Genomic DNA, 72,089 nt, shown 5'->3' on the forward strand with positions numbered 1-72,089 from the left:
AACCCACAGTATCTTTAAGCAGTGTCTATATATATTGCCATGTCATCAAGGCACTGGCTGAAGAAATTGTAGCTCCAACCCTTGGTTTCTTCATGGGAACCCATAAATAACTTTTTTACTCCTCTCTTCTCCCCTCGAAACATGGGTCTCGAGGTGTCATCGCTCGTTGGAGATCGAGCCAAGATCGGATCTTGCATGAGAAACCGTTTCTATCAATTTTCTCATCTCTCCTTATTAACTATCTTGCCATGTCAGTTTTTTGCTTATGTGGTAGGCAATTTAGTGCTATGGAAACATTTAGGATTGGGACTACCCTAATACCAGTCTCAGTGAAAAGTGTCATCGTACAATTACCAAAACTGAAAACTTGATAATTGTGCCGAAGGTTTTCATCCCATGAACCTCATCCCCTCTCTCCTTATAAATAACTCTGTCATATCAGCATATAAAATGTGGCATGATATTTAATGTTCATGACATTTTTATGATACTTCCGTTGGGATTGGCCTCGCAAGACCGACCTCTTCTTCGATAATAGGAATTGCAGAACAACAATTTTAGTTGCAATGAGCTTTATATATGTTAAATATCTTGTGTTAGGCCAGATCAAATCCTCGTATATTGGAAAATGCAAAACCAACATGTACCTGTTATTCACACGCATGGATTATATAAACCCTCATCTTAATTATTTCAGCGGACTCCCTAGTATATATAAATCGGACGCAGATACATGCGGTGATAATGCACGTTGCACGTGTGCTGTATGCACAAGGGCACGTGGAAAATTCACTCAGCGCCATGGTGTAATAATCTTCTCGTGCATTGCCCTGGTTACATCTAATGTCGCTGGTTTACGTCGTGGGATAAATGAAAACACTACTAGAAAACAGTCTTCAGCACTGGCTGAGAAGGGCCTAAGGTACCGGTTTCCCAACCGGTGCCCCGCAACCGAGACCATTGGCTTGGGTCTAAAACACCGGGTATTTAACCCGGTGCCTTAGGCACCCATTGGTACCGGTTGGAAAGTCCAACCGGTACCAAAGAGGCTACCACGCTGACGCAAGGTGGCAGCTCCTTTGGTACCGATTGGTCTTTCCTACCGGTACCAATGACCTTTTTTTTCCCAAATCCAGTATTGTTTGTTATATTTATTGTTGTTTATTCTTTTATAATTGCTAAGCGCACTCAAACTCTACAGTACTATACATTCATTGGTCGTTCGTGTTTGTTTTCAGAGAATATTTGAAACTAACTAAAAATGAAATACGAGCATATAATTAAGCTAATTAGATGAACTAATATATTTACAAATTTACAAACATCAAGGCATAACGTTTAAACATATTTACAAATGTACAAGTCATGTTTGTAGTCCAACTACTGGTCCCCTCAGGAGGTCGATGGAAGTCCTCTATGGATGTGACCGTCGTGGTAGAACTCGACTCTAGGATCCAAGATCTCGTTCAAAATGAATCCGGCGAGCTGCTCGCACACAGCGTTGATCCGATCAGTAGAGTAACATTCATCCCCCATTTGAGACATCTATCATTTAGGAAAAAAGGATTAACATCATGTGTGTTAGTACAATTATGAAAATATACTAGTGAACGGTTTGGACGTACTCTCGTGTCTTCATCAGTAGCCTTCCCGCATGTAGTCATGATGTGCAAGTAGTCGCATACGTAGTACCCGCACCAATCAGTTCCTTGTTGTTGTCTCGCGCACTTAAGGAGAAACAAATAAATTACTCAATTTAGAACAATTTGGGATTATATACTTAACTAGACAAATCTTTATGAATTAACATACCGGATAATCCATGTTAACGTTCAGTTCGGGCCTCCATTGACCACGTCCTTTGTTATTTTTCACAAATTTTTTCCAAACCCTGCGCTCAAAGTTAAGTTTGATATTCAGGAATTGTTATTAACAGAAAAAAGATTTGATTGTACAAACTGAACTTACCTGTTCAAGGGGTCTAGGATATGTTGGATTGCGGACTTTGGATTTCTCATTGAGTCAAAGACTATAAGATTGCCGGTCTCTACGGAAAGTATGAGTAAATTCCAATGATAACTGTAGATATAGATATGATATATACATACATGCATTAGACGACTTAGTATTTATTTAGTAATATAACAGAGGATTGAGTCGACCAAGGCTTACCCAAAGTTGTATGGTATGAATATATAAGATTTGTAATTTTGCCTAGTCAATGAATCGTACATGTTTTGGCACGTTTCCTTGTAATTTTCGTTGAGTACTTTCTGGTTGACTAGCAAAGGAGACATGAAGCCAATCTGATGGTGTCATCCATGTTTTTGGTTGACTAGCAAAGGAGACATGAAGCCAATCTGATGGTGTCATCCATGTTTTCGGCTTCTTTGGGTCTCCTGTCTAAACGATACAATAGAAATTTTATAATGCACACATATAATTATGTTTTTGTTAACAAAAAGTATTAATGTAGAGGTAAGTGATACTTACAAAACCCAAATGGTGATGATAGAGGCGTCGAGGGCTTATTGATGGTAAATGTGATATAAATTTTTGAAGTACACCCAGAAGTCGTCCTCCCCGCGGAAGAAATCATGGTCACGATACTTGACTCCAAATATTTTCCCTTCTTCATTCGACATTCGCAGGTACCATCTATGCAAATTGAACATCTGCGTGCCTAGACTTTTCTCTTCTTCCTCAGTGACAAAAGGTTTTCCATGCTGGAATGGAGTAAGAACAGGAGCGACAGGGATTTCCGACTCCACTTGCCCCGTTGCCTTCTCTAGCGTTAATCCAATTTTAGAAACAAATATCGCGGCATGTAGGTCCGCCTGGAGTTGTACGTCCGTCGGGTGTAGGAGTGGCAACCCTGGCACCCGGAGGGGCTCGAGTTCTTTTTGTTGTGTGCCAAGCTGAGGAATGGTCTTGCCATATTTTTTCTTCAGATTTCTCACATTGTGTGCCTTTGACAGAGTACGATCATAGTCCGAGGGTAAGCTTTTCGGTTTTGGTGGGTTGTCTAGGTTTGCGAGAAGCTTTTTCCCTAGTTCTAGAGGTACCTTTTCCCTCGGCGGGGGGACTTTAGGCTTCAATTGTTCTTTTATATATCGAGTAGTCTCCTCTTCCAACTCCTCAGCGGTTTTCTCGTAGGTTAATTTTCTTTCGACCGTTTTCTGCTTCTTCTTTGAGGGTCCAGCCACTGGAAGGGATGCTGTCTTTTTCTTTCCTTTTTCTGGTGCAGGAGGAGTTGGAGTACTCGTGGCCCTTTGCGCCGGCAGAGACGGTGGTGAAGGAGGTGGTTGTGGGGACGGCGGTGAGGGAGGCCGCGGAGACGGGCGATCGGTCTGCACGGGAGCCGTTGTGCTTGCAGTAAGTTTGATGTCAGCCTTGCGCCATAGAACGACCCCGTGCAGTGCGTCTCCCAATGTCTTCTCTCCATCCCCTCCAACGAAGTCGAGCTCAAGATCCTCATTGTTTCCAACTATCTGCTCGACAGTGACGGAGGTGTAGCCAGGGGGTATCGGCCTTCCATGAATTGTAGTAGAAGGATTCAGGGGCAGGGCTGACCCGTATGCGACATGAATGGATATATTTCTTGCTCGCACATAAAGCTCACACAGTGTCGGCATGGTGACATCATCCACTGGATACCTCTGGTCATCTACCGTCGTTGGCTCAATCTGGGGTTGTTGTTCCGCTTGTACGTCGGGAGCCGCCGTGGATGTACAGCTGCTGCATTGCTGAGAGGCCGGGCTTATCACAACATCCGGGTGCGACCCAGCAGTGCCCCTTTGGCTCAGAGCTAGCTGCACTGCCTCATTGACCCTGGCGTCCATCTGAGATTCCAAGGACGCAACCCTCCTGTTCATCTCTTCTTATATGGCACGAAATTTCTCTTCCTGTTCGGCTTTGCTCTTTCAGTGAATCTTGTAAGAGGAATCTTCGGCACAACCAACTTTCCATGGGACCACGCCGATGCCGCGGGCTCGTCCACGGTGTTTCGAATTCTTTCATGCCCTTGTCAGCTCATCATTCTCTTTTTGAGGCTGGAATGTTCCTTGTTGGGTCTCATCTATTGCAGCGACTAGATCGCGGGACACTTCTTGCATATGCTCGGGCACGACCAAACTTCCATCCAACTGGTTTAGTGTCACGCCATTAGCAAATAACCATCACTTGGATCTATCCGGCCAATCCCAAGTCGTCGGCCTGATGGCTTTATCCATAAGGTCCTGCTCCATCTTCTGCCATTTTTTAACTGACTTCTTGTACCCGGCAGCCCCAAGGTGGTGGCTGTACTTCTTATTTGCTGCATTCACCTTGGCCTGTTCGGATTTTTCTTGGGCTTCCTCTGATAGTTTGTATTGTTTGAACTCCTCCCAGTATGGTTTAACCTGAGGAAGATCGTCCCAGTTCGGCTCCTTATCCTTCTTGATGTAATTGATGTACAACTTCTTCTTGAAAGTTGCAAAGGCAAGGGCCATCTTTTTCAAGGCACATTTCTTCACAAGTTCTTGGTCAACTCCTTCAGGAAGAGTGAACATATCCTTGAGTTCTGCCCATAGCATTTCCTTCTGATGTGCAGGCACGGCGTGTTGCTGTTCTTCGGGTTTGCTCGTTTTCCATAGTCTTGTGGTGATCGGAATTCTTGCCCAAACAATAACCCCACATTGGTTGACAAATTTTGTGCTAGCAGCCGCTGGAGCACTTGGACAGCCCTCTGCGTCCACTTCTGTCACGACCTGTCTTCCCTCCATTTTCTTGGTTGGCCGGCGTCTCCCTTTTGACTGGCTCAACGAAGTCGATGCGGAGGTCGACTAAATTACAGAAAAGATATGTTAATCACAAAACTAATCTACCGAAGTCACCATGCATATAGTTTTAAGATTCGTACTGGAACATGCTGCTGTTGATTGGGCGGCGGTGCAAAGTCATCATCTTCTTCATCGGCATCTCCAGACATATTCAGGAACGAATCAGTTGTCCGAGCATCTTCTTCAGCGATTGGCTGGGTGGTGTTGGCCCTCGTATCTTCGTTTATTGCGTCCAACATGTATTGCTTGGCGACCTCGTCATCACCGAAGGGGTCCATCCTTAACTGAAACCGTAAAAATGTGTTAGAGTATGTGTCCATCCTTAAATGAAGTAGGAGAATTCAATTCTTTGAACGAATATGCGTGTTTGAGAGAGAGAGAGTGTGTGTATGTTAGAGGGACAGAGAAAGAGAGAGAGAGAGAGAGTTAGTGAGTGTGTGTGTGTGGGTGTGTGTGTCTGTGTGTTTATGTGTTAGTGGGATAGAGAAAGAGAGAGAGAGAGTTAGTGTGTGTGTGTGAGTTAGTGTGTGAGTGTGTGTGTGTGTCAAGGGTCGAGGGTCGATACTTTATATAAATGTGTTAGAGTGTGTTAGGGTGTGTTTGTGTGTGTGTTAGAGTGTGTGTGTGTGTGTGTGTCTGTGTGTGTGTTAGTGTGAGTGTGTGTGTGTGTGTCGAGGGTCGATACTTTATACAATTGTGTTAGAGTGTGAGTGTGTGTGTGTGTGTTAGAGTGTATTAGATAGTGTGTGTATGTGTGTGTGTGTGTTAGTGGGAGTGTGTGTGTGTGTCGTGGAACGGGGTCGAGGAACGGGGTTGAGGGTTGAGGGTCGAGGTTGAGAGTCGAGGGACGGGGTTGAGAGTCGGGGTTGAGGGTCGAGGTCGAGAGTCGAGGGACGGCGAATGAATGAGTGAGTTAGAGAGCGAATACGAACGGGTTCGATCTCGAGAATTAATTTAAATCAATCTAAATTACAAATGCAATACTGAAAGCATCTAGGCCCCTAATTCGAGTTTTGGTAATTAATGACAACGGTTTGTGGATTAACGATTTCTTTTGAGATAATGAGTATAGGTTGATCCATGGATGAAAGAGATTTGATTGTGAACGTATGGAGTTTTGGAGATGATGAGCAAAGCTCGAGCTCAAGGCAAAGGTATAAAATAGGGCTTTTGTATTTTACCGGTCACAAGGCGTTTAGTGGATGAAAAGTGACCGGATTTGTTGGATAGATAGCCGTACTATCAAGAGGGGTTGTGTACTCATGCTTGACGGGTCTTTAGTGCCATTTTGCTCAAAATGTCTAGTTGCATGCATGAGGGCTAACGGCGTTTTGAAAAGATTTGAAAAAGACTAAATTTGAGAGCTGACTGAGTAACGGCGGACAGTCCGCACCAGAGGGGCGGACAGTCCGCGCCCGTTCCAGAGAGCTCGCAGAGGCTCTGGTGGGCTGGCGGACAGTCCGACCCAGGTGGGCGGACGGTCCGCCACTGTATTTCAAATTTGTACCAGAAAGGGTGTCTGTCTGGTGTGGGCTTCAAAGTTGAACGGCGGACAGTCCGGCCATGGGGCGCGGACGGTCCGCCGGCTAATCTCAGTTTTGTACCATAGAGGTTGTTTCTCTGGTTTGGGCTGAAAAGTTAACTGCGGACGGTCCGCTCCTGAGGCGCGGACGATCCGCAGGCTAATCTCAAAGTTGTTCCAGAGACGATGTTAGTCTCTGGTGGTGTGGAACTCTTAACTGCGGACGGTCCTCCCATGGGGTGCGGACGGTCCGCCAGGGCTTAACGGCTAGTTCTGACATGCATTAAATGCACTCTGACTCACTGGCTTATAACGGCGGACAGTCCGGTTTTTGAAACGCGGACGGTCCGCGACTTCGTAGAAAAGAGTGTAACGACTAGTTTTTGAAGGGGTGTCTATATATACCCAATGCCCGGCCATTGGGTGGCTCTCTTGGCCATTTGGATAGCATTCTTGACATATTAGAGCTAAGGCATCCAGAGATTGCATTCTTGAGAGTGTGAGAGCTTCCTAGTGCATTGCATCAAGAGTTTGAGCTTTGTGGCATTAGGAAAACTTCAAGCAAGCGTCATCAACTTGTTACTCTTGGGAGTTGCCGCTCCCTAGACGGCTTGGAGAAGAGGATTTCGTGGAGCACCTCCAAGGAGATTGTTGAGGAGCCCCGAATTCGGTTGTTAGAGGTCTTGTGCTCACCTCACCGGAGTGGTGAAGAGCAACTCTAGTGGAATCGAGGTGTGGAGCGGTTCCTTGTTTCAAGCCGGTTCAAGATCCAGAGGTTCTTGATAGAGGAGCGGTTGATTCTTGGAATCCACCTCAACGTGGATTAGGGGTGACCGACAAGTCATCGACTCCACGGGGTATATTCTTGTGTCAAGCTTGGTTACTTCTCTTGCTCACTTTTATTCTTGTCTTTACTTTGAGCAATTTACTATACTAGAGCTTGTTTTGTGTCTTGTCACCCTAGGTTGCAAACCCATCTAGAGATAGTAATAGCATGACATAGGGCTTTCCTTTGTTAGAATTAAATTTCTCTAGTGTTATTGGTTTTAGTTTTTAAACCGCCTATTCACCCCCCCTCTAGTCGGTGTTCTTGATCCAATTTGTTAGTGTTATTTGTTAGTAATAGCATGACATCTTTACGGGATTTAGACATGAGGATGTATATCTTGTGGATTTTGCTACTAAAGAGGCAAACTTGTCCAATTGCTTATTCACTCAATCATCCTTGGGTTGGTTATGGCATAGAAGGCTTGGTCATGTTGGCATGAAGCAACTCAACCTACTTTTGAAGCATGATTTAGTAGTTGGTTTGAAGAATGTGAAGTTCGATAAAGATAAGCTTTGTAGTGCATGTCAAGCCGGAAAGCAAGTTGCAAATACTCATCCCACTAAGAGCGTCATGTCAACCGAGAGACCATTGGAATTATTGTATATGGATTTATTTGGTCCTACAACATATAGAAGTATTGGTGGAAATTGCTATTGTCTTGTGGTAGTAGATGATTACTCAAGATATACATGGGTTTTCTTTCTTCATGACAAGGCCGATACATATGACACATTCAAGAAATTCTTTACAAGGGCCGAAAATGAATTCGAGCTCAAAGTGAAGAAAGTGAGGAGTGACAATGGAAGTGAGTTTAGAAACACAAGAGTTGAGGAATGGTATGATGAGAAAAGAATCAAGCATGAATTCTCAACCAAGTACACTCCGGAACAAAATGGTCTTGTTGAGAGGAAAAATAGAACCTTGATTGATATGGCAAGATCAATGCTCTCCGAGTATAATGTTTCGGATAGCTTTTGGGCCGAAGCAATCAACACGGCTTGTCATGCCTCAAATAGATTGTATTGCCATAGATTTCATAACAAGACCCCGTATGAGTTGCTCATTGGAAGGAAGCCAAATATATCATATTTTAGAGTGTTTGGTTGCAAATGCTATATTCTCAAGAAGGGAACTCGGTTATCAAAGTTTCAAAGCAAATGTGATGAGGGTTTTCTTCTTGGATATTCATCTAGTAGCAAGGCTTATCGGGTCTACAACAAAACACATGGCATTGTTGAAGAAGCATATGATGTTGAGTTTGATGAAACCAATGGATCTCACAATGAACAAGAAAATCTTGATGATGTGAGAAGTGATGGTTTGAGAAATGCAATGAAAAATATGTCAATTGGTGATGTTAGACCAAGAGAAGAAGATGAAGATGAAGATGGTCCTTCTATCTCTATTAGAGTTAATCCTTCAACCTCTATCTCAAATGATCAAGCACAACAAATTGTACAAGATTCAAGTAATGATGACTCTCAAGTACAAGATCAAGTTGGTTCATCTAGTGCACCTTCTTCATCAACTCAAGAACCCATTGTTCCTCAAAGAATTCATCATGTTCTTGCAAAGGATCATCCGGTGGATCAAATCATGGGTGATATTAGTAAGGGTGTCCAAACTCGATCTCGCATTGCTTCGTTTTGTGAACATTATTCGTTTGTATCTTTTCTTGAACCTAACCGTGTAGATGAAGCATTTAGAGATCCGGATTGGGTGAATGCTATGCATGAAGAATTAAATAATTTCACCCGGAATCAAGTTTGGAATTTAGTTGAGAGGCCCAAGAATTATAAAGTAATTGGCACTAAATGGGTTTTTAGAAACAAGCAAAATGAAGATGGAATGGTTGTGAGAAACAAGGCAAGATTGGTAGCTCAAGGCTTCACTCAAGTCGAAGGTTTGGATTTCGGTGAAACTTTCGCTCCCGTTGCTAGATTAGAAGCTATTAGAATTTTATTAGCTTATGCTTGCTCTCACAACATTAAACTTTTTCAAATGGATGTGAAAAGTGCTTTCTTGAATGGCAAGATTAGTGAACTTGTTTTTGTTGAGCAACCTCCCGGTTTTGAAGATCCAAGAAGCCAAATCATGTGTACAAGCTCTCTAAAGCTCTTTATGGTCTTAAGCAAGCTCCACGAGCTTGGTATGAAAGATTGAGGGACTTTCTAATCTCTAAGGGCTTCAAAATTGGTAAGGTTGACACCACTTTGTTCACTAAAGATATTGGTAAAGATTTGTTTGTTTGTCAAATTTATGTTGATGATATTATCTTTGGTTCAACTAACCCAAGTTTTTGTGAGGAATTTGGTGAAATGATGTCTAGGGAATTTGAAATGTCCATGATTGGTGAATTGAGTTTCCTTCTTGGACTTCAAATCAAGCAACTCAAGGAAGGCACCTTTGTGTGTCAATCAAAATATGTGAAGGATATCTTGAAGAAATTTGGTATGGAAGATGCAAAACCAATCAAGACTCCTATGGCCACCAATGGGCATCTCGACCTAGATGAGGGAGGTAACCCGGTTGACCAAAAGCTTTACCGTTTTATGATTGGTAGTTTGCTTTATTTGACCGCATCTAGGCCCGACATCATGTTTAGTGTTTGCATGTGTGCACGATTTCAAGCCGCACCTAGAGAATGTCATTTGACCGCCGTCAAAAGGATCTTGAGATACTTGAAATATTCTCCTAATATTGGTTTGTGGTATCCCAAGGGTGCTCATTTTGATTTGGTTGGATTCTCGGATTCGGATTATGCGGGGTGCAAGGTTGATAGGAAAAGCACCTCCGGTGGTTGTCAATTTCTTGGAAGATCTCTTGTATCATGGTCATCAAAGAAGCAAAATTCCGTGGCTCTTTCAACCGCCGAAGCGGAATATATTTCGGCCGGAAGTTGTTGTGCACAATTGTTATGGATGAAGCAAACTCTTCTTGACTATGGTGTGAAATTTGATGAAATTCTCTTGTTGTGTGATAATGAAAGTGTCGTGAAGATTGCCTCTAATCCGATTCAACATTCAAGAACCAAGCATATTGATATCCGCCATCATTTTCTTAGAGATCATGTGAACAAGGGTGATATCAAGATTGATGGTATTGGCACGGATGATCAATTAGCCGATATATTTACCAAGCCTTTGGATGAATCTCAGTTTTGCAAGTTGAGAAATGAGTTAAATATCATTGACTTCTCAAATGTGGCTTGAAAACTAGCACATGTGGCATATGGTTCTTTCATGCACTAGTTGTTTCTTTTTTCTGAATTTTTGAGGTATTTTTGAGCCATTTATGAGTTTTCATGATTCTACTCGATTTATTTTTGAATTCTTGTTGAAACTTGCTCATATGAGTCTTTTGAAGGTTTTCATGCAATATTTGAGATTTTTGGATTTTTATATGAGCAATGATCCCAAATTGAGGTTGGAATTGAGAAAGTTGGCACAATTCTGGACAGTCTGAAATTTGGTACTGCGGACAGTCCGCGGGTAAGGGGCGGACAGTCCGCCGTTCATTAGACTTGTCCACCAGAGGCTCTGCAAAGAAGTTCTCAACCTCAGAAATACATTGCGGACAGTCCGCCAAAGGACCGCGGACGGTCCGCTTGTGCTGGGCAGAATTTACCAGAGGCTGTTTCAGTCGGTTGGCAGTGTAAAAAATTCAAAGGCGGATGGTCCGCTAGGATATCGCGGACAGTCCGCGACTGGACAGAAAGGTGGGGTCGGCCAGACTTGACTTATATTGGATGTCCCTCTCACTCCCCCCACCAAACCGCACACATATTCCAAAAGGCTCTCTCTTTCTCTCTCAAGCACGTGGGGGAGACGACAAGGTCAAGCCTTTTTGGAGTGGTTCCCGGACGGTCCGAGAACATCCCCGGACTCTTCTCAAGATTGTGCATCATGTCCTCTCGGTATTTCGATGAATCCCTAACTCTTGTTCTTGGATTTCTTTATTGGAAAGAGTTAGGGTTAGATGCTCCGATCTATTTTTGGACTATGGATTCTTGAAAATACTTGGGGGATCTTATTCCTAGTGTTGAGGAGATGCTTTAGTTATAATTTGGTTGGTGGATTTGAATCGAAACTCAAAATATGGGTGAATCAAAGATGAGGGCGATTTTGTGTTCCTGCGCAGAACAGATGGGTCGCGGACAGTCCGCCTGCTGGATGCGGACGGTCCGCCATGGTAGTTCATGAACCGCGGACGGTCCGCGTTCAGAAGTGCGGACGGTCCGCTAGTATCAGATTTTTCAGATAAAAGCTGAATTGAGTTATATCATTATGGATTGATCCTATTGCTTTAGTAATTGTTCTTATGGTTAAATCTTGAACTCAGGCCACCCCGGAAGATCATCAAGGCCACAGCTTCTAAAATCAAGAAGGCAATGACTTCTAAAAGACAAAAAGACAGTGATGACTCGGATGATGTGGACTATGCTCCAAATGTCAGTGAGATGGCTGCTGCATCTTCAGTGGGAGATGTTGGTGATGAGTCTTCAGAGGAAGATACTGAGGGGGTTGATAATGATGTTACAGATTTGATGGGGCTGGATCTACGTAGTCGACAGTGGACTGCAGAAAGCTATGCAAATGTAAGAGCAGTGGATCAGTGCAGCTTGCCTCGTGACACCAACATTCTCTTCTTCAAAACCGAGGTACAAAAAGATGTTTACTTTGGTCATCTAATTAAGAAAAATGTATTCAAACATCAGACCATTGACCTAGGCTATATGAGACAACAACAAGTCATGACTGATCTAGTAGATAGATTTCAGCAAATGGGGTTAGCAAATTTTTTGCAGCATAGGTGTGATTGGAATGAAACTGTGATACGCCAGTTCTATGCCACTCTAGAGATCAACATGGTTGAGGAAACATTTAGGTGGACAACTGGCAAAAGAACCTATGGTGCTACATTTGCACAATTTGCTGAGGCAAATCAATTGGATTATCATTTCATCAATAGTGAGCAAAGTATGAATGTTGTGTTAGAAAACCCACTAGATGAGAATGACTACCCCATGTTCTATGAGCCTGCACATCTTGGAATTGCTAGAAGCTTTGGGGGCGCTCAGGGTCTGAGGCATCATCCTGCAGTGATCAATAAGATTGTTAGAGTCACATTCATGCCTAAGAGTGGCAACAAGGACAAGATTAGAGGGCACTATTGGAATGTGATATCTCATATCATGAATGGAAATAGAATAAATGTCATTGCTCTTATCATGGATCATCTTGCAGATTTGAGGCTTAACATGGAGATGAACTTGTATTTTGCTCCATACATTATGTCCATCATCAAGGTTAAGACTAGCTTCAGAGGGTTATGTGAAAGCAAGCACAGTCCTTTCAGGCCATTCAAGAATGACAATGCTTTTCTTTTGAGGCCTCTGACTCCTTTCCCTGGAGATGATATGGATGCTGAAGCACAGGGGCAAGATGATAGTGATGATGATGCTCATATGGGAGCAGCTGCAGCTCAGCATGCCATGCCACCACCGCATCCTCCAGTACAGCAGCAGTGGGCTCCTCCAGCTGGCTACTTTGACACATATTTTGCATCCATGCAGGAGAGCATGTCCTCTCAGATTGCGGGGTTGGCTAGTCAGATGCAGTATCAAATGAACCTTAACTTTCAGAACATGCAGCAGCAGATGCTCCAGCCCATGATGGCTGAGATGCAGGGGTTTCATGAGAGTTTACACTCAGATATAGCAGCTCTTGACTCACGTTTTGAGGATTTGCCCTCTTCTGAGCAGTTTGAGCAGCTTGAGCAGAGACAGGAGCAGCTAGAGCAGCGCTTTGATGCCTTCAGCACAGCTTTCACTGGATTCACTGATCACTTCTACTCGGTATTTCCGGCTCCAGTGCCGCCTCCAGAGTTCTACCCGCACCAGCCGTTTTACCCACCGCCACCTCCTCCACCGCCGATGGTTTGACTTTCTTGGCAATTGATGCCAAAGGGGGAGAAAGTGCTTTGGAGTGCTTGGATCTAGGGGGAGCTCATGGACTTCTCATGAAGATCATTCGCTTTCGGCTTCCGCTTGCCACTCATGCTTATTTGTGTTGAACTATTGCTTTACTTATTTATGGTTGATCGGTTTGAGACTTATGTTTGGATTTGAACTTTTGGCTTGTAATGTGTGATGAACTATGATAGTTTGTGCTACTCTTATCTTTTATGTTCATCTTGTGGTTGTGAGGTTGTGCTAACCATGCTAAAATTTCATATCATATATATCTTGTATCTTGTATGCCTCGATTTCCACTTGTAGGGAAAACTCCGTCAAAAGTTTCAAATATATATATGTGTACTTGGTATTCATGAAAATTTATATGCACATATTAAGGGGGAGTTCTCTCTACTCATCGAACTTGGTGAATTTATTCATACCATATTCTGAAATTTTCAAGAAAATGAGTAAGTTCTTCCAAACTTCAATTCCAAGTCCACCTTATGCCTAGTGTATAAAGTTGACTTGAAAACTTTTATCACTCCAAAATTAGTGTTGTCATCAATTACCAAAAAGGGGGAGATTTAAAGCATCTAGGCCCCTAATTCGAGTTTTGGTAATTAATGACAACGGTTTGTGGATTAACGATTTCTTTTGAGATAATGAGTATAGGTTGATCCATGGATGAAAGAGATTTGATTGTGAACGTATGGAGTTTTGGAGATGATGAGCAAAGCTCGAGCTCAAGGCAAAGGTATAAAATAGGGCTTTTGTATTTTACCGGTCACAAGGCGTTTAGTGGATGAAAAGTGACCGGATTTGTTGGATAGATAGCCGTACTATCAAGAGGGGTTGTGTACTCATGCTTGACGGGTCTTTAGTGCCATTTTGCTCAAAATGTCTAGTTGCATGCATGAGGGCTAACGGCGTTTTGAAAAGATTTGAAAAAGACTAAGTTTGAGAGCTGACTGAGTAACGGCGGACAGTCCGCGCCCGTTCCAGAGAGCTCGCAGAGGCTCTGGTGGGCTGGCGGACAGTCCGGCCCAGGTGGGCGGACGGTCCGCCACTGTATTTCAAATTTGTACCAGAAAGGGTGTCTGTCTGGTGTGGGCTTCAAAGTTGAACAGCTGACAGTCCAGCCATGGGGCGCGGACGGTCCGCCGGCTAATCTCAGTTTTGTACTAGAGAGGTTGTTTCTCTGGTTTGGGCTGAAAAGTTAACTGCGGACGGTCCGCTCCTGAGGCGCGGACGGTCCGCAGGCTAATCTCAAAGTTGTTCCAGAGACGATGTTAGTCTCTGGTGGTGTGGAACTCTTAACTGCGGACGGTCCGCCCCTGGGGTGCGGACGGTCCGCCAGGGCTTAACGGCTAGTTCTGACATGCATTAAATGCACTCTGACTCACTGGTTTATAACGGCGGACAGTCCGGTTTTTGAAACGCGGACGGTCCGCGACTTCGCAGAAAAGAGTGTAACGGCTAGTTTTTGAAGGGGTGTCTATATATACCCAATGCCCGGCCATTGGGTGGCTCTCTTGGCCATTTGGATAGCATTCTTGACACATTAGAGCTAAGGCGTCCCTCTCTCACACACACTTGCTTAGAGATTGCATTCTTGAGAGTGTGAGAGCTTCCTAGTGCATTGCATCAAGAGTTTGAGCTTTGTGGCATTAGGGAAACTTCAAGCAAGCGTCATCAACTTGTTACTCTTGGGAGTTGCCGCTCCCTAGACGGCTTGGAGAAGAGGATTTCGTGGAGCACCTCCAAGGAGATTGTTGAGGAGCCCCGAATTCGGTTGTTAGAGGTCTTGTGCTCACCTCACCGGAGTGGTGAAGAGCAACTCTAGTGGAATCGAGATGTGGAGCGGTTCCTTGTTTCAAGCCGGCTCAAGATCAAGAGGTTCTTGATAGAGGAGCGGTTGATTCTTGGAATCCACCTCAACGTGGATTAGGGGTGACCGGCAAGTCATCGACACCACGGGGTATATTCTTGTGTCAAGCTTGGTTACTTCTCTTGCTCACTTTTATTCTTATCTTTACTTTGAGCAATTTACTTTACTAGAGCTTGTTTTGTGTCTTGTCACCCTAGGTTGCAAACCCATCTAGAGATAGTAATAGCATGACATAGGGCTTTCCTTTGTTACTAATTAAATTTCTCTAGTGTTATTGGTTTTAGTTTTTAAACCGCCTATTCATCCCCCCTCTAGTCGGTGTTCTTGATCCTACAAATACATGTAATCAAGAATTGTACATAAAATTATTACTCATCATGGTTACTCGTCATCGTCATTACTCATTGTCATCGTCATTACTCGTCGTCGTCATTACATTATACAGTGAAATACATGTCGTCGTCGTCTAACCATTAAATACATGATTAAATAAAATCTTTGAATGACACAATTATACACAACATAAGACATAATAATAGAAATTCTCTCTCTAAATTCTCTTCATTTCCTTCTATATATATGAAATAACTAAATTCTAGATAATATCAAATAATGGCAAAAAAATAATGACTACATTCTCTCTAACTAAATTCTCTCCATTTCCATCTCTAACTAAATTCTCTAACTAATGTATATAAATAAATTAACATGCGATACAAGTACATCTAAATTACACATGTAAAGAAAAGTAATAAATTACACATCTAAATACTATATACATATATACATATATAATACAAACTAATTATATAGAAATTATTTAAATCCTATCTAATTATACATTATATAGTATATACATATACATAACAAACTAATTATACTAATTATACATGAAACTAATATAGATAAATTATATACTATCTAGTTATCACTAAACAATTAAATTTTAAACTAAATAAAACTATACTATCAAGTAATCACTAAAACAAATAAATTTTAAACTAAATAAAACTAAACTATCTACTTAACAATAAAACTAATTGTTTTACCTAAATTATACTCAATTCTATACATTCTTTTTTATTATACTAAATTATTCACTACGTAATTAAATAGTAGAAATAGAAATAAAAAACAAGAAAATTACACATTATATATAATAATTAATAAAAAAATGAAAAAGCAAGAGGAGGCGGCGGCGCCATTGTTGCTTACGTCGATGGGGAGGTCGGCGGCGCCACTGGTGGAGGGGGAGCAGCTCGGCGCGGCGCGGTGGAGGAGGCGAGTCGGCGTGCAGCGTCGAGGAGGGCTGGCGACGGCGATCGAGGACGGCTCGACCACCGGAGAGGTCGAGGAGGTCGACGACGACGACGAGGTTGGCGCGTGGAGGTCGCCGGAGTCGACGTCCACGACGACCAGGTTGGCGCGGGCTAGTGCGCGCGGAGGAGGGCCACCGGCGCGGGCGGACGCCGCCGGTGGAACGCAGAGAAGAAGCGGCGGCGGCGGCGGCACGACGATGCGAGGGCGCGCGGCAGCGGTCGACTGGAGGAGGCGATGAGCAGTGGAGAATTGGGAGGAAGACGCAGAGGAGACGGATTTATATCCCAGGCCAAAGGTACCAGGTAAAAAACACAACCGGTACCTATGTAATCCTTAGGTACCGGTTGTTGACCCACCCGGTACCCTTGGCAAGCCTAAGGTACCGGTTCTTGGCACACCCGGTGCCTTAGGCCCCAACGGGCGGGAAATGAAAATGACCTATGGTACCGGGTGGACTTCTAGAACCGGTACCTTAGGCCTTTTGAAGTTAACTTTTCTGTCTACTTTGACCGGATTTGAATGGAATTCTTCAGTATCTCAATGGTAACGCGATGTAATTTGGGCTCCGCGGCCACAGTTCGACTCCCGCGCGATGCCCCACTTTTTTTTTACCCAAATAGGCTGCTAAGGTACTGGTTGGAAAATCCAACCGGTACCAATGGTTCTCTTTTCTTTTCGTCTTTCTTTTTCTCTTATAACTGCCTAACAAATCATTTAGGTGCATAACTAATTATTTTAATTGCATAATAAATCATAATAAATCAAATAATTGCATAATAAATCATTTAAATGCACGATAATTTTAATTACTACATAATAAATCATTTAGGTGAATAACTAATTATTTTAATTGCATAATAAATCAAATAATTACATAATAAATCATTTAAATGCACAATAATTCTAATTACTACATGATAAATCATTTATGCGCATAACTAATTATTTTAATTGCATAATAAATCATAATAAATCAAATAATTGCATAATAAATCATTTAATTGCCCAATAAATCAATTCATTGCATAAGAAATCTGATAATGTTCACAAAAAATATTACAAGACATAATCATTCAACTAAGGGAATATTAACGATGGTTTACTTTACAATCGTCCCTTCATTATGATCATGACGTGCGTATGGAGCCTCCTCTTCGGATAAAAGAATACTTGTGTCAACCTCCACTGCGAACGGAGTCATATCTTCAATCTTATTGTATTCTTCTTCATCTGTGACATCGTCGACTCCCACAATTTTCCTTTTTCCTGCCAGAACAATATGGCACTTTGGCTCATCTCCGGCACCTACAAAACTTGATTTATTCTTGGACTTGTCCTTTCTCGGTTTGCTAGACATGTCCTGCACATAGAAAACTTGAGTGACATCTTTACCTAGGACGAATGGTTCATCTCGATAGCCAAGCTCTATGAGGTCTACCGTTGTCATTCCGTACGTGTCGATATCGACACCTTTTCCTGTGAGTTTCACCCATTCACAACGAAATAGAGGTATCTTCAACGGCCCATAGTCGAGTTCCCAGATCTCTTCAATGTAACCAAAATATGAGTTCGTTTGGCCACTAGAGTCGGTGGCATCTATACGGACACCACTATTTTGATTGGTGCTCTTGTTATCTTGGGCTCTTGTATAAAATGTGTAACCATTAATTTCATATCCTTGGTACATCAGGATTGAATTTGTCGGACCCCTGGCCAGCCAAGCTAGCTGCTCATGAATTTGATCGTTGGCCATGACTTCCTTCTGCAACCAGGTGGCGAATGTATCGTTATGATGTTTTGTAATCCATGTCTCAGACTTCAAAGGGTATATGCTTCGCACAATTTGCATGTGCTCCTCCATGTATGGAGCCATCAAGGCTGATTGTTGCAGAACTGTGAGATGTGCTTTGCTCAACGTGACATGATCTGTGGCATTTACTTATTTTCTTCCAAGTGTGCCCTTTCCAATCAGCCACCCCTCATAACGTGATACTGGAATCCCAATTGGACAGAGTTCTTCCACATAGTCAACACAAAACTCAATGACCTCCTCTGTGACGTAACCCTTCGCAATGCTTCCTTCTGGACGAGCCCGATTACGAATGCATTTCTTTAGGACTGCAAAGTATCGTTCAAAAGGGAACATATTATGAAGGAAAACAGGATCGAGAATACCAATCTCTTTGACCAGGTGAACTAGAAGATGTGTCATAATATTGAAGAATGATGGAGGAAATATCATTTCAAGACTGACTAAACTTCAGACAACATCCTCTTGTAGTCTGCTTAAACTCGATGGATCGATTGACTTCTGAGAAATTATGTTGAGAAAGGCGCATAGCTTTATAATTGTTGCTCGAACATTAGCTGGTAGAATACCTCTAAGTGCAACTGGAATCAATTGCGTCATCAACACATGACAGTCATGGGACTTTACGTGTGCGAATTTCTTCTCTTTCAAGTTCAGTAGCCTCTTTATATTCGAAGAGTAGTCTGATGGGACCTTGATACTGTTCAAACAGTCGAACATACTTTGCTTCTCTTCCTTACTAAGAGTGTAGCACGCAAGACCTAGATAATGACGTCCTTTATCTTTTTTTTTTTGGATGTAGGGTGGCCCGTTGTTTCATATGTTGAAGATCTTGCCGCGCTTCCAATGTATCCTTTGGCTTACCGTAGACACCAAGAAAGTCTAGAAGGTTCACACAAAGATTTTTTGTTAGGTGCATCACATCAATTGCGTGGCGGACGTCTAAGACTTCCCAATAAGGTAACTCCCAAAAAATACTCTTCTTCTTCCACATAGGTGCACGTCCGTCATCACTCTGCACTGATCTGCTGCCGGGTCCTTTTCCAAATACTACTTTTATATCTTTGACCATTTCAAACACCATTTTCCCACAACGGTGCCTAGGCTTGGTACGATGATCTGCCTTTCCATCGTAGTGAGCATGCCTCCTCCTTAATGGGTGCTTGATCGGAAGAAATCGACGATGACCCATATACACGATCTTCCTACAGTGCTTGAGGTACGTGTTGTCGGTTTCCTCTAAACAATAGGTGCATGCCCTATAACCTTTATTGGATTGTCCGGAGAGGTTACTTAGTGCTGGCCAATCATTGGTGGTTACGAAAAGCAATGCACGAATGTTAAAATGATCCTCTGCGTGCGCATCCCACATATGAACACCCTCCTCTTTCCACAACAATAGAAGATCCTCAATCAGTGGTTTCAGATACACATCTAAATCGTTACCGGGTTGCTTCGGGCCGGGGATAAGCAATGGCATCATAATGAATTTCCGCTTCATACACAACTAGAGAGGAAGGTTGTATATACAGAGTGTCATAGGCCAGGTACTATAGCCACTGCTCTGCTCACCGAAAGGATTCATGCCATCCGTACTTAAGCCGAACCTTATATTCCTCGCATCATTTGCAAATGTTGGAAATGTTCTGTCCACTTTTCTCCACTGCGACCCATCAGCGGGGTGTCTCAACATATTGCCTTGCTTACGTTCTTCTTTGTGCCATCGCATCAATTTAGCATTCATTTTGTTCATGAACAAACGTTTCAGACGTGGTATTAGAGGGAAATACCACATCACCTTGGCAGGCACCCTCTTCTTGACACGCATCCCCTCAACGTCGCCTAGATCATCTCGAGGGATCTTATACCGGCATGCGTTGCATATAGGGCATGAATCCAAATTTTCATACTCACCTCGATATAGGATGCAGTCATTAGGACAAGCATGTATCTTCTGTGCCTCTAATCCTAAAGGACAAACAACTTTTTTGCCTTGTATGTTGTCGCCGGCAAGGTGTTACCCTCAGGGAGTAAGTTTTTTATAAGTTTCAGCAACTCCTCGAATCCCTTGTCAGACAAACCATTTGATGCCTTCCATTACAATAATTCCAATGTCGTACCCAACTTCTTTTGGTCTTGTTTGCGATCAGGGTACAACAATGTTCTGTAGTCCTCCAACATACGTTTCAGATCTCTCGATTCCTTTTCTGTTTCGCAACCTTCCTCAATTTCGCGCAGCATCTGACCAAGATCATCTTCTACAACGTATCCTTCAGTATCTTCTTCAGGCCCACCCATTGCAGTGTCATTGAAAAAGACATTATAATTGGCTGCAAAGTCAGGAATCCTGTCCTCTTCTTCTACATTATTATCCAGCATAATTCCTCTTTCGCCATGCTTGGTCCAAACATAGTAGTTCGGCATGAAACCACTATTGAACAAGTGACTGTGGATGGTTCTTGATGATGAGTAATCTTTCTCATTCTTATAGAATTTGCATGGACAACGAACGAAACCGCCATACTTGTGTTTCTCGGCCGCTTCTATGAATTCATGCACGCCATCAATGAACCCCTTTGAACGCCGGTCGGCCATGTAGATCCATTGCCGACTCATCTGGGTCCACAATACATTTATATACATCATTGTAGTATACAAATAGTTCATTCATATTACCAATTTATAACTAATATTGAATACGCTATTAATAAAACTGAACTACAAAATTATAACGATGCATATGGCTTTCTGACTGCATGACTGTAAAAACTTTTTTTCTCTATATGGAACTTTATATTTTTGTACAAAAAACGACGCATGTGGCCTTCTGGCCTAGCTGAGCTGCGGGTCTCGAATTGGCGCAGCATGCATCTCGAATGTGGAATCTTGTAAAGTTTTAGAATTTTGAAGGGAACTAAATAAAGCACCCTTGCATATGTAATTGATAATATTTTCATACAAAATTTTAATTCAAATATATAATTGATAATGCATATAACTATAATAAATAGATACTATTCACTTATCAAATAAATTGATAAAACATATAAATACAATAATTTGATAGTATTCACATATCAAATAAATTGATAATGCATATAACTACAATAAAATGCTACAACTAAAAATAATTATCTCATGTATAAACTAAATTAAGTGATAACTGCTTCTAAAAACCAACTGCTAAGTTATGGAGAAAAATAACTAATCTTTTTTGAAAAAAAATAAAAATTCGCCTCCCCTCCCCTCACTCAGCTGCCATGAACAGTGAGTTCACGGCAACTTGGAGGGGGGAGGGGTTGGGGTATTTATAGGCGTGGCTCAAAGACACCGGTTGGTGCTCAACAACCGGTGCCAAACAATAGGCATAGGCACCAGTTGAAATTACCAACCGGTGCCTTTGTTGTGGGCACGTGGCGGCACCGAGTCATGGCAAAACCCAGTGCTATTGTCCGCCCTTTAGGCACCGGTTGGTGCCACCAACCGGTATCTATTCCTCCTTGTTCTTTTGGTACCGGTTGGTGGCACTAACCGGTGCTTATACTGGAGTTTTGGTACCGGGTAATACTTTAACCCGGTACCAAACCCCTTATCTTTGAGTACCAATGTCAGCTGGTACCTTTGGCCAGGACCTTTGGTCTGTTTTCTAGTAGTGAAACTAGATGGAATGCATCGTACAAATAATTAGTGAAAACGGGCATATCTATATCTATATAGGCGTATTGTGTGTGTGAACCTATTGCAACGTGTGTATGTTCGTGCAGGCAACATCGATCCAGCTCACATCCCACCATCTTGGACGGTGTGGCTGCTGAGCAACCCAATCATATATTGGTATGGTAAGTAGAAAAGGTATCACTACCTGTCTAGCCTCCCATGACATTTGTAGGTGCTAGTTGCTACTTTCTCCGTTTAAATTGTAAGTTATTTTAGTAAATCTAGTTTTGTTATGTAAGATATAATAATGATTATTTAGATATATATAGCAAAAGTCACATATATGGATTTGCCAAATAATCTATAACTTTTACTATGATCGGAGATATCTTGCATCCATGTGAAAAAAAAGGAAGCTGCGACAAAGTTTTGCAGCTAGCTAAACCTGAATCGCACATACACCTTGTTTCCATGGGAAAGGAACTTTATTTATATACGTTTCATAGACTGATCCGAAGAACATATGTAGATCCCAGCTTATCATGAATTTCAGCCAAGAGATTCAAAGGTGCAACCAAAATTTCAAGAAAATACAAATAATAAACATATAAAAAATGGGAATAATTTCAACCATACCACCACTTAATGTGCACTTTTTTTCTATACCATCAGTATGTGTGTCACGACACCTTGATGGTATAGATGAAAAGTTATGGTAATGCACGGATGCAAATTCTTGAAAAAAAATATAGGAAAGGGCTCTATTTGCCCCCAAAAAATAGCCCAATTAGATAGAAACATATAAGATGGGAAAGAAAAAACATTTCAAAATTTGTAAAGAATACCGCCCATACAATTTCGGTACTTCGATCCCATTTCTCCGAACTGAACTGTGTCCTCGCGTTCGTGCGTGCGTGCCTGATGCATCAATTCTGGCGGTGCGTGATGAATCATGTCCGGCATCACCACGGATCAGCTCATGCACTCACCGGCACCGGCGTCGGCGCGGCCGGCGACTTGCAGCGGCGGGCCGCCGGCGACGCCGTAGACGGCCGCGAGCGCCCTGAGGAGCTCGAGCCTGGTCCGGAGCCGCGCGATGTAGTCGGCGGTGCGGGCGAGCAGGGCCCCCGCGGGCGCCTCCTCCGCGCCGGGCACCAGCCGCCGCAGCTCCCGCACCTTCCGCCGCAGCGCCGCGCCGGCCGCGCGCGACGACGGCCGCCGCCACTCGCGCTGCCCCGCGGGCGCCTCCGCCGCCTGATCTCCTCCATCACGCGCGCTCCGCCGCCGCGCCAGCTAGTTGCTAGCTAGCTAGCGGTAGCCAAGCGCTCCTTGTTCACGTACGTGGCCCGGCCGGAATAAATAGAGCCATCACGCACGCACCCACCAGGCCGAACCGGCGAGGCCGCCATCGCAACTCGGCGTGGCGCGGCGGGGGCGGCATGTGAGGGGAGGGCGCTTTCGCCGCGGACGTGGAGGGAAAAGGCGGCCGGGGAAAGGCGCCCGCCACCGAGGACAAAAGCGCGGGCGCGGGCGGGGCGGGCCATGGAAGGAGGGACGGACGGCGAGCGGTGGTTCGGCGGTGTGGGGTCGTGGCGGCGGGCCCCGGGCGTGGACGCCACGCCTCGTCCTGTTGCCGTCGCCCCGCACGTGCCCGACAGCTGGTCGCTTCCAGAGTGATCGCTGCGCTCGCCAGGGCGGGTCGCGACCAAGGTTTTAAATCTCCCGCTATAGCTTCCGCTATAGCCCGCTATAGCTATTTGAGGCATGGTACCGCTATTTGAACTCATGTGTAATTTAACCGCTATAGCCCGCTATAACTTCATTTAGCCCGCTATTAGATATTTTTTGAGTCCAGCCGCTAAACTCCTTAGCCCGCTATTTAAAACCATGGTCGCGACGTCGCGCGGCGGCACAGGCCGTGAGGATAGGGAGGGACGCGGTCGCCGGCTCGCCGGTGCGTGCCGCGACCGGCAGATTATCGAGGCTTGGAGCGTAGCGCCGTGGCCAATGGATAACAGCTGCCACGCCCACTAGCAGCCAGGATCTTCTGTGGTCGTGTAAGGGCCTGTTTGTTTCCGTGAACTCAAAACGCGCTGCCGCGTTAAGCAGTAGCGGCTCCGAGGCCGCGTTGGCGATTTTCCGTCGCCCAGTTCAAAGCCCCGCGATTTGTGTTGGCGGCGACTCCCGAACGCGCGTCCGTCGCGATGCGTTTGGCGGGTGTTTTCTGCTTTTACTGCTGAAATGCGACGCCAACGTGGTCCCAAACAGGGCCTAAGGGCATGTACAATAATTGGCTTATTGCCAAGCAAATGCTGAGAGCTTCCATCCGCACGCCGGCGTCTCACGGTCCAGCTGGTTGTGGTAGGCCCCACTGTCATTTAATGGGCTGCACGGCTCAGCAGCGAGGGGCAGCGAATGGGGAGACGAGGAAGCGGTTATGGCAGCCCCATGAGTACATATTCGATTCCCTTTCATCGGCGGTTCGCGAGCCGTCCGCTAAGGGAATATCTTTCCCTCCCTCTCTCCTCCACCTCAGCTTCTGGGCTGACGAGGCAAATGAATCGCCCACCATAATACTTGCTCTGATGTGGAGGAGAGAAAAGAGGAGAAATTGGCTCTCATGCAAGCACCAAGCTGGATACGGAAGCGTATGCATGTGGTGGACCATACATTAAATAAATGTGAGGAGAGCTTGGCCCAACACTTGATTGCAGGGATTGAACACGCATGTTTTTTTTTCAGGGAAAGGAAAGAAGGAAAGTTACACATGACAGCAGGGCCGCAAGCAGCTTCGAAGATTACTTGTAGGCCTACCGACCCATATTTGAAAAAATATGTCTAGGGTAAAGAGAGGAGACCCGACCGACCCATCGAGGACTATACAATATTTGATGGTACAACACATTTATAGAAAAATCTCCTTCTATATCAATGAAATAGGCACAATCTCATGCCCGTTCATTCAAAAAAAACATTTATAGAAAAATGTGTATCACCGCATAGCTAAACATCAAATTAGTAAATTCATCTAACTATAGCTTGATATCATATTTGTTTGGTAGATTATTAAATATTGTTTTTTTTTATAAAAATCGATCATATTTAAAATATTAATTTAGAATGAAACTAAAATGTCGTACATTTTGGAACATAGGGAATAATATTGAACAAGGATGAAAATATTAGGAGTAAACTGCGGAGTGGGGAAAGCAGCGTGACTGTTGGGCCCGGCGTGGGCCCGCTGTTTTTTTTTTTGAGGGGAAGGGGAAGGGTGGGTTCGCCGCGCGGGCTCGCCGCCGCCTTCGACCGCCCGCGCAGCGTCGCCGTCGACGCCGCCGACAACGTCTACGTCGCGGACCGCGCCCGCGTCGCCGGCCACCTCCACGGCGTCGTCCGCAAGGTCGCGCCCGACGGTGAGTGGCCGGGTCCGCCCGCCCCCCTCCGCGCTTCGTTCGGTTCTTCCGGTAGGGTTTAGGGTTCGGTGGATGTGATCCGGGAAGTGTTTACTAGTTGGTGTCCGGGTCCTTTTGTGACTGATGCGGTGCATTTATGTTACGTTTGCAATGGTATACCGTATACGCCTCTCGCTTTCGAGGTGATGCTGCCTGCTTGGGATTTCTTGTGCATTTATTATGCTAAGCAATTGGATTCTATATGAAAGGGATATAGTGGTAGGTTATACTATACTTCCTCCTTTCTCATAATTTCTTGCTACAAATTTCTATTGGTAGGTCACACTACTACGATTGCCGGAGGACTGTCATCAGGGTCTGGTCGCAGGGATGGACCGGCACAGAATGCTACCTTCTCAACAGAATTTGAGCTCGTTTATGTCCCCAAAATATGTGCATTGTTAGTTGCTGACAGAGGGAACCGATTGGTTAGACAAATCAATCTGAAGCCAGAAGACTGTGCACATGACACACATTCAGGTAAATGCTAAATGGACCTTCAACATGTTTTAACATTTACCCTTACATAGGCACTGCTGCACCGTAAACCCTTATATTTTAGTACCGTTGATTACTTTTGCAATTGCCACTAGTTATATCAGCAAAATCTATCTGTTGTAGTGCTACTGTCTTTCAATTACAAATAAGCGTGTGGTTATCTGTGCACAAAGGTTTCTAAAATGTAGTGGCTGTGGCTGTGGCTGTTGCCATACCTTGTTTTGCTAGCAGTGTCTCATCCTCTTATACATTCATGCTTTCTTCAGTATTTTTCTCTACAATGCCACCATGAATCGAGGCTTGGAGCTTTGTCTAGCTTACCTGTGCCATACCTCAGCTTTAATCTGTACTCCGCCACTGCTAAAATGTGCTTATTCTTCCAGTGTATATAAGCATCTTTCTTGATTATTTGTGCTCTGTCTCAGCCCTCAAGTGGACATGCATCAGTATCAGGGTTTTTCATCCATCATTTGTATTTATAATTTGTTGGAAATGCTTCCACATTTAACTTAAAATAACAGATTGAATGTTTTGCGTGATTCAAATTTAATAATGTGGTTCGTCCTCAACACCCCTTGTTTCTGATTTCAAAACTTATTTTCCCCTGCACTCTGTTAGCAATGCCCTGACACTGTTTTAGTTTCAACAGCGATATGATATTCTGTGATCCCTGATCTGCTTTTGTTGGTGAAGATTATAAATATATACCACTAACCACTCCACTAAATGGCCTCTGTAGTTACTGCTCCAGTGATCTTGCTAATGATTTCTTCTTAAAGCTGTGCCAATATCACGATATTGATGTTCATCTTGTGATTTTGTAGGCTTGGGTACTACATCGGTGTCAGTCATTGCCATATTCTGTGCACTACTCGGTTCAGTAATTGGGTTTTTAGTTCGTCACTTTTACCCCATCAATGTGAGTATGTTTCTGCTTCCATTCTTACTTCAGCCTTGATAATACATGCAGAAATTAATACAGTTCAATCTGAAACATGTAGGCAGGAAATCTCCATCAACCACTTTTTCAGCAGGATGCAGAAGCAATACCGGAGAACCCAGAGGAAGGCAACTCTGATCAGCTTCTGCGACATCAAAAGCGCAGTTGCTAGCTCCATGGCCTACACCCTCCTGCTTAAACTGGTCAAAGTTAGTCGTGGCTATCTTGCCATGGCGTTCCCTAGTGTTAGGTTACAGCAAGAAGTTCCCCGTAAGCTTTATCGTCCTGAGCTACGCCGTACTAGCACTTCCCCTAACATTGGTCTTTGCAACAAAGCTCCTCTGGCTCCTCCTGAGCAACAGGGGGATCTGATAAGCTTTGCTGGAGATGATGATAAGGAGGATAGTAGTAATGCCAATAGTCAGGGGGCTAAGAAGCCATCCTTTGACTACGACTTGATGGGGCTTGTCTACACCCCACAGGTCAGCACTAATAAGATAGATCACATGATCGAGGCCAACCTGTCAGGCTTTTCAGGTCATGAGGAACGTTGTAGCTTAACTGTTAGTAGTAGTTACAGTATAAGCAGGAGGAGGGTGCATGGAGATAAATAAGGTTCTCTGAGCCTAAGATTGCCCGTCTTTGAGCATTCAGGAGGAAGACGATTACCTGTGTAACCGTGTTCTGCCTGCTGCTCCTGCGTTGACTAGATAAATTTATACTGCTCCAGCACCAGTGTTTGCCTTGTAAATAAGTAAAACAAGTGCGTACCAAGTGTTAGTAACTTCGTATATAAAGTGGTTGTGGCATGTAATGTGTCCTGGGTATTGTAGGTACGTGTGATGAACTGATATGCCTTCAACTGTTATTCTGGTGTAACAGCATCCAGTAATGTGTGCAGTTGTTTTTCATGATCCGGTAGCTGGCCGGTCAGAAAGAGTGTTGAAGCAACCATGAATGTTGAACGATGTGATCTCGTCTACGAACCAGATTTCTTGCAGCCACCTAAGTACCTAGTAACATCAATTGGTGCCACTTTTCGACGAGGAATACATGACCTGACATTCTTGGCGAGTTAGTAATGGGTTCGGTTTTTGTAGACTTTGTAGGGTTGTGAAAAAGACACCGCTCTACAAAGAGTCCATTTGGTTGCCTGTATTAGGCCTAACCATATAAATGACTGCGATAACATAGGGTCCATTTGGTTGCCTGTATTAGGCCTAACCAGGCTCCAGCAGTGCAGCCTCGCTCTGTTTGGTTGCCTGTATAGGACACTTAGCCAGGCTCTGGCAACGCAGGAAAGGCCCCTTAGCCTGGCTTATCTAGTACGCTCGATTACTCACAGTGCAGCTGCAATTTCTGAGCGACGGCAAGGTGGGTCACCGGAGAAGAAAACTGAATTTTTCTTCGATTACTCACGGGTACGATGGGGATTTGAGTCGAGAATGGATGGGTGAGCTAGAGCAAGATTTGGCACACCCGATTCGGGGCTTAGCTCTGCCGGGGAGGCTGCGAGTTGGTCTGGCGTGACTGGCAAGGGGGTAGGGGTGGCAATGGAGCTCGTTCATCTCTTTCCTTCTTCATTTGGACTGGGCGAGCGAGGAGAGGATGAGGTTGCTTGAGAGAGAAGGGGCAGCGGCGGTGCGGGTCCGGGCGGAGGCGGCGGCAAGCAGCTAATTGTGGAGCTCGATTTGGCCCCCGCGCCCCTGCAATGTCGATGTGCCAGAGCAGGAAGAAGGAGAGAAGAAGGAAGATTGAGAGGAGAAACGAGAGATGGTAATCTCACCACATCTCTGATGCAAGGTCTCTGTACCAAATTTGTACAATCAACCAAACAAACGCTAGACTATGCAGACTATCTTTATTCATCCAACCAAACACTGAGGGCTTGCATTAGTTAAGCCTGGTGAAGTCAGGCCTGGCTTATTTTTCTAGTCAGGCTAAGACAGACCAACCAACCAAACGGACCCATAAAGGACTGTCTTGGAAGGTTAGCTTCATACTTAGGAGGGGTTGGAGGGAAAAATCTTGCGGACATGAGCTTGCAACTTGCTTAAACGATCAAAGCATCCTGGTATGTGGAGATTGATAGCCTATACGCCTGTTGGGCAGTTGTAATCGTATTTCCGAGTAATAAATAGAGCTCCTTTTATTCGAGAAAACTAGAAAAGGAAGGTCGTGGATAGAAATAACAGATCTTAGGGCTAGGGTGCTACTTCCTAAATGGTGAGCAAGCACAAGAGTCAGGGATCTACCTGAACCTTCAAACTGCCGACATACACAGCATCAGTCTCGTTCGAAAAACCATGTTTGAGTTGCACGAGTAGTGCATCATCATCCAATGAGAAGGACAACTGTCCAGCTTCATCTCTTGTACAGTTCAGTGGAAGAAAGTTGGCAACAATTATTTTCCTTTCAGTAGAAGATGCCGAACCAACTGAATCACCATCACTTCTCGTATCCCAATCAGGATCATATATAAAGCCAGGAGAAGTTACAACACGAGGAAGAGACTTAAAAGGTTGCCGAAAGTCAAATCCATCTCCAGAGGTCATGTCTAACAGATTTATAGAAAAATCTTCTTCTATATCAATGAAATAGGCACAATCTCGTACCCGTTCGTTCAAAAAAAACATTTATAGAAAAATGTGTATCACCACATAGCTAAACATCAAATTAGTAAATTCATCTAACTATAGCTTGATAGCATATTTGTTTGGTAGATTATTAAATATTGTATTTTTATAAAAATTGATCATATTTAAAATATTAATTTAGAATGAAACTAAAATGTCGTACATTTTGGAACATAGGGAATAATATTGAACAAGGATGAAAATATTAGGAGTAAACCTTTTTGCATGTTGGCCTGTTGAACCTAGGAAAAGATGACGAGTCCTTTCCTCCTTTGATGCTAGGGGAAATATCTCCTTCACTAGCAGTCGAGGTCATTTATATTACTTTCTTGAAGAACCCAAGATTTGAATCAACATATTTGAAAATTAGACTTGTCGGTGACTGCATCTCTGTAGGTATGTTCTGTGATAAGTATATTTTCATGGTACTTTTAAACTTTCGACAGTTAAAATTGTGTACCTGGCCGCCCTTGTTGAAGATGGCAAACGTGCATAAAAATTAGTGCATGTACAACACGGGAAAAGATTGCTTTATCATCCTCTACAAGAAATGTACCACAAGTCCACAAGTGGCCGAGCATATCGCATAAATTTCACACTGATCATTGATACGGTGTCTCCCATTCGCTAGGGCAGATATTATTAACTGAATCATTTTAGACAACGCAGAAAAAGGACTCCGGAAAAGAACAAGTTGGGCAAGCCACACCATGCCAGGTCTAGGCGTATCCATGTAACCTCACATGCACATGGATTGGGACATGAACCAAAAGCTCCTACTACCCATTCTGTCAAATTCCTCTAAGAATTTGCTGGGTTCACCCCACCTCTCTCATCGTGATGAATGGACAGTCAACCAAGCTCATGCTAGCTAATATAATGTTGTTTGTATGGAGGAACAGGTTAACACTGTTTTTAGAATACATGAATGAATCAAAGTATTTTCACCAAAATTATCCGTGTGATTTTTTAAGTCTAGGACATTTTGAGTGATTACGATACGTTCTTATACTTTGCATGAAAATAATAAAATAGAATAGAATAGGTAAACATGTCGATATGAAATGTAACGATCAGGACCATTCAGCTGCCATTGGTCCAGAAAATCATAAAAGGCAGTAATTGAATAAATACCGGCTGCAATAATACTGGCTAGCTACACGTCTAGAGGTGCAAATTGGTGACCCTTAGGTGCACCTTGAACCCTCTTTAGTTCAAAATTTTGTATTACTCCCTCCTTCCACGTTTATAAGGCATACTAGAACATGGCACGGTCTTCCAAATAACACTTTGACCATTCATTTCTCAAATGTTATATCATTTATGGTTATAAACTTATAATCATGGTAAAGCATATTTGATGATGAATCTAACCATATAAAGTTAACATTATAAAAATAAAAAATTAATTGTCAAATTATTGGTCAAAGATAGAAAAGTTTGAATCTTGATATGCGTGTACGCCTTATAAACAGGGAAGGAGGGAGTAATTTTCCAAAATTAGATCTAATTTTGAAAAATTAATACAAAATTTTAAACTAAAGAGGATTGGAGGTGCACCTAAGGATCACTAATTGACGCCTCTATACACGTCGATTGTTAGCGTCCGATTCTTCAGTGAAGCTGCTATAGTATAATTCTCCGTCTGTTCTCCCTCGGTTCAAAATTAGAAGTAGTTTTAGTTTTTTTTCCTAAGTCAAACATTTTTATCAAGTTTTTGGGAAAAAAGGCATAGAATATATGTTGATAGTGTTTTTATTTGGTGTTTAGATGTTAATGTATTTTCTATAAATAAACTTGATCAAAATTGTATAAGTTTGACTTAATGCGAATCTAAAACGCCGTATAATATGAAACGGACTATCACACTATCTATAGACGACCAAGTACCAAATTATCGAACCAGACACCCTGTATTCCCGTGCAACGCAAAAGGCATCACGTACCACGAAAGTAAAGGCACCACGAGCCAAAACCCAGCACACGAGGTGGGGCTAACCTACCTAGCTAACACTGCAAAAATAAGCTAGGGATCGAGGAGAGGCCAGGCACGGCGTGGCGCCATGGGTGGCCTCTTGCTAATTGCTTGCTGCTGCCGTGCCATTCTTAGCTGTGGTGCACGACGAGAGGAGGCTGGTGTCACAACAGCTTATGGGCCTGAGGCCGTTATCTATTGTACCAGGCCTGCGAGCCAATTTGGGCCTATGTGCCATGTAATGCTGGCCCCAAGGCCAACCTATTAAGCACCTAGATGAACACGTGAAGGGGATATCGAGAAGAAAACAGTAAACCTAAACTCTTCTTCCTCCTTCCTCTCTGGGACGGTGCCGCCGTTCTCGCTGCCGCGCGTGACGCCGGCGATCTATCCCTCAGTTATCGTCACATTTGGTACCAGAGCCTACTCTCCACCGCGGCGACTCGATCCATCTTGTCCTGCCGGAGCAGTTGACCCTGGAGATATCCACCACCACCACCACCACCACACAGCCAGCCAATTCCCCTTCGCCGCCGCCACCACCCAAACCTTGACTCCGCGGCAAGAAACCACCCACCCTCACAGCACAGATGGCCACCGCCGAGGAGAAGCTAGATCTACTCCTATTGGAAGTTAAGGCGCTCCAAGCCGGCCAGCTGAAGCTCGTCAACACCGTGGACGCCATCAACACATGGAGCGTCGACGCCGACAAAATTGCTGCCCAATTAAGCGATTCTGTCAAGGATCTCACATCGCGCATGGAGGCGTTGGAGGCAGCCACAGCCCCGCCTCAGGCCCCGTCGCGCGAGGAAGGGGGGCGGGCCAACGGCCACCGCGTCGCACATGTTCACCAGGGTGCCGATGGGAAGTCCTACCTTCTCCATCACACCCTGGTCAAGGGTGAGTCCTCCAACCTTCATCAGCATACTGTTGTGTTGGATCCACCTGAGTCCAGTTATAAGCATCCTAGTTCCCATTACAACCATCACAAAGAGTATAAACTGCCTAGGCTAGATTTTCCTAGATTTAAGGGTGATAATCCTAAGATCTGGAAGGAGAATTGTGAGAAGTACTTTTCTATGTACTCAGTACCTGTCCACTTATGGGTGCCCTTTGCCACCTTGAATTTTTCTGATAATGCTGCTCTTTGGCTTCAAACCTATGAAACCCAGTATGGTGTTAGTAGTTGGCCTGATTTATGTGTAGCAGTCGACCAGAAGTATGGGAGAGATTTATACCAAAATTACATGAGAGATCTGTTAGCCATTCGACAAACTAGTTCTGTCCTGGAATATGCTGAGCGATTTGAGCAGGCTAAACATAGAGTCCTAGTTCATAACTCTAGCATTGATGATGTGTTTTTTGTACAAAAATTTTTGGATGGATTGAGATATAACATTGGTAATGCAATCACATTACATAAACCAAGAACAGTTGATGCCGCCTTGTCATTGGCCCTCATGCAGGAGGAATTATTGGAAGCCTCTACAAAGAGGTATCATCCCAAGTCATCACGAGATATGGTGAAATTCAGTTCAAGACCTTCAACTGCAGGCTCTGCGGGTGTTCTGGGATCAGCACCATCAGAAATTGTCACAACAACCCCATCTGTCACACCAACCAAACCAAAGTGGGATGACAAATTGGCTACTCTACGTTCTCAGCGCCGAGCTCAAGGGCTGTGCATGAAGTGCGGAGGCAAATGGGGCCGCAATCATAAGTGCCCAGATCAGATTCCTCTGCACATAATGGAGGAAGTCTTAGCTGCAATGAACATAGAAGAAATGGGTACTGATGAATTGGAACCAGCAGACAGCTCTAGTGATGAGGAGATCTTGTCCTTATCTTGGTCTGCACAAGAAGGAATTCAAGGGAATAAAACAATCAGACTGCAAGGATTGATCAAGAATCAAGAAGTGTTAATGCTGGTGGACTCAGGAAGTTCCAGCACATTCATCAGTGCAAATGCAGTGCACAAGCTGCAATTCAAGCAAGATGACACAATTGAGGTACAAGTTACTGTGGCTGATGGCACACAAATTCCAAGCAACAAGCTGGTCAGAGATATTACATGGTGGACTCAGGGCCACACATTCTCCACCACTGCAAGGGTGCTTGAATTGAAAGGTTATGACATGGTGCTTGGCATGGATTGGTTGGAACAATACAGTCCAATGTGGATTCATTGGAAGATAAAGAAGATGAGGTTTAATCATCTGGGCAAGAGGATTACACTCACTGGTGTAAAGGACTGTGTCTCTAAATGCACCAAACTTAATATCAAGAAATTGAAAGGACTGCTAAGAAAAGGAGGTGTTGCTCAGCTAGTACAGTTGTCTTCCATTCAGACCAGCCAACCTACATCTCAGGAAATTCCACCTGAAATTGAAGGTCTATTGCAAGAACATGGGGATTTATTCAAAGAACCAACAACTCTGCCACCAAGCAGAGCCCAGGATCATCAAATCACCCTACTTCCTGGTGTGCAGCCAGTCAATGTGAAACCCTACAAATACTCACCCACACAAAAGGATGAGATTGAGAGACAGGTCAAGGAGATGTTACTCAATGGAGTGATACAACCAAGTACCAGCCCATATGCTTCACCTGTACTCCTGGTCAAAAAGAAAGATGGGTCATGGAGATTCTGCATAGATTACAGAAATCTTAATTCCATCACAGTGAAGAACAAATATCCCTTGCCCATAGTGGATGAGCTCTTGGATGAACTAAAAGGAGCTAAATGGTTTACTAAATTGGATATGAGGTCAGGCTACCATCAGGTCAGGATGTTGTCTACAGATGAGCATAAGACTGCATTTAAAACACACCATGGCCACTGGGAATTCAAAGTTATGCCATTTGGGTTGACTAATGCCCCAGCCACCTTCCAGCAAATAATGAACACAATTTTTGCACCAATGTTGAGAAAATTTGTGCTAGTGTTTGTAGATGACATCTTGGTCTACAGCACCAGCTTAAAGGAACATATTCAACACCTGCAGCAAGTATTCCACATACTGCATGAGCACCAGTTTTTGCTGAAACATTCTAAGTGTTCCTTTGCCAAACAGTCTTTGGAATATCTGGGTCACATAATTAGTGCTGAAGGAGTTTCAACTGATCCAACCAAAATTCAAGCTGTTCAAGATTGGCCAGTGCCCACTGACCTGAAACAATTGAGAGGCTTCCTTGGATTATCTGGGTATTACAGGAAGTTCATCAAGAACTATGGTATCATCAGCAGACCATTGACAGATTTGCTTAAGAAGAACACTGTATTCTTGTGGACTCCCACACATCAAAAGTCATTTGATACTCTGAAGACTGCTCTGACATCAGCCCCAGTGTTGGCCCTACCAGACTTTTCCAAACCCTTTACAATTGAGACTGATGCTTCAGCAACAGGGATGGGAGTGGTGCTCATGCAAAATAGCCACCCAGTGGCATACCTCAGCAAGGCATTGGGAGTCAAAACACAGGCACTGTCTACTTATGAGAAGGAGTGCTTAGCCCTCATAATGGCTGTCACAAAGTGGAAGCAGTATTTGCAGCACCAAGAATTCACTATCATAACTGACCAGCGCAGTTTGATTCATTTGGGAGAACAGAAAATACATCAAAGCATGCAACAAAAAGCCTTCATCAAATTATTAGGCCTCCAATACAAGCTGGTGTACAAAAGGGCCTCGACAATAAGGCAGCGGATGCATTATCAAGACAACCAACTTCTGAAAACCTCTTTGCCACTTCTGTTAGTACTCCTAAATGGTTGGAAATCATTGTAGAAGGTTATCAGCAAGACCCACAAGCTCAGCAACTTCTCACTGAGTTGAGTGTGGTGACTCCTAATGACAATGGCTATGCATTAGTGGATGGTATCATTAAGCACAAGGGCAGGATTTGGCTGGGCAATCACAAAGAAGCACATCAAGCTGTGCTATTGGCATTGCATGCAAGTGGTCTAGGTGGACACAATGGCATTACAGCAACCTATCACAAGGTGAAAGCTCTGTTTTCTTGGCCCAACATGAAAAATGACATACAAGAGTACATCTCCAAATGCCAGGTATGCAGTCAAGCCAAAACTGAGCACTGTCGCCTTCCTGGTCTCCTGAATCCCCTACCTGTACCGTCTCAGGCTTGGCATACTATCAGCTTAGATTTCATAGAAGGTTTACCCAAATCAAAAACCTATGACACCATCTTAGTGATAGTTGATAAATTCTCCAAATATGGGCACTTCATACCCTTGTCACACCCATACACTGCTCTATCTGTGGCACAATTGTTTCTCAACCACATTTACAAACTGCACGGGTTACCTACCATGATCATATCTGATAGAGATAGAATATTCACTAGCACACTATGGAAGGAACTGTTTCGCCTTACAGACACAACTCTAAACATGAGCTCCTCCTATCACCCTCAAACCGATGGGCAAACTGAGCGATTGAACCAGTGCTTAGAAACTTATTTGAGGTGCCTAGTCCAATCTTGTCCTACAAAATGGTCTCAGTGGGTCTCCTTAGCTGAATATTGGTATAATACTACTTACCATTCAGCTTTGGGTAAAACACCATTTGAGGTGCTATATGGATATCCACCACGGCATTTTGGCATTGTTCCTACAGATGCTTCTACCATAACCGATCTCCAAGAGTGGCTCAATGAAAGATCAGCTATGACACAAGCCATCCAACAACACCTGTTGCGTGCTCAACAACGCATGAAATTGCAAGCTGACAAGCACAGAATGGAAAGGGAATTCAATGTTGGTGATTGGGTTTATCTCAAACTTCAACCATATATACAGCAGTCTGTTCATCGCCGTTCCAATTACAAGCTCAATTTCATATACTTCGGCCCATACCTCATCCTTCAGCGTGTGGGTAAAGTCGCTTATAAGCTCCAGTTACCAGCCACCTCCCAGATACATTATGTTGTGCATGTGTCTCAGTTAAAGAAGGCATTGGCACCTGGAACTACTGTCTCCACGGATGATCAGTTACACCATCTTGCCATGGATATCACTACATCAGAACCTCAGGTACTTGACACCTGCCTTAAAAAGATTGGTGCTTCTGTTGTTCCTCACGCTCTTGTGCAGTGGAAGGATTGGCCTACACATTGGGCTCGCTGGGAAAATATATCTCACCTCAAGGAGTGGTTGCCATCGTCTGCCACTTGATCATTTGCGGCAACTCGAGGACAAGTTGCAACTTAAGAAGGGGGGAATGTCACAATAGCTTATGGGCCTGAGGCCGTTATCTATTGTACGAGGCCTGTGAGCTAATTTGGGCCTATGTGCCATGTAATGCTGGGCCCAAGGCCAACCTATTAAGCACCTAGATGAACACGTGAAGGGGATATCGAGAAGATAACAGTAAACCTAAACTCTTCTTCCTCCTTCCTCTCTGGGACGGCGCCGCCGTTCTCGCTGCCGCGCGTGACGCCGGCGATCTATCCCTCCGTTATCGTCACAGCTGGGGGACCATGCATTTTCCTTTTCCCGGCGGCGAGATCGACGCCGACGGACGACGTGTCCGCGCGGCACGGGTTGGGAGCGCACACGTACGTACACGCAGAGGCCGCGGCCGTTGGAGTTGGAAACGGGACGGGACGGGACACATGCGAGCACATGCCCCGTCGGCAGGCCGTAGTGGCTCGAGCTTCAGGAGCGAGCTTACCCTTCACTCTCCCTGTTCCAATCATGCATGTGTCAACTGTGCCTCGAGCTAGCGCCCATGCATGTATGTGTCAGTGTCTGGCTCGACTGGCTCCCGGGATTGCAAAGCCTTCAGCCCTTCACAGTGACATTCCAAGTTCCAACGACGTTGCTAGCTTAGCTAGCTAACTGTGACCATTTTGTGTAGGCGTAAGCTAATGCAATCTAATTCGTCGTTCTGGGGGTGATTTTGCATTACTAGATGTGCCATTATCATGTACAATGTTCTGTTTCTTATTTCAAAAGAAAAACAATGTTCTGTTTTGTGTTACTTCGTATGACATGCATATGTATGATACTCCTATTTTCAAATATGTGGTGTTGAAGACAACCAAGCTAATTAGTTTCAAATAGGGAAGATTGTAGAATGGTAAAATTATATTCCTAACTGAACGACTAGTAAACACTTCTCCTTTGCCACCGTGATACTATTCGTCAATCCTGGTATTTAACCCCTTCTCTTCTTCAAGGCTGATAGTGCAATAGCTAATTTATCTATATAGCTATTGCACTATCAGACTTAAAGAAGAGAAGGGGTTAAATACCAGCATTGACGAATAGTACTTCCCCCATTCAATTACTAATAGGCACTGACATGGTTAAGTAGTCTTGGTAATTGATGCTAAAGATGAGAGGAGATATTCCTCCGCTCCCATCTTAAGCCACGTTTGAACATAGGGAGAGCAAAAAAAAAAAAAATCACCATCTACTCAGATGCTTGATGCCTGCGGGTGGAAGAGGAGGCCAGATAAGGTGGCAAGCAATTGATTGATACGGTCTCATTGCTTCTGGAGTCCAAAGTAGCATGAAAATCAAGAAGTATACTCTGCTCTAATATGCGGATGGAGAAGCAATAGTAGACTTCACTTTTAATTCCTTCAAGTCATTTGCGTACTCTTTTCTCTATTTTTTTTTTCAGATTATGTGCTGAGAATTTTATAAAAATATAACTGCATGAAGAGGCTGGAGACATTTCCTTTTCCTAAAAAAAACTCTATATTTGCATGGTTGCAGTGTCCTCATTAATTCGATCTACCATATCTTGTTCACAAACTCACATGAATTGCGCTACCTTAATAGGGCCTCCAGCCCAGTTTAGCTATCTCATGGGCCATGCATATTCTAATCTCGGCGGCTCGGCCCCGTGCACAAGTAGGCGTCTTTTTCTTTTTTATATTTAAAAAAAATAAAAATTTCAAAAATATATGCCCGTTTTGAAAAATTTCGAAAATGGCCCCCGGTCGCCCGCCCTAGGGGCGACAGGGGTCCTGTCGCCCAAGCAACGAGCGACAGGACCTTAATGTAATTTTTTTTGAATTTGCAAAGAGTTCCCTGGCCGGGGGTGTGTGGAGGGAGGGGGTCCTGTCGCCCCCCAACGAGCGACAAGGGCCTGTCGCCCCCCCAGGCGACAGGGGTCTCCCACCCTATATAAGCCCTGACCTCTATGCCTCCATTCCCTTCTCATTTGAGCCCAAAAATTGCACCAAAAATTCAGAAAAAAGAGAGGGGTGAGGAGAAGAAAAGCGGCGAAGCTTTGCCGAATTACGCACTTGTGATCTACCGGTAACTTCCGTATGAATCCATTGATATTGTATAATAATTTAATTTAATTAGCGGATTAGCTGAATTAGATTTGGTGCTTTAGAACACTCGTTTAGTATTACAATTTCAGTACTATTACAGACTTGTTTTTAAATTAATTATGAATTAAAATAGAATTATGACAGTACCTTATTGATATTGCAGCATAAGGCAATGGCTGCCTCCAATTGTGGAGGATTTTCATGGACCGAAGAAAAATCTAGTATAATACCTGATATCATGACCCATCTTGTTATCAGTAAGAAGTTGGATCCGTTAGCGGATGGTACGATAGAGATAGTGTTGTCCAAAGTAGTAGAGTTTAAAGATTTCACATTATTTCGAGGTATTACAACGCAAGATGTAAAGGGACACCTGCTAGAACGTCGGAAGATATACATGAGAGTATGTGAACTAGCGAATCATCCTAATATCATTGGATTCTTACAAAGTTCTTGTAAGATATGGATGCGGCCAGAGGTGTATGAGATGCACGTTAAGGTAACTCTCATTCAGTTCTAATCCCGTCCATCATTTGGAATCCATATTTATGAAACAGTAACATTGTTGTTTAATTATATGCTAGGATTACCCCGAGGACACGGAGTTGATTAACAAATCGATACCAAATTTCCGTAAATTGGTATGTATCTTCGGTGGACTTATGCCGCAAACTAGACGAAGGAGGTGGATAAGATCTTCGGGTGATAGTTGCGCAAGAACAGATGACCGGCCCCCCGTGTCGCCCGTGGGTTGGGCCCCCCAGTCGCCCGAGGGGGGGGGGGGGGGGGGGCGACAGGCCCCCCCTTGCCCCCACGCTTCCCCGGCCAGGGACCTCTTTGCAAATTAGAAAAAAAATTGCATTAAGGTCCTGTCGCCCCTGGGGCGGGCGACCGTGGTATATTTTCGAAATTTTTCGAAACGGACATATATTTTTGAAATTTTGATTTTTTTTAAATATAAAAAAGAGAAAACGGCTCCTAAAGGAAACCCGGCCCGCTGAGATTTCCTACCCAACGTCATGGGTTTCATGACTGTCACGAGGCCTTCTAGGCCCATCGTGCAAAGGCTGGAAGCTCGCATGAAAAATTAACTTACTCGCTCCGTCCCAAAATAAATACGCTCTAAAATTTAAAATTATCCAAAAAAATAAGTGCACATTTATGAATAGAACAACCTAACTCGAATTATCTTTTTCTAATTTCTCTCCTTCCAAAAGTGCCTTCGAAGTGTAATCTCTCACTAGTATTGATCTCCACTTCCAAATTCTAGAAGTGTCTTTATTTTAGAACGGAGGGAGTATTCTTTACCTCTATCTCTAAAAGAAGCTAATGTCCTGTCCTGATGAGAATCTAAGAAAGCTAAGGGTAAGGCCGGCATGCATGCGTGTTTATGTTTACCAAGATGCCATCACCAAGATAAAAAGGGTGGTTCATGCCATTTCCCAAAGCCCAAAAGGCATGCGATTGCAAACAAAAAGTCAGCAAGCCTATCCTATCTCCTCACTTTTTTTCCCGACGTGATCTAGGCAAGCTTATCCAGAAAGAGACCGTGTTGACTTTGACGTTGCCGTCGACTCCAGAGTCCACCGGTAAATGGCAGTGCAAGCAATGCACAACTCCTACCGTCGGGCGAGTCCTGTTGTTGCTGTTGTGTTAGGTTAGCTCCAGTTTGAAGCAGGTTTGGAGGCTTCTGCGCTGCTGTTCTGGAGCCGTCCATTTCAGCAGCCGATTTTGGAGGGCCATCAAAAGCCGAGCCTTGACTTCTTTTGTGCTTGTGAACATGCGAATTTTTAGTAAAAGAATGAAATAATAATAATTTGCTTAGTCCTTTATTTTTGAGAAACTTTGATTTGCTTGTTCTAAACGTCACACATGCGAGAGAGAGCATCTAGAACCAGAGATACACGGTAGCAATGGAAAGCGCACCCATGCCAGATGCCATGCAGCTTGCTTGTGCTTGAAGGAGCATCTCGGCTACACTGAAAGCGAAATGAGATCGAGCACAGATCGTTTGCTCATCACACCATCATCGTTCCGGATCAAAAAGCAAGGCGGGAAACTCCAGCCTAGTTAGCTACGAAAACTACTCTTACCTTATCCTAACCCTAGCACGTACCCCCGGCCCGTCCCCGTGTGCGCGCGTGCCAGTGTCAGCGTGCGTGCCACATCACATGACGGCCATGCCGATGCCGTCGTCCCCCTCCATCCATCTGTCCGTCAGGCCGCATTCTTTTTGAAGGCTGCAGCCTGCAGGCAGGACCGAGCAAGCACGCACGCACCAGAATTCAGACCCACCGCACGCCTCCACCAGCTCACGCACCTACGGAATGGGCACGGGCAGCACCCGAGCTGCGGCACATCACATCCGTCTCCGGTGGAAAGGGTGCCCTCCGATCCAGAAGACCAGAACTGCACGACTGGATCGATGACGAATTGACGACGATGGCCGGCCAGTGGCCAGCGGCCACTGGCCGGCCGGCACTCCGGCAGGCCGTTGCCCTTGGCCACCTGCGCGCGCGTGCCCCGGCTGCCCGGCCGTCCTCGTCCGGCGGCAGCGTGGGCGATGGGCAGATCGAGGAATCAATTCAATGCGCGGTGCCGGTGCAGGCTCCGGCCATGCGCTCATGTGGCCGTTCTCAGAGGGACGCCGCGGCCCGTGGGGCGGGACGGGACGACAGGCATTCGCTGTCGTCGCCTCGCCTCTGAACGCATCGGTCCGCGCACGCAGCTGCCGTCAGGTCGCAGCGCTCGAGTCAACACAGTCATGCTAGCTATAGCTGCTATACCGTACCGGACAGCTGCTGCTACGAGCCTAGCGCCGGCCTGGCTGGCGCCATACTGTGTCACGTGCGCGTCATGTACGTGTATGCAGTGGCACGAGGAACCGGGAGCTAGCTGCTAGAGTTGACTGGACTCTGGCGCTAGCTGCCGGATGCCGCCGGTGCATGGGCGCGTGCGGCGCGGCGGGGCTGTCAGTACGAAGAACGTGCCCGTGGCATGGAGCGTTTGCCGGGCTTGCTGCCTTGCCGGCGGCGCAGTACCGTGCCTCGCTCTCGTCCCGTGCGTCGCCGGCCGGCATGGAGCGTTTGCCGGGCTTGCCGCCTTGCCGGCGGCGCAGTACCGTGCCTCGCTCTCGTCCCGTGCGTCGCCGGCCGGCGGCGGCCGCATTGCTCCGTCGGTTACCCGATTCGATTTACGTACGTTTTCCGGTGTTGCCGAGACGGGAGGGTTTGGCTGCTCCTCCGCGGGCCGATCGCGGGCGGGCGATGTATCTGGTGTGCCCGGCTCGAGGTCGACGAGAATGGCGATATACCGGACTCGAAGAACCCATTTGTCGATCGATTAGAATTCATAGATACATTTTTATCTCCGTGAATTGCTAGTACTATTAGACTTATGATGAAACGTGTGCCGTGCTCCTCTTATTGTGCATCGTACAAAATCGGGAGTCTCAGTTTTACCATTGAATTTGGCGTTATATCAAAATCACAAGAGGGACGTCAAATGAAAATGTTTTCAAATATGAATCTAGTATAATAAAATTGTATCCGAATATTTAGGGCAAGCACTACATAGTTCCACCTTCCGCTCCGCTTAGTTTTTTTTATGACAAGGATTAGAGAGGTGGAGGACAATAATATGGTTTACACATCTCGTAAGCTAAAATAAAGAGTTATAAGGCTGCCCGCACTGGCACCTGTAAGTGTTACTGAAGGAGCCGATAGCGGACAGGGTTGCTGCAGCGGCGTCCGCTAAAGCTCCCTGTACCATAGCGGGGTACAGTGTGGACGCCCGGTTACGCCAAATGAAGCGGACTTCCCGGACGCCCGCTACGCCGCGCGGTGGCCCCACCTCGCGTACGGTAGCAACCGCTCCTCGCGACCACCTCGCCTCCGGTGCTAGGCGTCCTCGCCGTCGCGTCATCACAGATTGCGTCCTCGCCCTCGCAGCTCCGGCGGGGGAAGAGGCCGCTCAATCCGCCGCCGGCGCCCTGCGCGTGCCGCTCCGCTTCCGCCTTCCCGCTCCGTCGCGTCTCCTGCGCCGCTGCAGCCTGCCCGGCGAGCCTCCGCCTCGCCCTCCTGCCCCGCCGTGCGCCGTCTCTGGTTCGTCGTCCAGCCCCCCGCCGGTGTCTAGCAGCTCGACGCGGCAGGCCAGCGAGGGGCGGGCTAAGGGGTGGCACCGCGGGGCGACCTCAGGGGCAAGCTCGATGCGGAGATCAGGGGCGGCACTGCCATGAAGAGGGAGGGGCGGAGCTCTGCCCATGGCTCGGAGTTCGCCTTACCAGAATCCGACGTAGAGAAGGGCGTGGAGGCGGTGGCCGCCGCGGCCTGGAGGCGCACGAGGTGCGGCCTGGAGGCGGCGAGGGATAGGGAGGGAGAAGGGGGGCCAGATCTGGTGGTTGCGCCTCTCGAGCTTGGCCCGTCACCGTGGGGGAGCATGGCCCATCGCCGTCGCCGCTCAAGCTTGGCCCGTCACCGCCGAGCTCGAGGCGCCCGCCATGGCCCCGCGCCTTCCCCTGCGTGCACCGCCGGGGGTTCGCCGCGACCGCCGCCCCGCGCCTTCCCCTGCTGTGCGCCGCGGGGGCTCGCCGCGAGGGGCGAGGCCCTTGATCCGCCGCGCCGCTAGGGCGGGGCCCTTGCTCCTCGGCGATCCGCGCGCGGGGCACCTTCACACGCCACAGGTCCGCCGTCCGCCCCGCGCAGTCCTGCCGCCGCCGCGCACGGCTCCGTTCCGCGGCTGCGCAACTCGCCGGTGCCGCTGCTACCCGCCGCGGCCACCACGCTTCTGCTCGCCGGTGGAGAAGGCCGCGCCGCCATGGCCCGAGCTCGAGGCTACCGGATCTAGCCGGCCCCGCCCATCTCCTAGGCTCGGCGGAGCTCGAGCTTGCCGGCCGGAGGGAGCCCGCCGCTCGCCCGACGCCGACCTCGCTGCCTCGCCGCGCGCACCGAGGTGAGGGAGGGAGCTCGCTGCCTCGCCGCCGCCGCCGACGAAGTGGCGCAAGAGGAGGGCGGTGCGGTGGGAAAGGATGGGCCGCCGCGCCGGGGTCGTGGTCGTGCTGCCTCCGAGCTCGGCCGCAGCGCCTTCGAGCTTACCGGCCGGATCGATGCTGCGGACGGGCGGCGCAGCGAGGGATCCGGCCCTCGGGTCCTCTGCGCCGGCCTCCGCCCAGGAGCTGGCGCCGCCCCGCCGCCCGCCGCTGTCGGGCGATGCCTGGGAAGAGAGAAGGGAGAGAGAGAGGGTGGGGTGGTGGGTGTAAAAAGTTAAATAGTGTATGACATATGGGTCCCGTATGGTGGTAGTTGGTATAGAGGAGAGATATAGATGATGCATGGGTACGGAGAAACTGAATGTAGAGAAATCAATTTTGATGACCAGACAGGAATATTTCTTTTAGAGGAATGAAATAGAGTACCACGAGTGCAGACAGCCTAAGATCTCTTTCCCACTATTATGGCCGTGTTTGGATTACCTCGTGAAATTTTTTCACAAAAAGACGAATGCATGCATGAAGTACTAAACGAAGATTATTTGCGAAACTCTTTCACGGATGAGTGTAACTTTTTGAGACGGATCTAATAAGCCAAATTCCATCATGATTGTCTACAGTGATGCTACAGTAGCAGCGCCTAATCATCCTCTAATCATCCATATGCTTCGGCAATTGGATCTATTATGTATGCAATTATAAGTACCCGTCCAGATGTTTCTTATGCTCTAAGCGTTACAAGCAGATACCAGTCTAATCCGGGTGAGAGTCACCGGACAGCTGTGAAGAACATTCTTAAGTACTTAAGAAGAACTAAGAATTAAGGATGGCAACGGGTACAAAATACCCGCAAATCCGCGGATATCCGACCCGCTGGGCGCGGATTCGGGTCGTGTTTTTTGCCCGCGGGTACGGGCACGGGTACGACTTTAAACCCGACGGGTATTCTATAATGGGTTTAGAAATTTGATATCCGAACCCGAAAACCCGCAAACCCACTGACATGTGGACCCTAATACTCTTGTATATATAACAGATCTCTAGGGTTCACTCATTTCCTCCCGACCTCTCCACTCCTACCCCTCTCGGCCGCCACCCCCAGTCGGCCGTCGGCCAGTCCCCCTCGGCCCCTTCGTGGGACCCCGAGTCCCCTCCCATGGGCCGCCGCTCATCCTCCCCCAGGCACCCGCGCCGGCGGCAGCTGACGGCCGTGCCCAGTCCCCGCGCCGGCGGTGTCCCGGCCCCCACGCCTGTGGCGACCGACGGCCGCACCCAGGACCCACGACGGCGGCGCTCGAGGGCTGCGCAACTCCCGCGCCCAGGCCACTCTCCGACAGTCCGGCGGCGCTCGCAGCCAGCGCCGGTGTCTTCGTCCTGCAAGTCTTGCTCCTGCGCGCGGGCATATGGGTAATCCGCGGGCATACGGGTATCCGCGGGTAGCGGGTACGGGTGTCGTTTTCTACCCGTTGCGGATTGCGGGCACGGGCGCGGATACGGATTTTAGCATGCTGGTACGGGTTTATAAAGTTACTATCCGCACGGATTTTACCCGTTGCCATCTATACTAAGAATGTCTTTTTGGTCTATGGAGGTGAGGAAGAGCTCGTTGTAACGGGTTACACCGACGCTAGCTTCCAAACTGACAAAGATGATTCAAAGTCCCAATCAGGTTACGTGTTCAAAATAAATGGTGGTGTTGTTAGCTGGAAGAGTTCCATGCAGGAGACGGTGGCCGATTCTACAACAGAAGCCGAGTATATCGCAGCTTCGGAAGCTACGAAGGAAGGTGTTTGGATAAGGAAGTTCCTTATTGAGCTTGGTGTGTTCCCTAATGCCTCTAGCCCGCTGGATCTCTACGGTGACAATAGTGGAGCCATTGCGCAAGCCAAAGAGCCAAGGAATCACCAGAAGAGTAAACACGTTATGCGGCGATTTCATCTCATTCGAGAGTTCATCGATCGGGGTGAGATCAAGATATGCAAAATACACACGGACATGAACATTTCAGATCCGTTGCAAAACCCTTTCCACAGCCCAAGCATGAGAGGCACACAAGAGCAATGGGTATTAGATACATTCTGGATTGACTCTAGTGCAAGTGGGAGACTGTTGGAAATATACCCTAGAGACAATCATATTTCCTTGTATTCATGGTTAATAAAGTGTTCCTTGAATATTCATGGATGACAACTTGCATTGATTAATGCTTATGTGAAGTATTTGTGAAACTCTTTACTTGTATGAATATTCTAAAGTGTTCCTAGTCGGAGTTCATGTGAGGACACACATGAATATTAGACTAGCACATGTATTAGTTGATTGACTACGTTTCACAAGTCATGGACATGGTGATGTCAAACTAATACTGTGGGCTCATGTGAGACATGAGATTGAACTGACCCAACACGAGATGTTGACTTCTCATAACACAATATGTACGCTGTGTCCTAAGACCTGAGATCGTCGTATGTACTCAAGATGTGAACCGACTTACTTAGGAGCCATCAAATGCTGCACAGTAATAGGGTAGTTATAAAGGTGGCTTTCGGGTCTGTCAAGAAGCATGCTATGAGACATAGTCGGTCAATATGGGATTTGCCCCTCTCTATAAGAGAGAGATATCTCTGGGCCCCTCGAGTGATTTGGATCAGGAAATGCATGGCCATGCTGGGGTTAAGAGTTAAACAAGGATTCCGAATCATAGGATCGAGAAAGAGTGGTCGGCTTTAAGCTAGACCAAATATCGTGAGGCAAAGGGAACAATATGTATATAATATTGTGGCGGCTCGTCTGATATGATCTTTATGTGTGTATAGGAGTTGACATGTCTTGCTAGAGGCCACTGTCTACTATTGGGCCGAGTAAGAGTACTCGGGTCATATCTATTCGCATGTGAGCCCCATAGGGTCACACACTTAAGGGAAAGAAGCCTGATAAGGATGAGATCCGAATTAGACTGGGCTTAAGTGCACTAATGGGCCTTTTAGGCCCAAAAGGGGGCGCCCAAGGTGGGGCCTAAGACAGCTCACCTAAGGGGCTATATAAATAGAGGGGGGCGCCTAAAACCCTAACCCTGCTACAATAGCCGCCCCCTTTTCTGGCCGCCCCTCCTGTGCGCCAAGCCCTAGGTCGCCCTCGCGGACCTAGCAGTCCGGATTGCGATGCTTCTTCCCGTATGTGTGGACTTCGTGGAGGTGCTGCGCTTGCTGCACAAGGACGAACCATTCGTGAGGTGGTTCACGCAACTGCACTGCCGGCTTCCATCTGCACTACACCGACGCGCTACAGAAGTTTTGCAACCGCGCGTCTAGTGTTAATCCCGTGATCTATAACTGCAGTAATCCTGATTTATGCGGTAGAAAATTTTTGTTTTTGCTACCCCATATTCCTACAGTGGTATTAGAGCCAGTGTTGTCTCGTTATAGATTCGGATATGTGCATATGGAGATATGCGTAGTTTCAGATCGATCTATGACCCAGTTTCGTAAACTAGCTGCGAAGGTTGTGCAACGACATACTCCTACCGGTCGTTTTTCCGCCATCGGAGTTAAGTGATGCACATAAACCCGGTAGCTGCGGTTGGAGATCAATGTGATTGGTTGAATCGAAACTTTGAGCATAAGCCAGATGCATGAGATACATAGGGCAGTAGATTGGATCTACTGCGAATTCCGTTTTGTTGCAAAAGCGTGTTTTACAGTAAAATAGTCATAACTTTTGCATACGAACTCGAATTTAGGCGAACTTTATATCGATTTGTATCTACAGAAAAAGTTAGACTTGGTTCAGAACAGAAGTTCTGTTTCCGCAAAATTTAGATTTGCGAAATTCGTCCCAGAAGATAGAGTTTTCGGTGTTTTAAGTTCAGACGTCGGAATCGCATAACTCTGTTTTGCAGGTTTTGTGATCGGTATGGCCTCTATGTGTATGTGATGCATGTGTGTAATTGTTTCATGACTTGCATGTCGTGATTATGACAATTTGGCCGGAGCCATATGAATTCTTGCATTTGATGTAATGGCCTGCGTGCCAACCTGTGATGATCCAAGTCGTGAATGTAATTTTATTTACTAGCTATTAGGTGTAATAGCAAGTTCTAGTTCTTGGAGTTTTCATCACATGAAGGATGGTGCACATGTACATGGAGATGGAGATCAACATGGTGAATAAGTTCCATGAAGATGGAGATCTACATGGCGAACAAGTTCTATGGAGATGGAGATCACCAGAAGAACAAGGGTCATACTGATTCACAATTATGTGCTTGCCGTTCTTGACGTTTTACTACTACGTGCGTCATAGTAGAAGTAGAACGATCCCTTACAAACTTCGAGCTATCATGCCTTACCAACTAAACCTTGCACTGTCACATATCTTGTACGATTGGTAGTGGGTCTATGAAATTAGGGCACCACTGGTTTTCTTTGACTAGACAGGCTGTATCGGATACATGTACGCATAAAGGGTTAGTTAGCTTGACAAGGTCATCTTAACGGTTAAGGACCTGCTATCGCCATAAATTAACAGGATTAATTTATGGGCCGAAAGCAAGATGGGCTTAAAGCAGAAGATTGAAGAAGGCTTGTAAATCGGCTCCTGCGTGAGCATTTGGGCCACATGGGCCATGTATCTTTAGATTTAGTTTAAGATTAGAGATAGAGTCCGATCGGGACAAGATTAGTTTAGATTGTTTCCCAAGTCTTCGGACTATAAATATTTACCCTATGTTATTCATGAAAAAAGGGGAATGTCATCACGTCTCGCAAACAACAATCTCGGCGCATCGCCACCCCTAATCCTAGGGTTTCATCCAAGTAAGCGCCATGCTGCCCTGATCGCTTCTCGCGATCAGGGCAGCGTTGTTCTTGCTTTTACCTTAGTATTACTCATACTGAAGTGTTTTTTTATGGCGAGTAGTACTAGTTATCTTGATTTTCGTAGCATGACTTTTAGTAGATCTGTTGTGCTTTGTTGCTTATCATCTACGAATATCATGTTGTCTTTACGCGATCATGTCATCATCTTATACTAGCTCTTGTTGCATAGAGTTAGCTGCGTAAAGGCAACACCCTGCTTCTTTTATGTCTAGTAGATCTAATCTGTTATGGTTTGCTCTTATCTCTAAGAGTTGGCATGATATCTGTTAGATTAGGCCTTGCAAACGGGTTGGATGATCCGGTGGTGTACTAGATGCTTTATCTTAGCCTTAATAGGGATTGTTCCCGGAATCGGCTCTTGCTAGTTCTTAGGCCTCTGTTTTAGGTTCTGGTTTAGTTATCTGTTACGTTCATTAGGCCCAGTCACGTGTAGGATGTTCCGATCTAGCAGTGAAGCTTTTACCATCGTGGATTAGATTAATTAGATTTAATTGAAGCAGCTTTACAGCTATTTGCTTTGTTTATCAATATCCGGATAGATGCAGATCCAATCTGACACCGGGACTCGATCGGCTCTTTAAAGCCGATGCAAGAGTCATTCCGGGGAGCCGACCATGGCTCGGACTTATGTTTCCACGTGTTTGTGTATGCAGGCAAATCGTTGCAAGCATGTTCGCACCTTCCTGATCGGGTATAGATCAGGTGGCACGCCCTGTGTCTTCACAAGCCGCGGCGTGTGCTAGAATTGCGGGCCGTCGACGAGGGAGCAGTGCCTGCCAGCGCCCCGGCAACCTCCCGGCTCTTCGTGTTGCCTGTCGCTGCTCGCCGGTTGGTTTCGGCCGACAACACATTCTGGCACGCCCAGTGGGACCCTCATCAACAACAATGCCCGCCGCAGGGATGACAGGAGCTCAGGACCAAGCATCGGTTCTGCCGGTCACCAAACCTATCACGTATGAAGAATTGACTCTGGAACACAAGCAAAAATACGATGAGGCCAAAGCTCAGTTCGAAGCCGATCTCATCGTCTCTTTTGAGAGAACTCGCAACCATGGCATCAAGTGGATGGGGTTCTCACTAGAAGGCGCTCTCGACCACATTGATCTGTCTGTGCCGTCGGAGGAGCGTACCAGGGCCCTATGCCAGGAGATGAACTATATGGTGGCTCACACGCTCCATTGGCACTCAGAAAGCCTGGTGAACGAGCTTGAGCGCGTGGCACATCGCGTTGTCCAGGAGGTAATCAAGAACTAGTATTCCCCATCGGGACCAACTCTGGGGAGTCACAGGGGGGAAGCTGCATTGCAAACCAAGCCGCCAGTGTCCTACTCGCTCGCGGCAGCAATACAGCAGAATTCGCCGATCTACGTCGTCCACAAGATCGGTGGTGATCCTGGAGAAGGTCAGTTCCTCACCGAGCCACCCAAGGAGATCCCGCACGGCTACACGTGCACATACATTCCTGACAGTGTCAGTCCAACACGCTCGGTGCAGATGGTAAACCCAGGAACTTCTCGAGCAGGCGCAGAGAAACAAGCGTGGTTGGCAAAGTACGCTACCGGGCCGAATGCTAAGCCATCGGCCTCAGGAGTTCTTAGCGTGGAGCAGGTCAGTGCAATACTGAGAGACCAGTTCGGCATCCTGCCCAAGAGAAAAGCGATCAGCTATTCCAAGCCGTATCCAAATGACTACGACTTGATCCCGTTGCCACCCAAGTATCGGCTCCCTGAGTTCACCAAATTCAACGGGTCGGAGGGAGCCAGCTCCATAGAGCATGTGAACCGATACTTAACACAACTTGGGATGATCTCAGTATCGGACCCTCTGAGGGTCCGGTTCTTTGGCCAATCTCTTACAGGCCCGGCTTTTGGATGGTACGCGTCATTGGCTCCAGATTCAATTCGAACTTGGAGGCAGCTGGAAGATCAGTTCCATACCCAGTATCACTCAGAGGCTGCTGAAGCTGGGATTGCCGACCTCGCCCAAGCTAGGCAGAAGCGAGGAGAGACTATGTTGAAATACATACAGCGCTTCAGAGAAGTCAAGAACCGTGGCAGTCGATTTGGCTGTTCTGGGACTCGCTAAGCCGATCAAGGATCTGGCTTTTCAGTTGGAATTTACCTCTCTGTCACACATGGTGCAGAAGCTTACGGCATATGAGCTTTACCATCCTGAGCTGTACCAGGACAAGTTCAAGCGCCATGTAAACATGGCCCAGGCGGATGAATCTGATGACTCTGGCGAGGAGCAAGAAGTGGCCGTGGCAGAGTGGACTCAGGGGGCAAACCCTGTCCCGTGCAAATGGGTCAAACAGCAGGGGCTTGTGAAGGGCTTCGACTTCGATGTGACCAAAGCAGAGCAGATATTTGATCTGCTCCTCAAAGAAAAACAGCTGAAGCTCCCAGAGAATCACAAGCAACCAACCGCACAAGAGCTGCAGGGAAGGCTGTACTGCAAATGGCACTACTCGTTCACTCATGCCACGGGTGAATGCAAGGAGCTGCGTCGTCAGATCCAATCGGCTATCGAGCAAGGCCAATTAATTCTGGCTCAACACACGATGAAGGTCGACACGAAGCCCTTCCCACAAGCCAACGTGGTAGAGTTGTCAGACTTCACTCCTACGAGCCAGAATTTTTCATTCCGGATCAACATGGCGGGGCCCGTACGCCGTCGTGACGAGCAAAGGAGAGAGGCTATTTCTGGCAAACGGCCCCAGGATCAAAATGAGCTAGGGCGACAGCATATTACTGAAGAGCAAGTGCGTTACATCCGCAATCAGCTTCCAGCTTCCGATCGGCTTCTGGAAAAATATGAATATCAGCACAAGTTGCGTCGCCGATATCAATCAGAAGAAGAGGAGTACGAGTACCGCACAGGGAGGACGCTGGGAAGGCGCCAGGCTGTACGCGACCACTGGCATTGCCCGTTCTTCAGGTACTGCTGGAATTCCGGCATGAGCCGATTGCCCACTATAGATGATTGTCTGGAGTGTAGGCCTCGGACACGCCAGTCAGATGATACTTCGGTGTTTCGACGCTTGGGGCCCAAAGTGCGTCACAATGAACATGTTGAGCGGTCGACCAGGGGTGATTCCGAGCCAGAAGAAGAAGACATGTACCATTACCCATGGTGGTGTCCTGACGGGCTTAATCGCTCGCAGAAGCGCAGAGTGCAGCGCTTGCGCAATCTAGAAGAGACAGAAGCAAAGTACCTTGACATGCTAAGGAAGGCGCGTCCAGACCTCGCGGAACAAGTCAAGCACCCGCGAAGGGTGGAAAGGCGCCCTCCAAGAAAAGAGTGGCGCCCCAAGCAGACAAAAGCCGATGAGAAGCCATCGGCTGATGTGAACATGGTGTTCGTGCTCCCATCAGAGTTCCGAGCACCCCAACCGGAGGATTTGCCTATTGCACAGTTGGATCTTGGCCCCCTAGCCGATCATCTTTGAGAAGCCAAAGGAAAAAAGCTACAAACATTTGATGGAGCTGTATCTCAAGGGCTTCATCAACGGTAAACCCGTTAATAGGATGCTGGTTGACACCGGTGCCGTAGTCAACCTGATGCCATATTCGGTGCTGCGCCGGTTGGGGCGTTCTTCTGCCGACCTAATCAAGACCAATGTTATGCTCAATGACTTCAACGGACAACCATCAGAGGCAATGGGGGTCCTTAATGTGGAGTTGACAGTGGGCCGCAAGACGATCCCGACTTCGTTCTTCATCGTCAACAGCAAAAGTACATACACGGTATTGCTCGGGAGGGATTGGATTCACGCCAACTGTTGTATCCCTTCCATAATGCATCAGTATCTCATCCAATGGGATGGCGATGAAGTGGAGGTGGTCCGTGCAGATGACTCCAGCGAGGTCTCGCTCACAGACATGAACGCCTGGGATGCGGAAGGGCAAGAGCTGATCTCATGGATCGCCCTGGAAGATTGTGATCGGATCGAAGCGACAAAAAAACAGACTGAGGCTTGTCTTATCCACTGGCCTCACAGAGTGGACGCATCCTGGCATGCTACGGGGTGTAATAGAGTTAGAGAGGCCGGTCCCAGCGACCGGCCCCAAAAAATAGAAAAATCCTATTTGGGGTCGGAATTGTTACATCATGTACATACAATGGCCTGCTCTGACAGTTGGCCACTCTTCGACTATTTAGTTTCGAATGATAACGGGAGTATAGAAGCGGCCAGCCCATGCGGTTGGCCAAATAATTTTTCTTGTCATCTCCCTGTGTTTGCCGCGGATCTTGTGGATAACGAAGACTCGCCTGTGTTCGCAGCTGGTTTTTCAGACGACGGCAAGCTGGGATACGGGTTTACGTCAGCTGATGATTTGGAAGAGGTTGACATCGGTCCTGGGATAAGCCACGACCGACATTTATCAGCAAGAAGTTGGATCCGGTCTTGCGTGCGGAGATGATTGCACTACTGAAAGAGTACCGAGATTATTTTGCATGGGACTACACCGAGATGCCCGGTCTAGACAGAAGCATCGTCGAGCATTGGCTCCCGCTCAAGAAAGGGTTTCGGCCGTTTTAGCAACGAGCACGTCAGATGAAGGCCGAAGTCCTAGAAGAAGTCAAGAAAGAGGTGGAGAAGATGTTGGATGCTGGGTTCATCAGGCCGTGCTGGTATGCAGAATGGATCTCTAGCGTGGTACCGGTGCAAAAGAAGGATGGCCGATGGTGTGTCTGCGTCGATTTTAGAGATCTCAACAGAGCGACGCCAAAGGACGAATACCCGATGCCTATTTCAGAGACATTGATCAATGCAGCTGCCGGCCACAAAATGATGAGTTTTATGGACGGTAATGCCGGCTACAACCAGATCTTCATGGCCCCAGAAGACGTAAACAAGACCGCGTTCAAAGTACCAGGCGCAGTTGGCTTGTTCGAGTACTTGGTTATGACCTTTCGACTGAAAAATGCCAGTGCAACGTACCAACGTGCCATGAATTACATTTTTCATGATCTCATCGGCAAACTGGTAGAAATTTATATTGATGATGTCATGGTCAAATCCAAATCAGCTGGGGGGCACCTGGAAGATCTGCGTCAAGTCTTGGAGCGGACTCGATGGTTTGGGCTCAAAATGAACCCAAAGAAATGTGCCTTCGGAGTATCGGCCGGTCAATTTTTGGGATTCCTGGTGCACGAACGGGGAATCGAGATCGGCTTGAAGAGTCAAGAAGCTGTAAAAACGATGAAGCCACCTACCACGAAGAAAGAGTTGCAGAAGCTCATCGGTAAAATTAACTTTGTCGGACGATTTATTTCTAATCTGTCTGGGCGCATTGAACCATTCATGGGTTTAGTGAAGATCAAATCCGATGATGAGTTTCGCTGGGGGCAGAACAGCAGCAAGCTTTCGATGAAATCAAAGAATATTTGTCAAAGCCTCCAGTGTTGGTTCCTTCTCAGCAAGATAGGTCGTTCTATGTGTACCTATCCGTGGGTGACACTTCTATTACTTCGGTGTTAGTCCAGAAGCACGACGGCCAGGAGAGGGTGGTTTTCTACCTCAGCAGGCGCATGTTAGATGCCGAGACCAGGTATCCTGAAATTGAGAAGCTTTGCCTTTGCTTATTCTTTACATGTACAAAGCTTCGTCATATTTTTCTCTCGGCGGAAACAATTGTCATATGCAAATCGGATGTCATAAAGCACATGCTGTCGGCTCCTGTCCTTAAAGGCCAGCTTGGAAAATGGATGTTTGCATTGTCAGAGTTCGATATTCGATATCAGCCTGCGAAAGCAGTCAAAGGACAGGCACTGGCAGATCTTGTTGCAGATAGGATCAGCACTGATATAGCTGCACTATTTATTCGTGCTTGGGCTATGTTTTTTGACGGATCGGCTTGTGATGATGAGTGCGGTGTGGGAATTCTGTTGGTGCCGCCTCGAGGGGCGACTTACTCCTTCTCCATCAGGATGACTACCCCATGCACCAATAATTTGGTGGAATATGAAGCCGTTCGCAAAGGGATGGAACTGCTCCTCGAAGCTGGTTTAGAAGCGGTGTAAATATTTGGAGATTACAAGCTAGTGATTTCTCAGCTCACGGAAGAATATAGATGTGAGAGCGAGGCTCTTTTTCCGATATGGATGCAGTGCCGTGAGTTGATGTCACAATTCAGGTACATCAATTTCCACTGGATACGCAAGACTCTGAACAATGAAGCCAATGATTTGACACAGATGGCTTCTGGGTACAAGGAAACAGCCGATGGAGTCGATGTAGAAGTTCGGTTTCTAGAACCCGGAGACTGGAGAGCCGATATCTTCAATTACTTGAAGGATTCGGCTCGGGGGGCACCCAGAAGGATAAGACTCAAGGCCATGAAGTATGTTCTGATAGGGGATGACATGTTCTACAGGACCTTGGAAGGACTACTGCTTAAATGTCTGGGACCTTCAGAGTCAAATCGGCTCTTGCATGAGGTTCATGAAGGAGCCTGCGGTACTCATCAATCGGCTCATAAGATGAAGTGGCTGATTAGGCGATCGGGCTATTACTGGCCCACTATGCTTGAAGATTGCTTCAAATATTACAAAGGATGTCAGGCATGTTAGAGGTTTGGCAAAATTCAGATAGTGCCAGCATCAGTAATAAATCCTATCATCAAACCATGGCCATTCAGAGGTTGGGCCATGGACATGATTGGTCAGATCAACCCGTCGTCTAGCAAGGGTCACCAATGGGTCTTAGCTGCTACAGATTATTTCACAAAGTGGGTAGAGGCAGTGCCCATGAGGACAGTAGCGTCAAGAGATGTGATCAGCTTTGTCAAAGAGCACATCATATACAGATTTGGGATCCCTCAGACTATTACAACCGATGGAGGATCGGTCTTTATATCAGAGGAGTTCAGAAAATTTGCCGATGACATGGGGATTAAGTTGATCAGATCATCTCCGTATTATGCCCAAGCTAATGGATAGGCTGAAGCATCCAACCAGAACCTCATCAAGCTCATAAAGAGGAAGATCGATGAATATCCTAGGCGCTGGCATGAGGTGTTGTCAGAAGCTTTGTGGGCCTATCGTATTTCATGTCACGGGTCCACCAAGACATCGCCGTACCATTTAGTCTACGGCCAAGACGCTGTGTTACCATGGGAAATCACGGCTGGATCAAGGCGTGTCGAGTTTCAGAACGATTTGACAACTGAACAATATGCAGCCTTGATGAATGATAATGTGGAGGATCTGACAGAGCTAAGGCTTTGGTCGCTGGAGAAGATCAAGGAAAATAAGGCTAAAGTTGCTCGTGTGTACAACAAGAAGGTCAAGCCAAAGAATTTCCAGGTTGGAGACTTGGTTTGGGAGGCAGTATTACCATTGGGAACTAAAGATAAGAAGTTTGGTAAATGGTCTCCAACTTGGCACGGGCCGTACAAGGTTGAACATGTTTTGCCTGGGAATGCATACATGCTCGAGGAATTGGACGGCATCAAGTTTCCTGTTGCTGTCAATGGTCAACACCTCAAGAAGTACTTCCCGAGTATGTGGGAAAGTGAGTAACAAGAGCCGATGAGACCCATCTGGCTGTAATCGTGAAAAGGCCAACATGTTGAGTTGGCCAGTAAAAAAAAAAGAGAAAGGCCAACACGTTGAGTTGGCCGGTAAAAAAAATGAATGAGAAGCCAACACGTTGAGTTGGCTAGTAAAAATACATATGAGAAGCCAGCACATTGAGTTGGCTAGTAAAAATACATATGAGAAGCAAGACAGCGGATGTCTAACCATCGACTTAAGATGTTTTAAATGAATACAAGTTTCAGGTTTAACAGGCCACATCAAATGTTTTCTGAACAGTTCTATTAGTTCAGGAATTTTTCTATGGCATGGATGGCGTCCGCACGTACAGCATCAGCTCTTGCAATGATTTCTTCGTCATCCTTGTCATCGCCTGATATTATCTGTCGACTCAAGGTGCTTGTCTCTGCAAACTCTGCCTGTATTTGTTCAGTCATTTCTTGGGCTTCCTGCCTAGAGTTTGCGATCGAAGCTTTCTCCTCTTGGATTAGTCTTTGGATAGTGCGGACCTTTTCTTCAAGTTCCATCAGTTCCTTTTCCAAGGGGTTGAGTCATCTTGTGTTCTCGGAGATATCAACTTTAGCATCCAGAGTTGCTTTCTTTTGGTTGAGGGCTTTGCACTTTTGAGCTATGTCAGTTTTCAGAAAGACTTGAGAACGACGTGCTTCTATTCTTTGTTGAGCTGCCTTCGCCTCTACCCGAAAGAAAGGAAGATGGCCGGCTGGCCAGAGTTTGACTCGAAGTAATTCTGGAAGCTGGGATTCTATCTGCTCAAGAATTTCTTTTATCTTGCTGGAATCATCAACCAGAGCAGTGATCGGAGCAGATAATAGATTCTTGATGAGTTGAAGCTGATTTGCCAAGTTAGCCGATTACTGCAGAGATGGTGTTTTTGTTCCAGGGGCAGTCAAACCCATCGATGTCGGGTCGAAGGAAAGTAAACCTGAAATATCAAAGCCCTATAGACATATCTGAAGTTAGAGCGAGATGCATTTATGAAGCTATCGGCTGGTTTAGAATTGGTTCTCATAAAAGTTACCTGTTCTGAACAAGAAGTAATGATCGGTTCAGGTGTAGCCGATCCGGTTAGATTGGAGGTGACAACAGGGGCTTCGACTGTGTTAGCCTGTTCGTCATGCACATCTGTCAGAGTATTTGAAGTCTCAGTTGCTCCAGTGTCAGCTTCATGAACGATGACTTCGTGTTGTGCTGGGCTACTGGTTTCAAGGATGTCTTTCAGCTGCATCCTGGAAATAGAATTACAGTCAACCAGAGTACATATGTATGCAATAAAGAAGAAGTTTTAGAATGATGAGTTACCTGGTTGGTGTTGGACTCTGATGGATTCGGGGAAGCTAGTGCTGGTTTCTTGATGACTCGTCTAGTGATCATCTTCCTTTTCTTGGTCAAGACTCGGGGGGCAATGCTTGCAGAAGTTTGTCTTCGTTTGGAAGCCGACTGAAGTAAGTCTGGCTGAATAGTCATTATCACTTTCTTCATTGATGATGATCCTTTGCAGAAGAGTACATTAGGAGCAATTGGAAGAAAGTGGAATGGCTCCCCGTTGCTGGTCATGGGTTCTGGACCATCCTGTTGCTACTAACAAGATGAGCAGGATTAGTCAAGTAAAGGAATGGATGATTTAGAAAGAGTAAAATGCATAAATTCAGTACCTCTTCCTCGGGGATTACATATTCAGGATCAATTTGCTGCAGTCGAGGACCTAGAGCTTTTCTGAAAACATGGGTTTTCCACATTCCCCACCATGTGCTAAAATCGATCGATGAAGGATCAAAGGATAGATCGGCTGGTATTGGAATGTGGAGGTCATCGAACATGCTGTAGCATCTTGAGCTGGTGAGACCGTCAGGCAGATCGGCTCTGCTCTCCACCAAGTGGTGAATATGGAAGTGGGGAGGGACCTGTCCTAGGCCAAATTGCCGAGCTGCTATGACTGGTTGGTAAGATTCATAATCTGGCTTGATAATTCTATTAGAGGTGCTAATGCCAACAGGAAGGAAGCCAGGTCGGATCATTAAAGAGTTTAAATGCCGAGTGTTGTTGTCATCGGCAAAGTTGTCTAATCTGAAGCCAGTTGGGTTTTCAAAGGATTCAGATTCAGTGAATGGGAAATAGAGTGGATTATCTAATCCTTTGTAGAAGACTCTGAACCAGTTTGCTGCATCTGCTGAATTCAGTTTACTGCCAGGGAGACTAAATAAAGCTTGGCCATAGCTAGTACATCTAATTGGTTTGCCACTCTCATCAGGGAAAGAGTTCTTGGTTAGGCCTTAGAAGTTCGGAATCTGGTGCTGAAAGTACAGCTGTGCCCACAACTGAATAAACCACCAAGGGCCTCCAGTTCTCAATTTCTTTTGGTTAAGGAAGTTAGATGTCATCAAATGGAGATATCTGTAGGTTTCTCTAAGGAAAAGTTTGCCTAGGCCGATGTGATTGCCATGGGCCAGGTGATAGGCCAAAGGAAGATAGTTCTTAGTTGGAGCTAAAGAAGGGCCACAGAAGATGATGTGCTCTAGCCAAAGATTTAAGAAGGCTGTGTGTTCCTTCTCAGTCACTGGACCTTTTGTTTTCATGTGCTGATTCATGTAAGTGCTCCAGTTTGTGCAGTTAACCTTGGAAGATAGTTTGAAGGGGACTTCTGCCATTTTGTGGGCAGCTGGATTAGGAGATCCAATGTCTAGGCCAGTGATCATGGTGACATCTAGCAGAATGGGAGTCATGGGTCCATGACCAAAGAGGAAACAGTTCAGAGCATCGGACCAGAAATAGCCGATGGTTTTTAGAAGATTTTCATCTTTGTCAAGTGGAGACAATGATAAGCTAAGTGCATCGGCTATGTTCAAATCCTGCCACAAGGGCATATAAGCTTTTGCTACTCTGCTGTACCATGTAATCCAGCTCTCAGGAGGGTTAGGCCAGGCTCTTAAGCATTCGGCCCAGAGGTTCAGATCGATGTTTTGACTCACGAAAGGGATCCTATTTGCTTCACAAGAGATCAAATCTATGGGGTTTTCATGAATTCGTGGGCCAAGACAAAAAGATTTTGGGTTTGAAGGATGTGGCAAAAGGACGTCTGACACCTGAAGTTCAGAAATTTAGAAGTATGCATATGGTGTCAGGTTTCGGAATTTAAAGTTTCAGAAGCTTAATAAGCTGAGGAATACTAGAAGAATTAGGCTAAATATTACCTTCAGGCCGCAGATTGCCGCATCATCAACAGTATGATTTGTTGTCTGAGCTGCAGAGTCAGCCATGGTTCAGATCCGTTGACTTGGGGTTTGGTTGCTGTGGGCTCTGATTCGAATTCTGGATGCTTGAGGAGTTCTTGCTCGAATTTGTAGAGCTGGGTTTTCGAATTACACTCGGATTTGAGAGCTTGTTTCGAGTTCGGTTCAAGGTGGAAGTGTGACTCTACTCTTGTGCGGGTTGCTTCTAGTTTGAATTTCGTCGGCTCTTGGATATTTATAGAAGCCTGATGCGTTGCCATCGGCTTTTTGGAAAGTGAACATCAGACACACAAAATTTAAGGGAATCGATTTCATTAATAAAAGGTCATTACAAGGAAAGCCGATTGTTATAAAGGAATTAATCCTTTGGCTTTGTGATCCCCTACGATGCTACCAACATCTACCAATCGTAGGTATCTGAGTGCCTACGGCGCTTGGGGCTTCGCGCCGGTGCGTCTCCGCCGTCGTCATCGTCGTCGTCGCTGCCGCTGTTGCCGTCGTCGTCGGCACTGCTGCTGCTTCGTCCGCCGCCGCTGCTGCTTCCTTCTTTGCTCCCCTCCGTGGGGGCTTTGAGGAATTGGTGGGGGTTTCCTCCTGCCGCCGTGTCATCGCTGGAGGAGTCGATGTCTTCGGAGGAGTCGGCTCCCTCCCAAGAGAAGACGTCGTCTTCGCTGCTCTCCAGTTCCTCTTGGAACAGGAACTGGAGGTCTTCTTCTCCTTCAGTTTCGGGCCCGTCCTCCTCGGAGGCAATCCCGAAGTCGAACTCCTCTGCATCCCAGTGTAGAGGATCCAGTGCCTCGTAGGCTGCTGTTGGGTCCCATTCGGGAGTCGACTCTCGGCTCTCCGAGATAGAATCGATGGAGGAGGCGGAAAGGGAAGAAGAAGAAGAGGGAGACGAGGAAGAAGAGGAATCTCTGAAGGAGTTGGAGCCAGAGGAAGAAGAGATCGCCATGGCTGGCAGAGGAGTGGGGTTTTCTGCGCTACTGGCTTTGGGAGGAAGAAGGAGTTTGCCGTGAAGAAGAGCCGATTCGGGGTGAGATTAAATAGTGAAAAGATGGAAGACGGATCGGCAGTTTCACATTCTACGAGGAGCCAGTTGCAGAGACATTGCGTCTTCTTTGGTAGTTGCAGTGTGTTTAATGAGCATTAACGGGAAGATGAAGCGACGGAGTGGTTTTGGAACTATCATTGCCAAAACCAGGGGGCATGTGTTATTGCCATAAATTAACAGGATTAATTTATGGGCCGAAAGCAAGATGAGCTTAAAGCAGAAGATTGAAGAAGGCTTGTAAATCGGCTCCTGCGTGAGCATTTGGGCCACATGGGCCATGTATCTTTAGATTTAGTTTAAGATTAGAGATAGAGTCCGATCGGGACAAGATTAGTTTAGATTGTTTCCCAAGTCTTCGGACTATAAATATGTACCCTATGTTATTCATGAAAAAAAGGGGAACGTCATCACGTCTCGCAAACAACAATCGCAGCGTTGTTCTTGCTTTTACCTTGGTATTATTCGTACTGAAGCATTTTTTATGGCGAGTAGTACTTGTTATCTTGATGTTCGTAGCATGGCTTTTAGTAGATCTGTTGTGCTTTGTTGCTTATCATCTACGAATATCATGTTGTCTTTACGCGATAATGTCATCATCGTATACTAGCTCCTGTTGCATAGAGTTAGCTGCGTAAAGGCAACACCCTGCTTCTTTTATGTCTAGTAGATCTAATCTATTATGGTTTGCTCTTATCTCTAAGAGTTGGCGTGATATCTGTTAGATTAGGCCTTGCAAACGGGTTGGATGATCTGGTGGTGTACTAGATGCTTTATCTTAGCCTTAATAGGGATTGTTCCGGGAATCGGCTCTTGCTAGTTCTTAGGCCTCTGTTTTAGGTTCTGGTTTAGTTATCTGTTACTATCGTTAGGCCCAGTCACGTGTAGGATGTTCCGATCTAGCAGTGAAGCTTTTACCATCGTGGATTAGATTAATTAGATTTAATTGAAGAAGCTTTATAGCTATTTGCTTTGTTTATCAATATCCGGATAGATGCAGATCCAATCTGACATCGGGACTCGATCGGCTCTTCAAAGCCGATGCAAGAGTCATCCTGGGGAGCCGACCACGGCTCGGACTTATGTTTGCACGTGTTTGTGTATGCAGGCAAATCGTTGCAAAGCACGTTCGCACCTTCCTGATCGGGTATAGATCAGGTGGCACGCCCTGCGTCTTCACAAGCCGCGGCGTGTGCTGGAATTGCGGGCCGTCGATGAGGGAGCAGTGCCTGCCAGCACCCCGGCAACCTCCCGGCTCTTCGTGTTGCCTGTCGCTGCTCGCCGGTGCGTTTTGGCCGACAACAGGACCTAGGGGCATAAAGGTTGGGAGCGAGACGTGGAGATGTCACCCAACAACAAGAGTCATATGTGATATGATTAGCAAAGAGTTGCTTACCGATCTATCTAGTCTTCTAGCGGTGATGCTAAAGCTCACTAGTCGACTTGATAGTTGTGGGTCTTGAATCGCTAAGAATCAATAGAGGGATATTGATTTTAGTGGGAGTAAATTCTGTTAATTGCTTAATATCGTTCACTCCATCATGAATACGTTTGTCTTAGTATTTTGCATTATTATTTTGTTGTAGATCATGGTCCGCAATAACACACAATCCTTTTCATTGCGTTCGGTCCTTGAGAAGGACAAACTAAATGGGACTAACTATGCGGATTGGATCCACAACCTGAGTATTGTTCTCAAGGTAGAGAAAAGGGAAGATGTTCTAGATGCCCCATTACCAGAAGAGCCTGCTGATGATGCACCTGCTGAGGAAAAGACTGCTTACAGAAAGGCTTGTGACAACAACCTTGAAGTAAGCTGCCTTATTCTCGCTTGCATGGAACCTGACATACAGATGCAGTTCGAGACAAACCATGAGGCACACGATATGATCGTGGCGCTTCAGGACATGTTTCAAACTCAGGCCAGGACTAAAAGGTTCAATGTGTCCAAGGCCTTTGTCGAGAGCAAGCTGGCAGAAGGCGCTGCAGTGGGTCCGCATGTAATCAAGATGGTTGGTTACACACAGAGGTTGGAGAAGCTGGGCTTCGCACTTGGACAAGAGTTGGCCACTGATTTTATTCTCGCCTCTTTGCCGCCAAGCTATGGGAACTTCATCTCGAACTACCACATGCATGGGGCTGAGAAGGGCTTGAATGAGCTGTGCGGCTTGCTCAAGACGGTAGAGAGTGACATCAAGAAAAGCACAAGTGGTGGCCATGTGGTGGCTATCCAGAATAAGCCTACTTTCAAGAAGAAAGGTTCTTCTTGGAAGAAGAAGAAGGGCAAGGCTAAGGTTGCGAACCCCAAGCCAATCCCTACACCAAGGCTAAACCTGGACCAGCTGTAGACAAGGAGTGCTTTCATTTTCACCAACCAGGACACTGGAAGAGGAACTGCAAGCTGTACCTAGCCACACAGAAGAATTGTTCTTCCACCTCGGGTACGCTTGTTGTTCATATTACAGAAATATTTCTCGCTGACTCTTATGTTAATTCTTGGGTATTTGATACCGGATCGGTTGCTCATATATGCAATTCGATGCAGGGAATGACAAAGAGTTGAAGCGTTGAAAGAGGAGAAGTTGACTTCCGCGTCGGCAATAATGCAAGAGTTACTGCTGTGGCCGTCGGGACGATGCAACTTCACCTACCGTCAGGATTTATCTTAGAGCTTAGTAATTGTTATTTTGTTCCTAGTTTGAGTCAAAACATTCTGTCTCCTTCATGTTTGATGAAGGATGGTAATTCTTTTGCGAGTGAAAACAATGGTTGTGCTATCTCTAAGAATAATATGTTTGTGGCTTTTGCGTCCATTGTGAATGGGCTATTTGTTTTAATTCTTGATGATTCAACTATCTGTAATATTAATGCTAAAAGGCCTCGGCTTGCTGATTTGAATCCTACCTACATGTGGCATTGTCGTCTCGGTCATACAAGCGAGAAACGCATGAAGAAGCTCCATTCGGATGGACTTCTAACTTCGTTTGATTTTGAGTCATACGAGACATGCGAAGCTTGTTTGCTAGGCAAGATGACCAAGACGCCATTCACAGGTTTTCCAGAGTGAGCATCGGACTTACTGGAACTCATACATACTGATGTATGTGGACCAATGAGCTCGATTGCTAGAGGTGGATTCCAATACTTCATAACTTTCACTGATGACTTGAGTAGATATGGCTATGTCTACTTGATGAACCATAAGTCTGAAACTTTTGAAAGGTTCAAAGAATTTCAGAGTGAAGTTGAAAATCAGTGTGGCAAGAAAATTAAAGCTTTACGATCTGATCGTGGAGGTGAATATCTGAGCCACGAGTTTAGCAATCATCTAAAGAGTTGCGGAATTGTTCCACAACTTACGCCGCCTGGAACACCTCAGAGAAACGGTGTGTCTGAGTGACGTAATCGAACTCTGTTGGACATGGTTCTTTCAATGATGAGCCAGTCGGACATATCGTTATCGTTTTGGGGTTACGCTCTAGAAACAGCAGCTTTCACATTAAATAGGGTGCCATCAAAATCCGTAGATAAGACACAATATGAGATATGGACTGGCAAGACTCCTAGTTTATCTTTTCTAAAGATTTGGGGGATGTGAAGCATATGTCAAACGACTCCAGTCTGACAAGCTTGCACCCAAATCGGATAAGTGCATATTCGTGGGATACCCAAAGGAGACCTTAGGGTATTACTTCTACAATAGATCTGAGGGCAAAGTATTTATCGCTCGGAACGGAGTTTTCCTAGAGAAAGAGTTTCTCAAAGGAGAGAAAAGTGGAAGAATGGTGCAACTCGAAGAAGTTCGAGATGAGCCAATAGGACAAGACTCTACAAGTGACGCTAATGTAGCTGAACAAGTTGAGATGCCTATGGCAACAGAAGCACCTCCACAACCACGAAGGTCAGCAAGGCTGAATTATTAATGTTAGACAATGATGAGCCTATAACATATGCAGAGGTGATGGCAAACCCTGACTCTGAGAAATGGCAAGATGCCATGAAATCTGAAATAGAATCCATGAAGGAAAATCAAGTTTGGAACTGGATAGACCCGCCTGATGGTGTGAGAACCATCGAGTGCAAATGGATCTATAAGAAGAAGAAAGATATAGATGGAAATGTTCACATCTATAAAGCTCGACTTGTCGCAAAAGGTTTTCGACAAGTTCAAGGAGCTGACTACGACGAGACTTTCTCGCCCGTGGCGATGTTTAAATCTGTTCGGATTATTCTAGCTATTGCTGCATATTTCGATTATGATATATGGCAGATGGATGTCAAAACAGCTTTCCTTAATGGAAATCTGACCGAGGACGTGTATATGATGCAGCCCGAGGGTTTTGTCGATCCGACCATTGCTGGAAAGATATGCAAGCTTCAAAAATCCATTTATGGATTAACGCAAGCATCTCAGAGTTGGAATATTCATTTTTATGAAGTAGTCTAAGGGTTTGGCTTCATTAAAAACGAAGAAGAAGCTTGTGTTTATAAGAAGGAAAGTGGGAGCTATGTTGCATTTCTAATCTTGTATCTAGATGACATACTGCTGATTGGAAATAATATTCCTATGATTGAGTCCGTAAAGACTTCATTGAAAAATAGTTTTTCGATGAAGGATTTAGGAGAAGCAGCATACATACTGGGCATCAAGATCTATAGAGATAGATCAAGGAGGCATATAGGATTAAGTTAGGATACTTATATTGACAAAGTGTTGAAACGGTTCAACATGGAAGGGGCGAAGAAAGGGTTCTTGCCTATGTCACATGGCATACATCTTAGCAAGAGTCAGTGTCCTACGACAACTGATGAGTGGGATCGCATGAGCAAAGTTCCATATGCTTCACAATTGGATCTATTATGTATGCAATGATAAGTACCCGTCCAGATGTTTCTTATGCTCTAAGCGTTACAAGCAGATACCAGTCTGATCCGGGTGAGAGTCACTGGACAGCTGTGAAGAACATTCTTAAGTACTTAAGAAGAATTAAGAATGTGTTTTTAGTCTATGGAGGTGAGGAAGAGATCGTTGTAACGGGTTACACCGATGCTAGCTTCCAAACTAACAAAGATGATTCAAAGTCCCAATCAGGTTACGTGTTCACAATAAATGGTGGTGTTGTTAGCTAGAAGAGTTCCAAGCAGGAGACGGTGACCGATTATACAACAGAGCCGAGTACATCGCAGCTTCGGAAGCTGCGAAGGAAGGTGTTTGGATAAGGAAGTTCCTTATTGAGCTTGGTGTGTTCCTTAATGCCTCTAGCCAGCTGGATCTCTACTGTGACAACAGTGGAGCCATTGCGCAAGCCAAGGAGCCAAGGAATCACCAGAAGAGTAAACACGTTATGCGGCGATTTTATCTCATTCGAGAGTTCATCAATCGGGGTGAGATCAAGATATGCAAAATACACACGGACCTGAACATTTCAGATCCATTGACAAAACCCCTTCCACAGCCCAAGCATGAGAGGCACACAAGAGCAATGGGTATTAGATACATTCTGGATTGACTCTAGTGCAAGTGGGAGACTGTTGGAAATATGCCCTAGAGACAAGGACTTCGTGTGGACTTCGTGGAGGTGCTGTGCTTGCTGCACAAGGACGAGCCGTTCGTGAGGTTGTTCATGCAACTGCACTGCCGGCTTCCATCTGCACTACACCGACGCGCTACAGAAGTTCCGCAACTGCGCGTCTAGTGGTAATCCCGTGATCTATAACTGTAGTAATCCTGGTTTATGCGGTAGAAAATTTTTGTTTTTGCTACCCCATATTCCTACAACACGTAGGGTTGATCCACACAGGATCTCAGTTTTAAGTTCCTACCGGACTCCTCATCTGCCGTAGCACACGGCACAGCTGCCGGACACTTTTCCAAAACAACTCACGCCAACCCATCCATTCCCAGAAGATACACTAGTTGTGTGACCAAACCGTAACTCGCCCAGTACCGTGGGCACGGCTATTCGAATAGATTTTAACTCTGCAGAGGTGTGCAACTTTTCCCACAAGCGGGGTACCACAGCACGAACACCTTGGTGTCGGTGCATGTTGACACTCCTTAGAGCCCCAATTTATGTACCGCAAGCGCACGGATCGTGGTAGCTTTTCCCTTAGAGTACTCTGCCAAGGTTTATCAATCCATGGATCAGAAATGAACCGACTAGAGTTTACCATCTAATCTATCGAACCTATCCTAAACATGAAGCGAAGATTGCATATAAACTGAATACTTGATAGATATGAATGAAGCATAAGTGTTCATCACACCCACAACCGTAGATGAGATAACACAACCAAGGAGCTAGGGCCTATCGTCTCTAGGTACAGTTCTAGTCAGAAAGGTGATCAAAACATAGATTGCATCTCAACTAAAGGTACATGAAATCATCTCTCAGAAAGGTGGCTCGCAAGCGGCCTACTTTCCCAAGGTCGCCGGTGCGAGGTGCGTGTTAATGCCTAAGGTTTCCCAAAGCTTTACCCCAAACGCCCACCAAGTGCTCTTACTCAAAGCTCCTCCTCTTGGTGGCCGTGCAACGACTCCCATGGTACTCGCCATCGATCCTATTCCACATCATGTCGTCGCTAGAATTTTTCCCTCCGCCATGCTGTCACCACACCGGGGTAATCAACCAACTAGCTAAAACATGCTACCCCAACGTATCCGCAAGATATAGACTAGTCACCACGAATAGATCTAATCTTACTATGAACATATGGATGCATCACATATGAGAAAGAAAGCATGCATTGAAGTAGACCAAAGTCGAGACAACTAGAATAAAGAGTAGATTGATAGCACCATCGTGTGTGTACATACCCCGACGAATGTTGGGGATGACTCCCGAACTCCACCATGGCACAACCTCGTAGGGAGGCCAGGGTGGCTAGGGGTGGCCTAAGCCATCTCCTAGGTACCTTCGAAGACTTGCGGCACTGTCGTCTCCCTCCGGCCTTGGCCCTAGGTTTTCGTCGAGTTCTGGGTGGATTGATTCCCCGAGTTGAATACGGTGCGAGCTATTTATAAGCCGAGGAAGCCACCGGTCGAAGGGGAGGCCGAACTGCCTCGGAAACGGGCTAGGCCGGTCGGCCTACCCTCTTTCGGGCCAGCCTCGGTCTCATCTTCCGCCTGTAGACTACTCGCATTTTTTAGAGTTTATGTCCTTCACGATTGCACCCCTTTGGACGTCGTTATCTTGGAGATATCTTCGAGGAAAGGATAGGATAGGGAATCCTTCATTAAATCTTTATTTGCTTTGCTTAATCCCGAAGTATCTTGATCTCATCTTTTTGAGCTTGGTCCTTTGGGCTCTCTTGGAGGATGGATGTGCATGAATGGGCTTCGAATCAACATGGGCTTTGGTCCTTCCTTTGGGCTTTGGCCTTCGTCTTTCTCCGTGTTAGCGCTCGATCACGGGCTTCGTCATTTCATGCTCCAAAATAGGCCAAAAACCTGCAAAAACGAAGTTCCTCCAAAATATATGTGCAAATGTGAAAATGACCAATAATTAGGTCGGGGTTAGGACGGTTAGTGATTTTGATATTAAATTCATGCCATTATCAAGGATAAACAAGGGATAAAATGGGTACTTAAGGAGCGCCAACAGTGCAGATCCCAATAAAGCCATTACCCACCTTAGCTAGACCTGACTAGCCACCACGGGATCCACCAAGGGGTCGTCGACCTATCACCGAGGTTTAACCGGGGCATAAGTCACACAGAGCTTATCCCTTTTCATTGATCACCCGTTGCTCTCAGCTCTCTTGATGGCTATCAAACTAACTAGTGGGGTTTATGCTAAGCCGTTGCCCATACAACAGTTGAGTGGTTTGCACGAAAATGGAGTTAGGCAAGATGACACACCAACTCGGTCCTTAATTGTGACAAGATGGACATCTCCCTTCCTTGCTCAACCACACAGGTACGAGCACACCATTTGGCAATTCACACAGAAGTGCCATCCATCCCATCTAAACTCATCTTTCAAAAATTCCACATTTTCCATTCCCACACACTCACACATTTTCTTTTTATAAAATAAGTTGTACCGTGGTTAAGGTCCCAAGCGTTCTAGCAGCGATTAACGTCCAAATAGAACACATTCAGACATTAATCTAGGTGGTCAAGGAATGATTATAACAAATCAAGGGGTGGCTATCCAACCGTGTTTTCAGCAGGTAAAACACATGCAGTTTTGTAAAACAGGCCAATAGGTTGTGTTTATAAAAACTGGGACAAAGCATGCATCAAAGGGCGGGATTGAACTTGCCGTTCTCAAAGCCTTCCGGGAAGTCCTGATCAAGGTACTGTCCTTCGGGTTCGGGGTCGCGAAACTGGTCCTCGTTCACTTGTTCACAGTACTGCTCGTCGACAGGTTCTCCCTCGTTCACACCGTGATCTACGACGCACACAAGCAAGTACACAATCAAGAAAAAGAAATAAAAGTTTTATCGCTGAGCTCGAATCGGAAACAATTAAGATATAGGAATAGGAGTAATATTTTTGGGCATTTTTCTAATGGCATGGCCAACATTATATTAGAAATGGTGTGGTAAAGTTTCAGGTCAAACAGAGAATGTTTGGCGCATGAAATGACGAGTTAAAGAGGAGTTTAGGGGTTAAATAAGGATTCAGGGGCCTATTTGAAAATATTTTTGGTAGGGCAAGGGCTTGATTAGTATTTTAGAAAATATCCAGGCTATTCCGAAAAAGATCAGGGGTTTATTTAGAATTAAGTTTATACGGTGGAAGGGTTTGTTTTGGAATGTAATAAAAGGGAGGGTTTATTTTTCAAAAAGGCTAAAGAGTGGGAGGGCTCTTAAACAAATAGAAGAGAGAGGAGAGGGTTTTGGGCAAAATTTCCACTCATCTTCTTCCTCCCGTTGCCAGGAACAGAGGAGGGGTAGGGGGAGGGGGCGCCGGCGGCCATGGGGCCGGCGGCGACCGGGAAGGAGGGGGAAAGGAGGAGGGGCACCCGGGGAATCGATTCCCCTCCTCAATTTCCGAGGAGGGGGCCCACAGGGAGGGCGCGATGGCCAGGCGGCGGCCATGGCGGCGGCCATGGCGGCGGCCGGGGCTAGGGGAAAGAGCACGAGGGGGTCGAGGGGTTCCCATCCCCTCTCTCACCTCGGGCGGACAAGCAGCGAGGAGACGGCGGCCGGCTTCGGCGTGCGTGGCGGCGGCGCTGTGGCGAAGGGGAGAGGGCGTGCGGTGGCCAGGCGGCTTGTGAAGCTTGCGAGCGACCCGGAGGGCCTACTTATAGGCGAAGTAAGGCGGTGATGAGGTCGGAGCGTGTTGGTGTCGGCCGGCGAGTTTCGCGAGGCGCCATTAATGGCGTTCGGCCGCTTGCGAGCGTCGGTGGCGCGATTCGCGGCGGTGACGCGACGGCTCGGGCAGAGGGTTCCTGGAGGGTCCGGCTGCGGAGCTCGGCGTCGAGCTGTGCGGGCTCGAGCGGCGAGGCGGGGCGCTGTGCGAGCAGTGAGGCTCGGCGGGCGGCGCGATGAGCACAGGCGACGGGACAGCTCGGGCAGGCGCGAGCGTCGTGGTGCTTGACGACGGGCGGTGTGGCGTGTGGTTCACGTGGGGGCGAGGTGCGCGCAGCATGGACAGGGAGCCGGGGGCCGGTCATGCGTGGGCAAGAAGCAGAGGAGAAGGAAGGAGAGAGGAGAAGGAGGGAGAAAAGAAAAGAACAAAAGAAAAAGGAAAATGAGAGAGGAAAAAGAGAGAGGGGCGCGGCGGACTTCTCGGCGGCGATCGTGGGGCCAGTCAGGCACGCGCGGCGGTCGGGGAAAAGAAAAGATGGGACGACAATTGAAATCGGGTGTCAGGACGGCGAAAATTTCTCGGAAAGAATTAGGGGTTTAGGGATGATCGAGCTCAACGACGAAAAAGTTTTGAAGATTATTTTTAGCGCGTGTTTTATTTTGGTAGATTTTTTGGGATGTCACAAACCTAGCCCACTTAAAATGAATCTCGTCCTCGAGATTCGGCTGGCTCCTAAACAAATGGGGAAACTCTTTCTTCAGGGCATCTTCCCGCTCCCATGTGGCTTCTTCTACTCCGTGTCTGCTCCACTGAACCCTGCAAATCCGTACTTCGGAGTTTCTTGTCCTCCTAGTGACAGTGTCCAAAATCTTAACAGGTACTTCCTGGTACCGAAGGTCTGGTTGTAGATCTATTTCTTCTTTTGGCACATGCTCTTTCTCAGCTACCCTCAAACATCTCCTTAGCTGGGATACATGGAACACTGGGTATATATCTGACATTCCTTCTGGTAGCTCCAGATGGTATGCTACAACTCCGACTTTCCTCAGAACTTGGTACGGTCCAACGTACCGAGGGGCCAACTTTCCTTGTACCTGGAATCTTCGAGTTCCCCGAATAGGCGAAACCTTAAGGTAGACGAACTCTCCCGGGTTGAAGCTTATTTCTCGTCTCTTCTTGTCTGCGTAGCTCTTCTGTCGAGACAGGGCGGCCTTCAGCTTTTCTCTAATCTCGGCCACTCTTTCTTCCACTTCCTTTATGAGTGCGGGTCCTACTAAGGCACGTTCTCCAACTTCTTCCATAAAAAGCTTCGAATGGTGACATGCCCAAGCTTGCTTGATAACCGTTGTTGTATGAAAATTCCGCATAGGGCAAACTTTGCTCCCAATCATTGCCATAGCTAAGGACACATGCTCTCAACATATCCTCATAATCTGATTTACCCTTTCTGTTTGGCCATCCATTTGTGGGTGATAAGCGGAGCTGAAATCTAATTTGGTGTCGATGGCTTTATGCAAGCTTTTCCAAAACCTAGAGGTGAATTGGGTCCCTCTATCTGAAATAATTCTACTAGGCACACCATGCAACTTTACTATGTTTTCCATATAAAGCTTGGCTAGTTTTTCTCCACCGTAATTGGTCCGCACGGGTATGAAATGAGCCACTTTAGTAAGTCGGTCCACTATTACCCATATGGAGTCATGTCCTTTCTGTGTTCTGGGCAAACCCACTACAAAGTCCATTCCTATCTCATCCCATTTCCAAACTGGGATGGGTAGGGGTTGCAACAATCCTGCTGGCTTCTGATGTTCGGCCTTGATCCTTTGAAAAGTATCACAATGGGCGACAAACTGTGCAATATCCGCCTTCATTCCCTTCCACCAATATTTTTGTTTTATGTCCATATACATCTTGGTGGATCCTGGGTGGATGGAGTAGGCCGAGTTATGGGCTTCATCCATGATTATTTGCCGGAAGTCTCCTTCCTAGGGCACACAAATCTTATTTGTATACCATAAAATTCCCTCATTATCCACTCTAAAATCTGGTGCCTTATTTTCTCCAGTCTGCATTTGGATTTCCATCAAGTCCTTGTCCGAATTTTGGGATTTTCTAATTTTATCCTCCAGAGTGGGTTGAATGCTCATCTTGCGAATGGAACCTCGAGGGACAATGTGCACATTCAATCGTGCCATTTCTTCCTGCAGATGGGCATCCTTGGGTCCATAAGATTTCCGGCTTAAGGTATCGGCTACCACATTAGCTTTGCCAGGGTGGTAATGAATTTCCACATTATAATCCTTAACCAGTTCTAATCACCTTCTTTGCCTTAAGTTCAAATCTGGCTGGGTGAAAATATACTTCAAACTCTTATGGTCGGTATAGATCTCGCACTTATTACCGATTAGATAATGCCTCCAAATCTTGAGGGCATGCACTACGGCTGCAAACTCCAGATCATGTGTTGGGTAGTTCTGCTCATGAGGCCTGAGCTATCTAGGAGCA

General features: G+C 46.2%; 2 protein-coding genes and 1 pseudogene across 2 annotated transcripts; 2 read left to right on the forward strand and 1 right to left on the reverse strand.

Moving 5' to 3' along the window:
• Positions 1 to 22,420: 22,420 nt before the first annotated feature.
• Positions 22,421 to 23,262, reverse strand: LOC120679668 (annotated as a pseudogene).
• Positions 23,263 to 25,089: 1,827 nt separating this feature from the next.
• Positions 25,090 to 27,634, forward strand: LOC120679086. The gene is made up of 4 exons (XM_039960591.1): positions 25,090 to 25,230; positions 25,537 to 25,737; positions 26,580 to 26,674; positions 26,761 to 27,634. Exon 4 carries the CDS (start codon positions 26,791 to 26,793, stop codon positions 27,307 to 27,309), a length of 519 nt encoding a protein of 172 aa, XP_039816525.1. The 5' UTR covers positions 25,090 to 25,230; positions 25,537 to 25,737; positions 26,580 to 26,674; positions 26,761 to 26,790; the 3' UTR covers positions 27,310 to 27,634.
• A 4,262-nt stretch (positions 27,635 to 31,896) lies between these two features.
• On the forward strand, positions 31,897 to 36,500 carry LOC120678112. Its single transcript, XM_039959272.1, has 4 exons — positions 31,897 to 34,089; positions 34,381 to 34,584; positions 36,270 to 36,359; positions 36,420 to 36,500. The coding sequence occupies exons 1-4, from the start codon at positions 31,897 to 31,899 to the stop codon at positions 36,498 to 36,500; spliced, it is 2,568 nt and encodes an 855-aa protein (XP_039815206.1).
• The last annotated feature ends 35,589 nt before the right edge of the window (positions 36,501 to 72,089 follow it).

Source organism: Panicum virgatum, chromosome 6N (assembly GCF_016808335.1).
Source record: "Panicum virgatum strain AP13 chromosome 6N, P.virgatum_v5, whole genome shotgun sequence".
NCBI lineage: Eukaryota > Viridiplantae > Streptophyta > Magnoliopsida > Poales > Poaceae > Panicum > Panicum virgatum.

Excerpts from the sequence above, each read along its gene's own strand:
- LOC120679086 (XM_039960591.1), top strand. The coding sequence starts at position 26,791 with ATGCAGAAGCAATACCGGAGAACCCAGAGGAAGGCAACTCTGATCAGC.
- LOC120678112 (XM_039959272.1), top strand. The coding sequence starts at position 31,897 with ATGGCCACCGCCGAGGAGAAGCTAGATCTACTCCTATTGGAAGTTAAG. Across the intron at positions 34,585-36,269 it reads ATTTGCTTAAGAAGAACACT|TTAAAGAAGGCATTGGCACC; the intron begins GTATTCTTGTGG and ends CATGTGTCTCAG. Across the intron at positions 36,360-36,419 it reads TCACTACATCAGAACCTCAG|TGGAAGGATTGGCCTACACA; the intron begins GTACTTGACACC and ends GCTCTTGTGCAG.